Here is a 55,697-nt window from a genome sequence, read left to right on the forward strand (position 1 = left end):
AATCCAGTGTCAGCACCTACTAAGTGCTTCTATCTGAGGGCATCAGGGAAAAGACACACACTCTCTTGACAGTTTCCCTCCAAAGAAGGAAATCTCTATTCTTCTCATGTTCTTTCTGTGTTTTCTACTATATGCTTTTTCCTATGGTTTACATGCCCAACAAAGCTTTTCAGGGAATATAGGAATTACAATGTGGTTACATTCCCTTTTTCAAGTGAATGACTATAGTGAACACAGGTAAAAGCATATTTTTCATCTGCCTTACATGATTATGCACTCAGGTGAAAAACAAACTATCCCAAGAACCCACATACATTCAGACCCAAGCAACTTGTTTGAGATTAACTATGAGGGCAAGCGAGGTGTCCTTCTTGGTCAGGTATTTTATTGGGTTTTGTAGTTACAAAGAAAGGGCCAATTACTTTATTACTTATCTTGAAAGGTAATCTTCTAAGGAATCACAAACTTAAACGTTTATACATAAAAGCAATCAGTCATGGCTCTGGAGAGATGGCTCGGCACTGGGGTTCAATTCCCAGCACCCACACGGCAGTTCACAACTGTCTGTAGTTCCAGATGCAGGAGATCCAACGCACTTACACAGACATGCAGGCAGGCAAAACACCAATGCAAATAAAATAAAAATAAGCCATTCAAAACCAACCAATCAGCTGTACGTTAAATCTTTAGGGTATGACACTCTCATCAACAGGGAGACTGAGGGTAGGAGCTAACCATCACCTTTGGTCACCACCCACCCTAGCAAGGAAACCAGACAGCTAACAATTGAGCTGCTTTGTGTTCTTGTCCTCAGCTATGTGTCCTTGTGAGCTTTTCAATGTTTTCTGGGGTTTTCATCCTAAAGCTACTATCAAAGCATCTGATCCAGCCTGAAGTCACTTTAAAACTCTGTTTCAGCAAGGCGGTGGTGGCGCATGCCTTTAATCCCAGCACTCTGGAGGCAGAGGCAGGCGGATCTCTGTGAGTTCGAGGTCAGCCTGGTCTACAAGAGCTAGTTCCAGGATAGGCTCCAAAGCTACAGAGAAACCCTGTCTCGAAAAACCAAAAAAAAAAAAAAAAAAAAAAAAAAAAAGCTCTGTTTCAGCTAATGATGCACACGAAACCTGTGCCTGCATCTTTCAGCATTAAGAGAATTAGGGCCGGCCTGGCACCCGGGACTCAGTTGTTTTTCTATTTTTTTTTTTCTGTTTTGTCCACCCACCTAAAGGCTGGCCTATCAAATGGGCCAAGGCAGTTTCTTTATTAGCCAATGACCTTCCTCCATCACCTAAGCATATTTTAATCATCCTCTACCTGTTCAGAGGTCTTTGTCTGAACCTGTCTTTGTGAGTTATGGCTCTGGGAAAATGTAAAAATATTGCAAAGCCCTTCTGTGCATCTGTAGGTACTCACTTAGCACTTGGCTTTAGAGGTTGGCTCTGCCCCCTTTGGGACCACCCACACCAGCTCTGGAAAGTTGCTGGGCCTGTGAGGTGGCAGGCATTTCTACCTAGTTTCCCCACACTCAAGTGCTCAACTTCACAGCAGGGCTTCTTAAAAGAGGCTTGTCTCCCTACACCTGGAGCACCAGGACTGCCTGAGACATTGCAATTGCTAGAAAGCCACATTCAACTCCATGTCTGGAACTTTTCTCAGCTTTCTCAGGTCCTATGCTTGGATAAAAATGCCCCATATTAGGTATCAAATGTAGTAGGTATCTCTTTGAAAGGCCAGCTCCCAAATAACTACATGGAGCTTTTTAATGAAATGAAAACTTGGCTTTAGGGTAGGCTTAATCTCAACTAGCTCTTAAAACTTAAATTAGCCCATTTATGTTCATCTAAGATTTGCCACATGGCTCATTACCTCTCCTCAGTAGTGTAGGACTGACCTCCTCTGTGTCTGACTGGCGAGACTCCGACACCTCCGATTCTTTCCCAGAGTTCCTATTTCTCCCTGGAACTCACACCTAGCCTCTCCTGTCTAGCTATTAGCTGTCCAGCCCTTTATTAAAGCAATTAGAAGGTGCCTTGAGCAGGTGAGGAAGGACAGAGACACAGCTTCACACAGTATATAAAAATATTATCCCAATAGTGAAGCAAACAGTAATCCAGCACTCAGGAGGCTGAATAAAAAACAAAGCAAAACAACAACAACAGAACCCAAGTTTAAGACTAGCCAAAGCCACACAATGAAACCTTGTGCCAATTTCCTTACTGCCCTTTTCTTCCTTTTGGGCCAAAGTCTCACACAATAACTCAGGCTGGCCTGGATGTCCTAGAATGGCCTATACAGCTCAGGTTGGCCTCAAATTCATGCAATCCTGCTTCAGCCTCTCCACTGCTGAGATTATAGTCCTGAACCTCACAGGTTGCTGTGTATATCTCCTTGACTACATCACACCACCTAACAACCCATTGTGCTGTATTTCTTTCCCTCTTATTTTGCAAAGCTCCAATGCAATTACTAAAACATAAGTTTGAACATTGCTGCCCCATTTAAGTGTTATCCAAGAAAACTCTCCTTAAAAGACTTTGCATAATACAGTCTTATTCGTTCCCACTATTTACCCTGTTTGTTCTTCCTTTTCTGTCTCCATTTAGGTAATCTTTTAGGCTGTTTCATTAATTTATTATATTCTTAGCCATATACCTCTTTGTATCATATTGAATGACTTTTTGTCTTTTAAATCATATATACATATACATACATACATACATACATATATATGTGTGTGTATATATACATACATACATACATATATATGTGTGTGTGTGTATATATATATATATATATATGAGACAGGGTTTCCTCTGTGTAGCTTTGGAGCCTGTCCTGGAACTCACTCTATAGACTAGGCTGGCCTAGAACTCACACAGATCCTCAGCCTCCCGAGTGCTGGAATTAAAGGAGTGTGCCACCATCACTTGGATATATATTCAAGCCGGTCTTGAATTCAGAGATCTGCCTGCCTCTGCCTCCCAAGTGCTTGATAGGATTAAAGACACCCAACTAATTTTTGATTAGATTATTTGTGTGTGCCCGTGTCTGTGCATGTTCACCAGGCACACACATACAGACCATAGGACAACTTGCAGGAGTTGGTTCTCCTGACATCAAGTGGGCCCCAAGTATCAAACTCATGTGTCACCATCCCTTTTTGTTCACTGAGACAGGGTCTCACTGTGTAGCCCAGGCTGGCCTTAAACTCATGCTCCTCCTTCCTTAACCTCCCAACCACTGGGATCATAGGCCTATATCACCATCCCTAGACTGAGTTATACATTCAACCAGGTGGCAAGATGTATAAATACAGGCTGTTGCCATGGAGAACTAGTTGGCCTTAATTCCCAGAGATCCACGTGGAGTTAGAGATGTACACCAGCACATGGGGCGTCATATCTTTAATTCTTCTCTAGTTTCATTCCTGTCACTGTGATTTAAAAAATCCTGACAGACCTGGGTGTGGTGGTGCATACCTTTAATCCCAGCACTTGGTGAAAGACTCTAAATGCATTTGTAAGCCCCCTCAACCCTAAGACATTTTTTTTTTTGGTTTTTCAAGACAGGGTTTCTCTGTGGCTTTGGAGCCTATCCTGGAACTAGCTCTGTAGACCAGGCTGGTCTCGAACTTCCAGAGATCCGCCTGCCTCTGCCTCCCGAGTGCTGGGATTAAAGGCGTGCGCCACCACCGCCCAGCTCTAAGACATTTTTCTAAAACCTTACACTCACTCTGTCTTGGAAAAGGGACAGTCGCCCACACACACACACACACACACACATACTGGACTGCTCATCCTCCTGGGTCCTTGTGAATAATCTTCAAACATAACTCCATTCTGGGAATTGAGGCAAAGACAACCCATAGATGTTGACTCAGTTCCTGATGTATTGATTTAGTTACTAGAATAAGGTCAGGAAGACCACACAGATGCTCTCCCTTATCACCTGACCACGCAACTATTCTGCCCTGGAATAGACCAATCATTGCTAGTAAGCCTTTGAATAAGCCAATCCAATTAGTTGGAAAACAACCTACAGGCTCCCCCCTTGTGTCTGTGGCTTTTTGCTTTAAAAGATGGACTGTAACAGCTATCAGATGTCCTTCATATCCCGAACCTGAAGGGCCCTGTCATGACAGAATAAAAATCCTCTTGCTTTTGCATCAATTGCGCCTGTGTGAGTGGTGTCTGGAGCAACTCCTCCCTGATGTTTGAACTTCTAGTTCAACATTTGGAGGTGGAGGAAGGCAAATCTCTGTGAGTTTGAGGCCAGTTTGGTCTACAGAGTGAGTTCCAGGACACAGAATAAAAGTATTTACCTACGGTGAGGGGCCGTAGATTAAATTTCCAGTACCACCATCAACACACACATGTGCACACACAGGGAGGGAATATAGATGGAATTTTCTGTCCTACCCAGTCCTGCAGCCATTTCGTCCCAAAGAAACACACAAAGGCTTACATGAATTATAAACTGTTTGCCCTCTTAGCTCAGGCTTATTACTAATTAGCTCTTGTAGAAGGAAGGTCCACTTATTCCTGCTGCCCAGTTCCCAACTGCCCTTCTCGTTTAGCCCTGAAATAACCACACGGAAATTGTATTCATTAAATCACTGGCCCATTAGCTCTAGCATCTTATTGACTAACTCTTACATCTTAATTTAACCCATTTCTAGTAATCTGTATATCACCATGTGGCAGTGGTTTACTGGCAAAAATTCAGCATGTCTGACTCTGGCTCCACGGCATCTCTCTGGCTCTGCCCTTCTTTCTCCCAGCATTCAGTTCAGTCTTCCCTGCCTACCTAAGTTCTGCCCTATCAACAGGCCAATGCAGTTTCTTTACTCATTAATGATAATGACAGCACACAGAGGGGACTCCCACATCACCTTCCCTTTTTCTGTTTAAATAAAAAGGAAGACTTTGGGCTGGAGAGATGGCTCAGAGGTTAAGAGCACTGACTGTTCTTCCAGAGGTCCTGAGTTCAATTCCCAGCAACGACATGGTGGCTCACAACCATCTGTAATGAGATCTGGTACCCTCTTCTGGCCTGCAGGCATACATGCAGACAGAACACTGTGTACATAATAGATAAATAAAGATTTATTTTTTTTTAAAAAAAGGAAGGCTTTAACTTTAACACTCTAAAATTAGATATAACAAAACAGGTATCAAACAAGAACTACTACAGCTACAATATTTATATCTACTTTATCTTTAATCATAACTAAGGAAAACTGTAGCTATCAATTCTTCAACTCCACCAAAGATTTCAGAAGGATATAATATTACCTAAGTAAACAGGAAGTACATTGTAAGCAACTTCCAAAACTCTAGAATTAACAGAGACATCTCACTACCTGGACAGTCACCCAAAGTTCTTCTGTACCGTTGGGGCATCCATCTCCAGCCTATGGGCCCATAGTATCCAGCAGACTTTTCTATGAAGCAGGAAATTTCAAAGACAGTTCAGTCACTTTCTTCTGTGTCCTGCAGAATGTCTCACAGACTCTTTCATGAAGCAGGAACCCTGAAGAACCCTAAAGGAACTCACCTTTAGGCAAGTTCAACAGTCATCTCTCTGTGGGTACTGCATGTCCAGTGAATCAGTCTAGGAAAGAGCAGTTTCTCGCCCAAATGGCTAAGGAGCCTCTTCGATGCCCGTCTTCCTGTTGAAGTAACTTGTGCTGTCAGGAGCAGATGTGTCTAACTGTCATGAAAAATCCTAAATTTTTAAGACATATAAATGCCATATTCTGAAGGTCTCTGAAAGACTTGAAGAATACCTAACTAACTGAAATATATCTGTATATATCTAGAAAACCTAATTAACATGACTACAATCTTGACTATTACAGATGACTATCTATTCACCTATATTTCTTAATTATACATTACATCTTTATTTTTATTTTTTTAATATTTATGTATTTATTATGTATACAATATTCTGTCTGTGTGTATGCCTGAAGGCCAGAAGAGGGCACCAGACCTCATTACAGATGGTTGTGAGCCACCATGTGGTTGCTGGGAATTGAACTCAGGACCTTTGGAAGAGCAGGCAATGCTCTTAACCGCTGAGTCATCTCTCCAGCCCTACATTACATTTTTAAATGAGCTGCACAAACACAATACCTTAATCAAGATCAGAAATATACATATAACAAGACTGACCTTACATTTGTATCAATAAGCAAGATCTGATCTAGGACAGAGAGGGCCTGAGGAAATAAGCTCCCCCAGGAGCAGAAGCCAGGAGCAAATCCAGTCCTGGGAGCCAACCCAGTCCCAGAACACTGGTGGATCAGGACCGAGCCAGCAACCAGATCCAGAGTCAGTGATCTCCACCAGAACAGGTCCAACTCCAAGCCAGGGACTTCTGTAAGAAGGGATCCAGACCAGGATTTACATAAACAGATCAAAACCAGCAATGTAGGCCAAAGTAGGCCTGAGACAGCAAACTCCAAGGGAGCAGAGCAGGCACAGGAGCGCTGAGCTATCTCCAGGAACAGGAGTAACAAACAGGGTAACTAGAACTGTGACACTGACTGTACCACGAGGAACAACCATCTGAGCTTTGGACTCACTGGCACTTAATAGATTATAAAACAGAATCTCAGACAGCCCCAACCACACCTATTAGAGGGAAAGATGAGTAGATCACACACTACACCACAAAGAGAAACACAATACCAGTAAAACCTAAAGACCCTACAACAGCAAGACCTGAACAACGAAATATGGATGAACCAGAAGATAATGAACTAAAAAATAGCTTCAAGAAAATGTTTGAAATACTTAAAGATTAAATGAGAAATTCCCTTAAAGAAATGGAGCAAAAGACAAACAAAAAATTGGAAGATATCAGCAAATCACTTAAAGAAAACCAAGAAAAAGAAATCAAACATATAAAAGAAACTATCCAGAACTTGAAAACTGAAATAGAAACAATAAAGAAAACACAAGCCAAAGGAATTATAGAAACAGAAATCATGAGAAAAAGATCAGGAACCACAAACGCAAGTATAAACAGCAGAATACAAGAGATGGAAGAGAGAAGCTGAAGATACAATAGTTAACACACATCAGTTAAAGAAAACATTAAATCTAACAAAAGCTTAACCCAAAATATTCATGAAATATGGGACACCATGAAAAGGCCAAATCTTAGAATAATAGGTATAGAAAAAGTAGTAGAAGTTTAATAGACTGGATCCAAAAATATGTCCTCTCGCCACATAATAATCAAAACACTAAACATACAGAGTAAAGAATACTAAGAGCTGCAAAGGAAAAAGTTCATGTAACATATAAAGGTAGACCTATCAGAATTACATCTGATTTCTCAGTGGAGACAATGAAAGCCGGAAGGTCATGGTCAAACATGATTAGGAGACCACAGATGCCAACCCACACTACTATACCCAGCAAAACTATCAATCACCATAGAAGGACAAAACAAGATATCCCATGACAAATCTAGATTTCACCAATACCTAGCCACAAACCCAGCCCTACACAAAATACTAGAAGGAAAATTCCAACCCAAGGAAGATGGCTACACCAACAAAAACACAGACAATTGATGATCTCATAACAGCAAATCCCGAAGAAGAAAAAAAATACACAAATTAACATCACCAACAATGAAAATTAAATTAACAGGAAATAGCAATCACTGGTCATTAATATCCCTTAATGTAAATAGACTCAACTCACCTATAAAAAGGCACAGGCTAACAGATTGGATATGAAAACAGAATCCATCCTTCTTCTGCATATAAGAAACGCATCTCAACCTCAATACAGACATCTCAGAGTAAAGGGTTAAGAAAAAATATACCTGGAAGGAGGTGGGAGGTCCTTGGACTTCCCAAAGGGCAGGGAACCATCACTGCTCTTTGGGCTGATGAGGGAAGGGGACTTGATTGGGGGAGGGGGAAGGGAAATGGGAGGCGGTGGCAGGGAGGAGGCAGAAATCTTTAATAAACATATAAATTAATAAAAAAATGTAGGGATAAGTCCCGCCCCTTAGGGGGCGTGTTCGCCTCGGGCTAATGTCTGCCTATAAATTTGGCAAGCGTGCTCCCAGCTGTCGCTTCTGCTTTCCTGGTCTCCACGGAACGGTGGTTCTGTAAGTCTATTTCTACATTAAAGCTATAGATATATATTTTTTTACAATCTGTCTGCATTCGTTTACACCGTTACATTTTGGCGTCCAACGTCGGGCTATTTTGCCCCCGACTCGAGCGGGTAGCCCGCTAGCTAACACAGCACCCTCCCGGGTGCTGTTTTTCAGTTCGTGACTCCGGCCCCAGTGCCTAGTCCGAGATGTACTCGGCCACACAGGCCCATTCTGCCTGCCTTGGCTAAGTTTTGCAGCGGAACCCCACTGCCTGAATTAGCAGAAGCTCAAGTACCTGCGGTTTTGCAACAAAAGCTGCCACAGCGGCAGATTTGGTCTGATACAAAGTGACTTGGCCAGGCAGTGGTGGCACACGCTTTTGATACCAGCACTTGGGAGGCAAGGGCAAGCGGATCTCTGTGAGTTTGAGGCCAGCCAGGCAGTGGTAGCGCACGCCTTTAATCCCAGCACTTGGGAGGCAGAGGCAGGCGGATCTCTGTGAGTTCGAGGCCAGCCTGGTCTACAAGAGCTAGTTCTAGGACAGGCTCCAAAAACACAGAGACCACCACTGGCAGGAACCGATCATTGCAGGTAAAAAATTTTCTTTTATAAATAAAATGTCTGAACACATTACTGTTCAAAAATTTAAGTTTTTTTATTATATGGCGAGAGGATGTTTTCCTTTGATCCAGTCTGTTTGGTGTTCTGTATTTCTACTGATTTCTCAAGAATCTGTATTTCTACATTAAAACTATATATATTTTTACAATCTGTCTGCATTCGTTTACGCCGCTACACCTTTAATCCCAGCACTTGGGAGGCAAAGACAGACTGATCTTTGTGAGTTTAAGGCCAGCCTGGTGGTCTACAGAGCGAGTTCTAGGATAGCCAAGGCTTCACAAAGAAACCCTGTCTTAGAGAGAGAGGAGAGGAGGAGAGGAGGAGGAGAGGAGAGGAGAAGAGGAGAGGAGTGGAGAAGAGGAGGAGAGGAGAGAAAAGAAAGAAGAGAGAGAGAGAGAGAGAGAGAGAGAGAGAGAGAGAGAGAGAGAGAGAGATCTGGAGCATGGGGGGAGAGGGGGGACAGAATCTATGATGGCATTATCTGACCTCTGTGACATAGGCTTTTGATACCAGAGAAAGCAGCTTCCAGGGAATGAGCCCCTCAGCTCCCACTGGGGGCAGCAATGCCGCCCCTTAGGCAAAGCTTCAGTCTCTGGGAGCCATTTACCTGCTGCCACTGGGTCTGACAGTCACCTCTGTCAAGGCCAGGTAGAGTGAGAGGGACACCACTGTGAAGGGTGACAAGTGGCCAGGGGAGCCAGCATGCCAGGAAGTCAGGATGCTTACAAAATCTGTGTGTCAGGGATAGAGGGACAAAACCCTGCACCACAGAAGAGCTCTGCCTGACAGAGGCCTTGAGGCACCACTAGGAGTGGAATTCAGGGTAAGATTCTGTGTAGGGGTCAGAGGCTGGAGGCAGAGGAGACTGTTTTGTGACTCTGCTTTCTCTTCCCTTTTTGAGGAAGTGTCTTGGAAACAGCAGAAGGAATCCACATTGGTAAAACTGCCTATTATCTCCATTCCTTTCCCATCTCCATCCTTTCCTCCATCCTTCTGATCTGCTCCGCTGCTTTACCCTTCTCTAAAGCATCCGCCAGGTTTTCTGACCTCAAAGGTGACAAACAGCTAGTGTCTTTGCTGTTATGTTGAGACAGATGCCTGTAACCCAGGTTGGTCTTGATCTCCTTGTGTCCCTGCTGGGGATACAAGCTTTAGCCAGCATGCCATGTTTATGTGCTCTTGGAGATCAACCCCAGGACTTCATGCATGCTAGACAAGCGCTGGCTCTACCAGCTGAACTACACCCGAAGACCTCACATCTAGGGTTGTGATAAGTTCACACTGGAACTGAGTGCCTGGAGCAGAGTCCAGAAGTGGACCGATCGTTCCAACATCCTGATCTCTGTCTTTTTCTCTGCAGGTCTTCCAGACTGGGTCGTCTGCTCGGTTCCACCCACAGAGTTAGGGTTGCCCCTCGGCTCCCAAGGGACAACTCTCATTCCCCATTTCCGTACATCTCTAGCGAATGGCTAAGAAAAAATGAAGAGCCAAGCTTAGATGCAGGCTCCGGACTGAGCACGCGAGAGACAAGCAGAAGAGGCTTCGTGTTCCCTTGGCCTGCTGCTGACATCTGCAGTGAAACTAGGCAGCGGCCACACTGCTGTGGCAGAAGGCAGTCACCAACTAGGAAGGTCTCTAATTAGTCTTGTGGCCCCGCCCACCTTTTTCCTGGATTCAAGGCAATGTTGCCTCAAAACAAGGACCAGGCGAAGCTACAGAACACAGTACCCCCAGGGTGTCCCCCTCAGGTCCTCTCACAGTTTGCTGACTCCCCTCCATCCAACTTAGCATCTCTCTCCCCCCATCAGTCCCTCCCTCCTCCCCACCTACCTTTGCCATCTCACAGGCCAGCCTATTTTTCCTTCTCTTCTCCGCCACAGCCCCACTCTCCTGGGCCTCACTTCTACTCTTCTGACTCAAATTCTGACTGTGTTCCCCTCCCATTCTTTTCCTCCATCCCGAGTTCCCCCACTTTCTTTCACCAGAACTACCCTTGTCTTCCTTCACGACACTCATCCCCTCCCCTCAACTACCAGCTGGGCGCCTCCCCTCCTCTTTCCCATCACTCTTCTCTTTCCCAGGTACAAAATTCCTCTCCTCACTCTTGCCAGTCTCCTCCCCACCTCCAGGGCATCCATAGTTCCACAGCCACGTCCCCCAGCCCCAGCCCCCCTTCTGGAGGGATTTCCAGTAACAAACAAACATGGCAGTGTCCTCAATCCAAAAACACCAGGTCCCTTGGGGTGGCAGGGGGATGCAAGGCAAGCAAGGTGGACCCTGCAGAGTTCAAGGACCCAATGGCCCTCGCCCAAGCCCTAGCCGTCCGTGTGGGGCGCCGCAGAATTGCAACAGATCTCCAGCTACTGCTTCTGCGGCACATGTTGCTCGGCACATCCACACCCGGTCAGGCCCCAGTCGTGGAGTATCCCATTTGTCTACAGTGCCTCCAGCCCCGCACCCGGTCTTGCCCCACCCCCAAGTACAAGATGGGGACAAGGCTTCTTGCCTTCCCTCAACTACTGCCCTGTGCTCAGGGCCAGGAGTCTGGGCCTCTCCGCATAGGTATTGGCTTCGGCCTCCACTTGTCTCGGGGCCAGGCCAAAGCCTTGCATTTGCTACCACCAAAAAAACGGCAGGAAGCAAGTCCTCAAAGAGAGGTTGTCCTGAGGCAACCGCCTACAACCCAGACCCCAGAAGCTCAAGTTATGGACACACTCTCCCAGGCCGGGCCCCTCAAATCTGCAGGCCTCCAATCACTAAAATCCAGCCAATGTTCCGTGCCTCCAGCTCAGGCACCAAGATGGGTCACTGCCTCCCTAAGGCCCAGATTGTCTACAGCCCCAAAGAGGTTGGCGTCTCCAGAATCTAGTCTCCAAAAGTTACCACCTTAATTCCAGAGCAGCGGAGACCCTATGGAACACCCTCTCCTAACCCCACCCTCCCTACCAGGACTTCTCAGACCTTAGGAAACCACAGCAACACCTTGAAGGGCTGGCTGGCCGGAGGCCAAGTGTGTTCTCCTGTCCTGAACCCTGGAAACCCCTTCTGGAGTCTGCTCCCCCCTGGTTGAAGACCAGAAGCACCCAAGGCCCCATTCAGCCTTCACTGTATCCAATAAAGTCTAACCCTGAGACTCGTGTCTGTGTCCTACTGTGCCCACAGGGTGGATTCAAGGGCTATAGGATAGGGTCTCTCAACAAGGTTGGAGGGAAAGGAAGGTCAAGGACAGAAAGTGCCACACATCCCAGTATCTGAGCTGCTTAGAGACCTCTGCAAGGCCCTTTTCTGGTTTAATTCTAGTCTGTGGACACATAATTGGAATCAAAGAAGAGGTCACTGGGCCCATTTCTCAGGGCATGCCTGGGTGGACACACAGCAGCCCATTTTCCTCATTGGGAAAGACATGGCGAACAACTCATTCACAGGCAAACAAAGAAATCCCATGTACAGACCAGAAGGCTCCAGGACTGGAGAGATGGCTGAGTGGTTCGCTAGCTACTGCTCCTGCAAGTTCAGGTTCAATTCTCAGCACCCATATGGCAGCTCACAACTGCAACCCTAGTTCCAGGAGACCTACACCCTCCTCTGGCTTCTGTGGGCACACTATACATGCCAGAGAGAGAGGGGGGGAGGGGAGGGAAGGAGGGAGGGAAGGAGGGGGAGAAAGAGAGAAGAGAGAGAACAACTTTAAAAGGGGTAGCAGTAGCCCCGCAGTGGTGGTGCCTGCCTTTATGTAGGGATAAGTCCCGCCCCTTAGGGGGCGTGTTCGCCTCGGGCTAATGTCTGCCTATAAATTGGGCTAGCGTGCTCCCAGCTGTCGCTTCTGCTTTCCTGGTCTCCACGGAACAGTGGTTCTGTAAGTCTATTTCTACATTAAAGCTATAGATATATATTTTTTTACAATCTGTCTGCATTCGTTTACACCGTTACATTTTGGCGTCCAACGTCGGGCTATTTTGCCCCCGACTCGAGCGGGTAGCCCGCTAGCTAACACAGCACCCTCCCGGGTGCTGTTTTTCAGTTCGTGACTCCGGCCCCAGTGCCTAGTCCGAGATGTACTCGGCCACACAGGCCCATTCTGCCTGCCTTGGCTAAGTTTTGCAGCGGAACCCCACTGCCTGAATTAGCAGAAGCTCAAGTACCTGCGGTTTTGCCACAAAAGCTGCCACAGCGGCAGATTTGGTCTGATACAAAGTGACTTGGCCGAGCAGTGGTGGTGCACGCTTTTGATACCAGCACTTGGGAGGCAAGGGCAGGCGGATCTCTGTGAGTTTGAGGCCAGCCAGGCAGTGGTAGCGCACGCCTTTAATCCCAGCACTTGGGAGGCAGAGACAGGCGGATCTCTGTGAGTTCAAGGCCAGCCTGGTCTACAAGAGCTAGTTCTAGGACAGGCTCCAAAAACACAGAGACCACCACTGGCAGGAACCGATCATTGCAGGTAAAAAATTTGTCTTTTATAAATAAAATGTCTGAACACATTACTGTTCAAGAATTTAACAGTTTTTTTTAATTGTACCATGTGGGAGATTTTACAAGAGGTGTCTATCACCCCACATCTATGGATCCTTCTGGGATTCGTAGTTTTCATTGGCACCAAATGGTTTGATAATAGAAATATGATAAAGTCTACGAGACGAATCCAGGATTCTTAAGGCAGAGATTGAACGCTTAAAAACAATTGAGAATGACAACAATCTTCTCAAGAATCAGTTTGAAGTTCTCCAGGCTGATAACAATCTTCTCAAGAATCAGTTTGAAGTTCTCCAGGCTGATGTTAAGGAGAAATTCATTACTATGGAAGAGGGAACAGCTGATCTGGATTGTAAGCTTCAGTCCCTTTTTGTAGGAACTGAAACATTAGTGGCTGATATTAAGGAGAAATTCATTACTATGGAAGAGGGAACAGCTGATTTGGACCATAAGATTCAGTCCCTTTCTGTAGGAAATGAAACATTAACTGAGAGAATCAAAACTGCTGAATGTGACAATCAGATTTTGTCTAAAGCTTATGACAGATTGGCGGAAAGATTGTCAATACAAGAAGACACGGTTTATGCCATAAAAATTATGTCCAAAGATGAGATGTTATCTCTAATGGACAAACTTTATACTTTAGAATCCTCAATGAAGGCTTTGGAACATAATTCTGGACAGGAGATTCAGACATTGCAGAAGGCAATGGTGAATAGAATTGAAAAGATTGAGGAATTGGCACCGCGGTACTTGAGAAAGCGGTACTTGAGGAAGATACAAGGGAGCCTGTCCGTATGAATGATCTCAAAGAAATTAAACAGGCTGTCATGACTTTTGGGATGCACGCCTCTTTTGTTAAAGAGATGCTAAAATCTTGGGCCACGACAAGCAGAGCAACCCCCTCGGACTGGCTCCAGCTGAGCTCTGCGGTACTTGAGAGTGGACCGCAATTGAAATGGAAATGCTTATTCAGGCAAGAGGCTAGACTTTTAGAACAGCAGGAAAAAGCGAAGGGAATTGACATTTCCTTAGATAAAATTCTAGGTGAAGGGCTCTTTTCCGACCCTCAGGAACAAGCTAATTTTGATGAAAACACACTCTCCATGTGTACTACAGCAACCTTAAGGGCTTGGGACAGGGTACAAGACCCAGGACAGAGAATGGAATCATTTGTCAGAGTTAAACAGGGTCAGAGAGAACCCTTTAGTGACTTTTTACAAAGACTAACTAAGGCTGTACAAATAGGGATATCTGACCCAGAAGCAAGACGTATAATGATTGAGTCTTTGGCGTATGAAAATGCAAATGTGGAATGCAAAAGGATTTTGGGGCCTTTAAAGCTCAGATCAGCGCCCTTGGAAGAATGGGTCTTGCATACACTGAATGTTGATACATTTGATTATGGCACTGAAGCATGGGTAGAAGAAGCAGAAAGCTAAGGAATGGACTGGATCTAGCTGGCAAAGCCATGGCTTTAAACCTACCCATATTGTTCAGTAATTTAAAGGCTCATGTGGTCAGAAAAAGAGAGAGAGATACAGTAAAAAGAGATTCAAAGACAAAGAAAATTTCTAAATGATTTACAGTGGTTAAAAATATATGCAAACTAAAAGTTAAGGTTCTTAAAAGTAAAAAAAGGAAGAAAGAGAGTAGTTGGGTGTGGTAGTACGGTTCGTGTGGTTTGCAAGCACAGGCTGCTGAAGCTTGCTTGCTGGCAGGGACCTTGAAATGCCATACAGTTGTGGCAGTAAACATGGCTACAGCCAGTACCTCAGCCATGAGGCTGAAAAGCTAAGGAATAGACTACATCTAGCCGGCAAAGCCACACCTTTAGTCCTACTGAGATTGCTTGGTAAATTAAAGACTCATGTGGTCAGAAAAAGAGAGATATACAGTAAAGAGAGATTCAAAGACAGAGAAAATTTCTGAATGGTTTAAAGTGTGTTAAAAATATATGCAAGCTGAAAGTTGAAGTTCTTAAAGCAAAAAACAAAAAAAGGAAGAGAGTTGTGTGTGGTAGTACACACCTTTAATCCCAACACTTGGGAGGCAGGGGGAGATAGACCTCTGTGACTTCAAGGCATGGTAGCACACGCCTTTAATCCCAGTGCCTAAAAGGCAGAGACAAACAGATCTCTGTGAGTTCAAGGTGTAGTAGCAAACACCTTTAATCCCAATGCCTGGGAGGCAAAGACAGGCGGATCTCTGAGAGTTCAAAGACAGCCTGGTCTACAGAGTTATTCCAGGTCAAAGATATATGCTCAAAAAGCAAAAAGTTAACTTAGAAATATCACAGCTTAGATTCTTAAGCACATAGTGATTTAAAGGCGCAAATCAAAAGTGCTCCTGGATAGTAAAAAATTGCAGATTCACAATAGGACACATTCAGACCACTAAATGAGTCACACTGTTGGATGAATGTATGTAGGCTTGGGAGAGAGAAGAAAAAGAATATAGAGAATAAAGTTAATGGTTTAAAAAAAAGGTAAAGTCTTTAAAGAGACAGAGTACAGATAGTTAAGAGATTAAAAGAAATAAAGAAAAATAAGCCACGTAAAAATGGAAAATTCACAGAGAGTCTGGATTATGTACATTGTGTTTTCTTTAAAATTTTTGACTGTGAAGGAGCTAAGGAGAGACATTTCATTATATGGGCTGCCAAGTGGAACCAGAACGGATATCATGAGGGTATGATTTCAGAATTTGGGTCTAAGGATATAATGCTTTGGAGAGGGTCTTCTTTTGTTTTCACAGAGGACCAGACCCTGTGGATTGCATCTATCCCGATATGGTATGATAGACCACGCCCTCCTGAAGGGTTGGTGTGAACACCTTCAGAAAATTGCTTCGCTCAACTGCCAACTGAGATGAAACTAGCACACAGGTTATACCATGAAAGACCTAATTAACGACGCCCCCATTCAGCAGGAAGCAGTTTAGAGAGAAAAAACTGTGCCCATGTTCCCAAATATAGTTTATAAATGTTCTTTTACATTTAAAGGGGGATATGATATAGATATGAATAATTTGCATTAGTATAGATTTTGCTTTATTGATAGAGATTTAAGGTCAGTTTTGTTATATGTATAAGTGTTTCTGATTTTGATTAAGGTATTGTGATTGTGTAGTTCATTTAAATATGTACTGTATAATTAAGAAATATAGGTTGTTAAAGGATAATCATCGATAACAGTAAAGCTTGTAGCCATGTTAGTTAGATTTTCTAGATATATAGAGATATATTTTAGATAGACATTCTTCATGTCTTTCAAAGATTACAGAATAGGACATTTAATGTTTTAATAACTGAGGACTTTTTATGACAATGAGACACTCTGCTCCTGGCAGCACCAATCTACTTCAAGAGGAAGATAGATGGGCATCAAAGAGGATCCTTATGGAGTTTGATAGCCATTTGGGCAAGAAACTGCTCTTGCCTGGACTATTGCATAAACTGGACACAGAGAACCCACAGAGAGAGGACTACTGAACTTGCCTAAAGGTGAGATAATCTTTCGGGGTTCCTGATTCATGAAAGAGTCTGCGAGACATTCTGCAGGACACAACAGATAGTGACTGAACTGACTTTGAATTTTCCTGCTTTATGGAAATGTCTGCTGGATACCATGGGCCTGAAGGCTGAAGATGGATGCCCCAACGGTACAGAGGAACTTTGGGTAACTGTCCAGGCAGCGAGATGTCTCTGTCATTTCTAGAGTTTTAAAAGTTGCTTTTTCTTGTTTGCTTAGGTAGTATTGTATCTTTCTGGAGTCTTTGATGGAGTTAAGAATAGTTAGTTATAGTTATAGTTTTCCTTAGTTATGATAAAGATTATTGTAACTTTTACTTGATAACTGTTTCGTTATGTGTAATTTTGCTATGTTAAAGTTAAAGCCTTTTTTTTTTTTGTTTAAACCGAAAAAGAGGAAATTATGGAGGAAGGTCATTGGTTAAATAAAAAGAAACTGCTTGGTCCTCATTGGTTAGAAGATAGGTGGGAGGAGTAAACAGAACAGAACGCTGGGAGGAAGAGGAAGTGAGCTCAGACTCCACAGCTCTCCTCTCCGGAGCAGACGCCTCAGAGAGACGCCATGCTCCTCTCTCCTGGGCAGACGCACACGATGAAGCAAGCCGCCAGGCTAGACATGCTGAATCTTTCCTGGTAAGACCGGTGCTCACAGATTATTAGAGATGGGTTGATTGGGATATCAGAATTAGCCAGTAAGGGCTAGAGCTAAAGGGCCAAGCAGTGTTTAAATGAATACAATTTGTGTGTTGTTATTTCGGGCATAAGCTAGCCGTGCAGGTGGCTGGGGTGTTGGGGACGCAGCCCCGCCGCTCCTATTACTACAAAAAAAGAAAGAAAAAAGAAAAAAAATATACCAATCAAATGGACCTAAGAAACAAGCGGGTGTAGCTATCCTAATATCTAACAAAATAGACTTGAAGCTAAAATCAGTCAAAAGAAGCAAAGAAGGTCATTTCATATTAGTCACAGGAAAAATTCATCAAGAGTAATTTTCAATACTGAACATCTATGCCGCAAATACAAGGGCACCCTCATATGTAAAAGAAACACTTCTAAAGCTTAAATCATATATTAAATCCTACACACTAGTAGTGGGAGATTTCAACACTCCCCTCTCACCACTGGAAAGGTCAATCAGACAAAAAATGAACAGAGAAATAAGAGAACTAACAATGTTATGACTCAAATGGACTTAATAGACATCTATAGAATATTCATCCAAACAGAAAAGAATATACCTTCTTCTCAGAACCTCATGAAACCTTCTCAAAAATTGACCACATACTTGGTAACAAAACAAAGCTCAGCAAATACAAAAAAAATTGGAATAACCCAACGTACCTTATCAGATCACCATTGTATAAAACTAGAAGTCACCAGCAATACTAATTCCAGAAAACCCACAAACACATGGAAATTAAACAATGCTCACCTCAATCATCAATGGGTCAAGGAAGAAATAAAGAGAAAAATTAAAGACTTCCTAAAATTCAGTTACCACACAGCATACCCAAATATATGGGACACAATGAAAGCAGTGTTAAGAGGCAAGTTCATAGCATTAAACGCCTACATAAAGAAGATGGAACAATCCCACACTAGTGAATTAACAGAACATTTGAAAACTTTAGAACAGAAAGAAGCAAACTCACCTAAGAGAACTAGAAGGCAGGAAATAATCAAATTGAGATCTCAAATCAACAAAATAGAAACAAAGAAAACAATACAAAAATCAATGAGACAAAGAGTTGGTTCTTCGAGAAAATCAACAAAATAGACAAACCTTTATCCAAACTAACCAAAAGGCAGAGAGAGAATATAGAAATTAACAAAAAGGCAATACTAAGAAAGAGAATTACAGACCAATCTCTCTCATGAACATTGATGCAAAAATACTCAATAAAATACTGGTAAATCAAATCCAAGAACACATCAGAACCATCATCCACCATGACCAAGTCAGCTTCATTCCACAGATGCAGGGATTGTTCAACATATGAAAATCTGTCAACATAATTCAACATACAAACAAGCTGAAAAATAAAAACCACATCATTAGATGCCGAAAAAGCATTTGACAGAATACAACATCTCTTCATAATAAAGGTTTTGGAGAGGAAAGGGATATAAGGAACATACCTAAACATAATTAAGGCAATATACAGCAAGCCAACAGCCAACATCAAACTAAATAGAGAGAAACTCCCAGCAATTCCACTGAAATCAGGAACAATACAAGGTTGTCTACTATCTCCATATATATTCAATATAGTTCTTGAGGTCCTAGCTAGAGCAATAAGACACCAAAAGGAGATCAAGGGGATACCAATTAGAAAAGAAGAAGTCAAACACTCACTGTTTGCTGATGATATGATAGTTAACATAAGTGTCCCCAAAAATTCTACCAAGGAACTTCTACAACTCATAAACACTTTCAGTAATATATCAGGATACAAGATTAACTCAAAAAAATCAGTAGCCCTCCTGTACACAGATGATAAATGGGCTGAGAAAGAAATCAGAGAATCAACACCCTTCAGAATAGCCACAAATAGCATAAAATATCTTTGAGTAAGTCTCACTAAACAAGTGGAAGACTTGTATTGCAAGAACTTTAAATCTTTGAAGAAAGAAATTGAAGAAGACACCAGAAAGTAGAAAGACATCCCATGCTCTTGGGTAGGCAGAATTAACATAGTAAAAATGGCAATCTTACCTAAAGATTCAATGCCCATCAAAATCTTCACAGACCTCAAAAGAATGGTACTCAACTTCATTTGGAAAAGAAAAAAAACCAAGATAGCCAAAACAATCCTGTACAATAAAAGAGCTTCTGGAGGCATCACAATTCCTGACTTCAAACTCTACTACAGGGCTACAGTACTGAAAAAAGCCTGGTATTGACATAAAAACAGACAGGAGAACCAATGGAACTGCACAGAAGACCTGGATATCGATCCACACATCTTTTAACACCTGATCTTTGATAAAGTAACAAAAAATATCAAAAGGAAAAAAGAAAGCATATTTAACAAGTGGTGCTGGCATAACTGGATATCAACATGTAGAAAAATGAAAATAGAGCTGGGCATTGGTGGCACACGCCTTTAACCCCAGCACTCGGGAGGCAGAGGCAGGCGGATCTCTGTGAGTTCGAGGCCAGCCTGGTCTACAAGAGCTAGTTCCAGGACAGGAACCAAAAGCTACGGAGAAACCCTGTCTCGAAAAATCAAAAAAAGATAAAAGAAAATAGACCCATATCTATCACCAAGAACAAAACTCAAGTCCAAATGGATCAAAGACCTCAACCTAAAGCCAGACACACTGAACCTTATAGCAGAGAAAGTGGGAAGTACACTTGAACGCATTGGCACAGGGAACCACTTCCTAAATATAACCCCAGCAGCACAGACACTGAAAGAAACAATAAATGGGACCTCCTGAAACTGAAAAGCTTCTGTATAGCAAAGGACATGGTCAACAAGACAAAACGTCAGTCTACAGAATGGGAAAAGATCTTCACTAACCCCACATCAGACAGAGGTCTGATCTCCAAAATATATAAAGAACTCAAGAAATTGGGCACCAAAAGATCACATAATCCAATAAAAAAAATGGATTACAGACGTAAACAGAGAACTCTCAACAGAGGAATCTAAAATGGCTGAAAGATACTTAAGGAAATGTTCACCATCCTTGGTCATCAGAGAAATGCAAATCAAAACAACTCTGAGATTCCATCTTACACTGTAAGAATGGCCAAGATCAAAAACACTGATGACGACTTATGCTGGAGAGGTTGTGGGGGAAAGGGAACATTTCTGCATTGCTGGTGGGAATACAAGCTGGTTCCACCCCTTTGGATGTCAGTGTGGCAATTTCTCAGAAAATTAGGAAACAACCTTCCTCAAGACCCAGTAATGCCACTTTTGGGTATATATCAAAGGATGCTCAATCATGCCATAGGACGTGTGCTCAGATATGTTCATAGCAGCATTGTTTGTCATAGCCAGAACCTGGAAACAACCTAAATGCCACTCGACCAAAGAATGGATAAGAAAAATGTGGTACATTTACACAATGGAGTACTACACAGCTGAAAAAAATAACGACAGCTTGAATTTTGCAGGAAAATGGATGGAGCTAGAAAATATTATTTTGGGTGAGGTAACTCAGACATAGAAAGGCAATTATCATGTGTACTCACTCATGGGTGGTTTTTAAACATAAAGCAAAGAAAGCCAGCCTACAAACCACAATCCTAGAGAATTTAGACAACAATGCGGACACTAAGAGAGACTCACATAGATCTAATCTACATGGGAAGTAGAAAGTAGAAAAAGACAAGATCTCCTGAGTAAATTGGGAGCATGGGGACCTTGGGAGAGGGTTGAAGTGGGGAGGGGAGGGGAGAGGCAGGAAGGGGAGCAGAGAAAAATGTAGAGCTCAATAAATATCAATAAAAAAATCAATTAAAAAAAACAGGGAGGAGAGGAAGGGAAAGAGAGCGGGGAGTAAAGAGAAGGAAAAGGCCCATGGGGAGAAGGAAGAGAAAATGTGAACAATTGCGTCAAATTTATTATAAGAACCTCAAATGCTAACTTAAGCAAATTACCTTACATTCATTTGCTTGTTTACATGTGACACTTCAAATTTTTAATTTACACATATGTGTGTGAGCCTGAGTGAGCTTTTGTGTACTAGCAAACAGAAGCCATCAGAGGCCAGAAGAGGGTGTGGGACCCCCCAGAACTGGGATTATAGATGGATGTGCACTACCAGGCAGGTGCTGGCAATTGAACCTGGGTCATCGACAAGAAAAGTGAGACTTGTTAACCACTGACTCATCTCCAGCCTCCTGTTTAAATTTTTAAAAATCTTTCCAAGGTGGTAGACATTGCATAACATTTTTTAAAGAAAAAATTCTTTTTTTTTAAAGAAAAACAAAGTCAAGAGAGGAGTTTATGTGTACTTACTGCTCTTGCAGAAGACTTAGGTTCAGTTTCCAAATTCCAGGTGACAGTTTAAGACATTCTCTAAGTCCAGTAGGGGATCTGGTGCCCTCTTCTGACATCCATGGGCACCAGGCATGCACTTAGTACACTTACATATACACAAGTAAAACACACACACACACACACACACACACACACACACACACATATATATATATATATATATATATATAAAATCTTTTTTAAATAAAGAGCTAGATTAGCATTTCATACACCTTAATCCCAATACTTAGAAGGCAGAGGCAGAAGAATCTTTATGAGTTCCAGGTCAGCCTGGTGTACAAAGCAAGTACTATGCTAGATAGGGCAACACAGTGAGATCTCTTCTCAAATATGACAAAATAGGAAAAAAGAAAGAGCTGAGGGAGGGGAAGGAAGGAAGGAAGGAAGGAAGGAAGGAAGGAAGGAAGGAAGGAAGGAAGGAGTCAAGGGAGGAATGAAGGAGGTCAATTTAGACCAAGATTGGAGACTGAGGTGTACTTGGCCTTCAGAGTCTATTTTAGCTTTTTTTTTTTCCGTTTTTTTGAGACAGGGTTTTTCTGTGGCTTTGGAGCCTGTCCTGGAACTCGCTTTGTATACCAGGCTGGCCTTGAACTCACAGAAATCCTCCTGCCTCTGCCTCTCAATGCTGGAATTAAAGGGTGCACCACCACTGCCCAGTTTAGCTTCGATTCCAGCATTTGAAGGCAAAGTGGGTCAACCTCTGGGAGGTCAAGGTCACCTTGGTCCACACAGAGAATTCCTGGGCAGTCAGAGATAAAGAGAGACTCTGTCTCTCAAAAACTAAAATTGCAACTGAAATCTCAAGGTCCAAATCAGGAGCAGAAGGAGAGAGAGCACTAGCAAGGAACTCAGGACCGCGAGGGGTGCACCCACACACTGAGACAATGGGGATGTTCTATCGGGAACCCACTAAGGCCTGCTGACCTGGGTCTGAAAAAGCATGGGATAAAACCGGACTTGCTGAACATAGCAGACAATGAGGACTGCTGAGAACTCAAGAACAATGGCACTGGGTTTTGATCCTACTGCACGTACTGGCTTTGGGGGAGCCTAGGCAGTTTGGATGCTCACCTTACTAGACCTGGATGGAGGTGGGTGGTCCTTGGACTTCCCACAGGTCAGGGAACCCTGATTGCTCTTCTAGCTGATGAGGGAGGGGGACTTGATTGGGGGAAGGGGAGGGAAATGGGAGGCAGTGGCGAGGAGGAGGCAGAAATCTTTAATAAATAAATAAATTTAAAAAAAACTAAAATTGCTTTAGGCCATGTCAAATTTTGACATATTTCTCAGCATCTATTCAGGTCTCTCCTTTAGGAAGACATGTATGGTGTCATGTACTACACATATTGAAGTAGATAAAGCCTGCACGCAAGAAATCTGGTTAGGAAGCTAATACAGTGGTCAGTATGAGAAACACTAAGGAAAAGCAATAGAAAATTAAAGGAGAGGGATTGGGCACTGTGAATATGAAATCTTGACAAATGGTTTTGTTCTCTTGTAGCCTAAGCTGACTTTGACTTGTTTTGTAGACAAATCTACCCTTCAACTGATCTTTCTACCACAAACCACCAAGCACTGGGCTTACAGGTATGGATGTGGTAGCTCACACTCAATTTACCAAATGATTTTCTTGGTTTTGTGTGTGTGTTTGTTTTGGGTTTTTTTTTTTTTTTGAGATAAAGTCTAAATATGTAGCCTTAGTGGACTTGGAACTCGATATATATGCCGGATTGGCTTCAAACTCTCTCTACACAGAAATCCATCTGCCTCTGCATTCCAAGTACAGGAATTAAAGGTATGTGCCTGTCGAGAATGGTGGCACACACCTTTAATCCCAGCATTCAGAAGGCAGAGGCAGGGTGATCTTTGTGAATTCCAGGCCAGCCTGGTCTACAGAGTGAGTTCCAGGACAGTGAGGGCTATGTAGAGACCATGTCTCAAAACATCAAAATAAATAAATATAAATAAAGGTATATGCCACGATGCCTGGCTCTGCAAATGATTTCTTGTTATGTTTTGTTTAAGACAAGGTTTCACTATCTAGACCAGGCTGGCTGCAACTAAGAGATCCTCCTGTCTCTGCCTCCTCAGTGCTGGGATTAAAGGCGTACTCCACTACTTCCTGGCTGCAAATGACTTTTAATAATACATTTCTAATCTATAGAGACTATCATACAATGCATACTTGTTTTATGGCAATGTTTCAGGGTGATTACAAAACTTTAGGAGATGGCTGAAAGCACTGGCTGCTCCTTCAGAGGTCCTGAGTTCAAGTTCCAGCACCTACGGATCAGATACCCTCTTCTGGCATGCAAGTATACATGCAGAACACTCAAACATAAATAAGATTAAAAATCTAGGAGCTGGATTTGTGGCTTATTGGAAGTGGTTCCTGCTACTTTAGAGGACCTGGGTTTAGTTCTCAGAACCCATGTGGTGGCCGGGCGGTGGTGGCGCACGCCTTTAATCCCAGCATTTGGGAGGCAGAGGCAGGCGGATCTCTGTGAGTTCGAGACCAGCCTGGTCTACAAGAGCTAGTTCCAGGACAGGCTCCAAAACCACAGAGAAACCCTGTCTCGAAAAACCAAAAAAAAAAAAAAAAAAAAAAATAACCCATGTGGTGGCCACCTGCAGTTCTAGGAGACCCAATTCCTCTTCTAACCTCTGCAGGCTCCTGCACTAGTGTGGAGCAAATACACAATGCACTCAGGCACACACACACACACACACACACACACACACACACACGCTTAAATTTTTTTTTTGAAAGATTTATTTATTATGTATACAGTGTTCTGTCTGTCTGTATGCTTGCTGGCCAGAAAAGGGCACCAGATCTCACTACAGATGGTTGTGAGCCACCATGTGGTTGCTGGGAATTGAACTCAGAACCTCTGGAAGAGCAGTCAGTGCTCTTAACCTCTGAGCCATCTCTCCAGCCCTAAGCGCTTAAATGTTTACACGTATAATGTGTATGATGTGTATGTATGTGTGCCATGTGCACGTCTGGTGCCCTCACAAGTCTGAAGATGGCATAGAATCTTCTGGATCTGGAGTTTCTGATTGTTGGAAACTCCCATGTGAGTGCTGGGAATCAAATCTGACTCTTCATCAAGAGCACCAGGGCTCTTCACCTCCACGCCATCGCTCCAGCCCTAGTTTTCTTTAGGAAGAAGAGACGCAACAAAGAGGCAACTCTGCTGCTTGCTGCTTGTGTGCTTGAGTAAGTGATTTTCTCTGTGTAACCCTGGCTGTTGTGGAACTAGCTCTTGTAGACCAGGCTGGCCTCGAACTCACTCACAGAGATCCGCCTGCCTCTGCCTCCCGAGTGCTGGGATTAAAGGTGTGCGCCAACACCGCCCAGCCACCTTAAAAAAAAAAAAAAGATGTGTGTAAAAAGACCCTTATTTATGCTTGAGCAGCAAGCTCTCTTACTCGCTAAGCCAGCCCCCCATCCATGTTTATTAGTAGCATGGAAGGACTCACTCCGTAGACCAAACTGGCCTGGAACCCGTTATGTAGTTCAGAAAGGCCTGAAGCTTTCAGCAACCTTCCTGCCTTAGCCTCAAGAGGCACGCACCACCGGGCTCACTCCAAACGTCACTTCCCTTAGCAGAAACTCTAGAGTTGCACCCAACCGCCTTTTACTCTTATCTTACTTACCTGTAGTGTTTATATCATCTAATATTTTACTTACCTGTAGGGTTTATCATTTGTAATATTTTATTCGGAGTAGTTTTTTCTGTTATATCCAAAAATCTGCTAAACAGTGTGACACATGGTTGGTGTTGAACAGTTTTACTTAGTGAAATATAATAAAAATGGAGCATTGGCTGAAAGAAATGTGGCTAGTACTCGGCACTGGACCTTGTCAGTAAATTCAAAGATTAAACGAGGCTAAAGTCCATGTTCAAATGTTTCCTTCTTTTCCCGTCTAAGCATGTTTAATTGACATTAATTTACAGAACGTTGGATTTTCTTTGCCTTTACAAAAAGTGACTTCAAAAGAAACTCAGAATCTTCCCTTTGAAAAAAAAATCAATTGTGGCACACCTATTCTAGATTCTAATCCCACTCGGTTCCATGGAATCTGCAGTGCGGCCCCGCCCTTCGCGCCGACACATCACCCAGAAGTCTGTGCGTCGGGAGACCCCGCCCCGGGGCGCAGACCCGACCCCACGGCCGCGCCGGGCCCAACGTAAAGCGTGGGATTTCGCGACAGTTCAGACTCCACCCCTCCGGCCACATGTCGCGCAGGTCTTCCGGTCGGACGCCGCGCCACCTCCTCGCGCTGCTTTACGAATCTAGCGCGGCGGCGCCCCGCCTTCTGCCTCCGTCCTCAGTTCCCCGCCCCCTCCTGGTTTCGCGTCTCCAAGCCCGTCGCGCCCGCTATAATCACGTGATTGCCTCATCCGGGTCCTTTGCGTTCTCTCTCCCTCTCCCAACATGGCGGCCTCAGGTGAGTGAGCGGCCGAGCGTGGCCAAGGACCAGGCTCCAAAACCGCCTCCGGGCTTGATCCACTCCTTGCTGGAGTTGGGGGGCAGGAGGCACCGACTCCTTTCGGGCCCGAGCGCTGTAGCAGGCTGGCGGCATAGCCGCCGTAGGTTACTGCCTCGGGATGTTTAGGGGGAGGGGAAGGCTTTCCCTCCCCCCTCACACCCTTTTCGCCCCATTGCGCGAGGTTGGAGCAGGCAGTAATGGTGGGCTTTGGCTTCCATTGGAGGAGGAAGCGCAGAGAGATGTGTGGCCGGCGCGAGGCCCTCAGACGTGGAGCGCTGCGCCCGCGCTTGGCGCGGAGGAAAGAAGGAGGCGGTTGGCGCGCGGACCGGAGCACATGAGACCGGGTCTCCAAGGCGCGAGGCCGTTGCGGACCCTAGTGGGGGCAGGGGGGGAGCAGTTAGAACGCCAGCGCGAGTCAGTGGAGGGGCGGAGGGAGGCCGCGCTGCGCGTGCGCGGCATGGGAGCCCAGACGAGGTGAAGAAGGCGCGCCTCGGAAGCGTGCGCTCGAGTCCAGATGGGAAGCTTTGCATCTAGGTTTGCTCGTTTATGACCTTGTACTTTGTACTTTAGTCGGGTTTGGAGTGTGACCCGGCCTCTGTACTGCAAGAGAACGCACATTAGGCTTGCAGATGGTGCTGCTGTGCTGGAGGGTAGGGAACCTAGTGTGCGCCCACGTGTTAGGGAGGAGCTGTAGGATGGACACCCAGCTCCTATGCGATTTTCTTCCCAGCTGTAACTCAACAGTTTTTACTGAATGCTGACTATATGCCAGACGGATGGGGAACAAGGTCAGGTCGTTGTGTTACACAACTTGCATTTTGGTTGACTTTTTTGGTAGTTTCAGTGTCAAGATTCAACTTTTATCATTTACCTAGATAATTGGGAAACTTCCAGAAGGTGCTATTAAAATAATAGCTAGAGGTTCTGTGGTTTTCCTTTTTAGAATGGGGTGTGTGTATATCACTGCATTGCAAGTGTTTTGGTTTTTGGTAGGGTGTTTTGTGTTTGCGATGGCCCTGTAAGAGTGCCAGTGTGACTTCAAACACCTAGCTTTGGTTCTGAGTTTGGGGAATAGCTTATTTTCTCTAACATGATCCTCTAGTCTCTAAAAAACACTTTGGATTGCTGCTTCTATTTATTTTGAGACGGGGTCACAGAGATCCAATGCCCCCGGGGTGTTGGGATTAAAGGCAACACTCAAAACTCCATACCTTTTTTTTTCTGGACTGAGGTTTCTCTTTGTATCCACTCTCATAGACTAGGCTAGCCTCCAACTCAGATCCTCCTGCCTCTGCCTTCCAAATGCTGGAATTAAACCTGTTCGACCCCATACCCAGAAACACTCAGTTTCTTTATTAGAAAACACATCTTTTCTATTTTTACAAGGGAACTAGGGTTATGATTGTCTTTGGGAAGAGGTCGCCAAATTTAGATGCATTTGGGCATAAGAATTTTATTTCCCCCACTTGTAGAACGTTGAACTTTTGGACGTGGTAAGCAAGCGCTTCCCCTGCCCCCCCCCTTTGTTAAATTTTGTTTTTTGGGATAAGGTTTCACTGTATAGTCCTGGTTGTCCTGGCTTCGTACAGCAGGGTGAGCTTAAACTCACAGCCGCCTGCCTCTGCCTGAATGCAGGGGTTAAAGGCGTGCACCACCACCCATTTAGGCTACAGCCCCAACCCTGAACATAACAGCTTTTGTTAGTATAGCACTTAACAGAAGAAGCCTGTGGTTCTCACAGAGAATTGGTGGTTTCTCACAGCTGAAGAAAAAGCTCTCTGGGTAACAGCAGGGCCAAATCCTGGAGACTCCAGGTTCTTGGGCTCATTAAGATGGGAAGTAGTAAATAGTCATGGGAAGTAGTAAATAGTCACGCCAAGTGCGAGTTGATGTTGAGAAACATCTAAAACTTGGAAAACTGTTTTAGTTGGTAAAAAATCTCAGTGGCCTAGATTTGCTCCCTCATCACTTTAGTGTCTTAACCGAGAGACTGGGTGGTTTTCCCTTTTGTGAAGTCCTTAGTGGTGGACGGCATCACAGCTGAACTGAGTTTAGTTTAGTTCCCAGAATCCACACGGTGGTTGTGAGAACAGATCCTCCAAGTTGTCCTCTGACTTGTGTGCTATCAAACAACAGTCAAAAATTAGAGAGAGCCGTTTACAGTGAGCTCTGTCTTTGGTTTTACTATTGTGCAACTCACACTCTTTAAAAGTTCGCTTAGTAATGTCTCCGCCCTCTTTTCGCCCACATTTGTTGCCCTCCCCGAAGGCTCCCTCTTTAGATTCAGCTCAGGCGACACAGCTTGATTTGTTGTCTCAGCACTGGTTTACCTCTTGCTTGGCCTTTGGAGTTGACCACATTTCTCCGGTTACACCGGCTTTGAGTAGCTAGCGTACCCAAAGTTGGAAATGGGTCTGGGTTCTCTGTGAAAATACCAGATACAACTTAATCACTATTTAGTAAGACCAAAATTTTCTGAGGAAATACCAGTTCCCATGTGACCCCTTCAGCATCTTAATGTCTGAACTGACAAATGAGGATCCAAGGTAGACATGTCTTTAAAGAATACAACAAGGTTTTAGCCCAATGTGGTGGCTTACCTCTGTCATCTAGCACTCAGGAAGTTGAAACTGCCATGAGTTCCAGGCTAGAATGAATGCAATAAGATCCTGCCTCAAGTTTCTGTTGTGGCTATTTGAGTTAATAAAGTGATCTACTCTTTACCTAGGCTGAGTTTTTCCATTTATAAATGCAGTTTATTTGCAGACCATTTGGCAATAGGAATCAGAATGTTTTGATTTATGATTTGATAATTGGTTACACTAAAGTTGTAGGTAGTGTGTGTACGGTATTTCTTTGGGTTTGTAGTGAGAGGATCCTGTTAATGGTTGTTTTCACAAAGTGCTGATCAAAGGCTGTAGTTTCATGTATACAATTACCTTTTTTATATCCCATTCTGTACAAGGATACTTAGATTTAGATGACCAAGACTAAAAACGGTATGGAGTCAAAGTATTGTCAATTGAAGGAAAAGTGTTTCAGTTGAAAAAATGTGTGTGTTTGTGTGTGTATAATCTTGAGATGTAGATCACAGGGGAACTGTTTCTGTGTTTTAAGGCTTGCCTTTAAATCTAGCACTTGGCAGGCAGATTTTCATGAGTTTCAGGCCAGCCAAGGACTATGTAGTGAGCCTCTGTCTCTCCTACCCCACCCCAGGGACAAAAGGTGCAGAAGTACGGTTGCCATATACAAATAAGCTAGTTGCTTACACTTGGGGGGTAGGGGGGCTCAGCTATGAGACTCCTGTTGATCATACTGCCTGAGCCTCCTAAATTTGATTTACTTTTTACACACACACAGCCAGGTGGAGTCTCTGGCCCAGGCTGACCTTCACCAGCATTCCCTGCCTGCTCCTCTCCTGGGCCTTGTATTTATTGAGGTGAAAATGTCACTTGAGCAGTGTTTCTCAGTCTACAGATGGAGCTCAGTGGTGCATGCAGATGCATGAAGCCATGTGCTTGACTTCCTAGCACAGTCCGGAAAACCAATAGAAAGTTGGAACTACTCAGTAGCAAATGCTATTATCTCAGTGCTCAGGAGTCAGAGGCAGCCAGAGCTACAGTGAGATACTGCTTCAAAAGGGCAGGGAGGGTGCTCAGGGGAGAGGAGAAGTTGAGAAAGATCCTGATTTAAGAATTAAGCTGATTTCTACCCCCCACCCCCATTTCAAGATTGAGTGGTTTTTGTTTATTTTGGGTTGGTTTGGTGTTTGTTTGATTAAGACAGGAATTCTCTGTGTAAAACTTTGGCAGTCCTGGAACTCTCCAAGCTGACCTTGAGATCTGATCGCCTCTGCCTCCCCAGTGCTGGGATTAAGTCAAGATTTATTTTGTGTGTATGGGTGTTTTTCTGTGTTGATATGCCATGCACCTGCAGTTCCTAGAGAGGCCAGGAAGCATCAGTTGCCTTGGAACTGAGTTAGAGGGTGTTAGCTTCTTTCTGGGTGCTGGGAGTAAAACCAGGGTTCTCCAGAAGGGCAGCCAAGGACTCTTAGCCTCTGAGCTATTTATTTAGCTCCTTAAGTTTATTCTTCTGTTGTATCTTTTTGTAACAATCTTACTGGACCACAGCAGGCACTATAACTCAGCTGTAGAGTGCTTACTTACCTAGTACAGGCGAAGCCCTAGATTCAATTCACAGTATTGCGTAATAAAGCAAGATGCAGCAGGGTGTGGTGCACACCTATCTTACACCTTGAAAACGAGGAGAATCTTAAATTCCTGGTTAGCGTGAGCCACTAGCTCCCTCCCCCAATAATATATGGTCTCTAATATAGTCTTATATGCTTTAAAACTAATTTGGGAGGTGATTTAACTTAACAGGTAGGTAAAAAGAGCTTCAGTTGTATAATCTGATTGGATTGGGCTTAGTTTTAGTAATTGAAACAAGTTTGCTTTGTGAGTTGATTGATTTGTTAACTAATTCATGCAAGATTTGGGGATTGGGAAAAAAGGAATAGAAGGGAGATGAAAGAATTGGACCAGTTAAATCATCGTGTCAAAGGCTTTAGTTTTTCAAGACAGGGCTTCTCTGTAACCTTGACTGATCTGGAGCTCACTCTATAGACTAGACTGACCTCAAACTCACAGAAATACATCTGCCTTTGTTTTTTGAAACAGAGTCTATCTCTGTAGTTCTGTCTGTCCTGGAGCTACATAGACCAAGCTGGCCTCAAACTGCCTCTACCTCCTGAGTGCTGGAAGTAAAGATGTGTGACCATACCCAGCCTTAAAAACTTTTTATGTTTAATTGTGTGTATGTGTCTAAATATGGGTATATGCATGTGAGTAAAGGTAGCCAGGCATCAGACTTTCCGCTGTAGCTGGAGTTACATGCTGTTGTGAGCTGCCTGATCTGGGTGCTAGGGACTAAACTTGGGTCCCCTGCGAGAGCAGTCCACAATTTTAACCACTGACCCATCTCTCCAGCCCCTCACAAGTTGAAATATTTTAAACATGCAGGGCCCTCGATTTTGGAGGAGCAAAGGGCACGGGAGGATTTTGATAACTTGTCAGTGGAATAAAATGGAGTGGGACATACATTGTTATCCCAATTTATTTGCCTTTCAGGGGCCACTTTTTAAAAAACTGCTGCTTTATGTATGACTTATTGACGCAGCTTCACTTAAGTAAGAGATCTTTTAAGAAAATTTTAGCCTGTCGTTTGAAGACTTACCACATCTAAAAGTGATTTTTCTCAACCAGATGGGGGGCAGTAAGGATCATAAAGAAGTTAAATGATTCAAAAAATATTTTAGAAACAACTAGTTTAATATGTTTTATTAATACTCTTTAACTTATTTTGAAATATCAAGTAACATTAAGGAAGAATGAGACTTCTATTTATCTAAACTTGAAATCAAGAAGAGTTGAGAAACCCTATCTATAAAAAGTTGATTTAAGCCAGATCATTTCAGAGAGTAGATTAATTCCAAATTATGCTGTATTTTGGTATAAGATAATGTATACAAAACAGTGGGAAAGGAGGGAGATACCTTAATTACTATTCTGTTGAACTTGATAGTGTTGGCTTGACCACCACTGTTTCCTCTGAGTTACTGAAATAGGATAATGAACAGATAGCTAATAATACTAGTAGCCAAATTAGGCTCTCTGTCAAGAATCATTCTAACTCCAGGTATTTTCTTTTTTTAATTAAAAAGTATAAAACCAGGACTAAAATAATGCAGCTAGAGAGATGGTGGGGTTGAGAGGACTTAATACCTTGCAGGGGACCCAAGGCGCTCTACTAGCTTCAGCAGGCACCAGGCATGCTTATGGTTGACAAAATAAATATCTGTAATACATTGAGTAAATTAAAGTTCTTGTATCACATTCAGGTAATCTTATTGTTTATTAGCTCTGGCCTAGCATGCACAAAGCCCCTGTGTTCGGTCCCCATCACTATATCAGCCTGGTGTTGTGTTGCATGCCTTTGATCACAACACTAAGGGATGAGGAGGTTGGGGCAAGAAAACTAGAGGTTTAGGTTCATCCTTGGCTACCTGGTGCAGTTAGTGACCAACCAGGACTGCATGTATCTTCTTGTCTCATTGAATGGGGTGGCAAACTTAAAGGTGTCTTCATGTGAATTGGAGGGAGCAGTGTGAGTGCTTTAGAACCTTCTGCTTAACTCTTTTCAAACAGAAAAGTTCCCAACTGTAGCTTAATTCAGTGGCCAGAGCTTGACACTCTGGTCTTAGAATTTGAGTTTTGGTACAGTCAATACTAATTCAGAGGAACAGAAGGAACTGAAAGAATCATGTGGTCTGGCTGATAAACTGTCAGTTTTAGGGTCACATTAGTGCTTTAAACTGCTGATGTATAGCCATCTTCTCTGTGTTTTTGTGGCATGTTCACTTGGTTTGAGCATTCAACCCATAATACTTGAGGTTGTTGTTAACTATGTCCATAATGCTGTCTGGCTTTCATAGCAAGCAGGGCACCTTTATTTTTTGACTGTTGAATTTGAGAAAGCAGCTTTCTATTAAGTATTGGTGTATCAAGTTAGATTATTCCTCTTCAGTTGAAAATTGGAAGGTGGAGGAAGAATTCATGGTTGCTAAAAACCATGAAGCTTCTAGGCATGGTGGCGCCTCCCTTTGTTCCCGCACTTGGGAGATGTAGGTAGAGCTCTATATAGGGGGCTCTAGAGGCTGCATAGTGAGAGCCTGTCTCAACAACGTTGATACAGCAAAGTTGCTTAATTTTGGAGAGGGGGAACAGTCAGTCACTTTTTACCAAGGCTGGCCTCAAACTTGTAATCATCCTGCGTCGGCCTCCATGCTAAGATTACAGGCCAGTGCCAACCCAGCCATGCGGTGTTTTGTTGTTGGTTTGGTTTGGCTTGGTGATTCCCCACCTTAATGGCATGGTGGTGACTTAGCTAGTTTCCTGGTCCTTTTCTGAGTTAACTGTTGTATCACTGAGTTAACTGTTGTTTTGTTTTTGGATTTCCAGGACAGGGTCTCTGTGTGGCTTTGGAGCCTGTTCTGGAACTTGCTCTTGTAGACCAGGCTGGCTTTGAACTCATGGAGATTCGCCTGCCTCTGCCTCCCAAGTGCCCAGCTGCTTCTTAGGTTCTTAAGGGTACAGAGAGTTGGGGTATTGTAAGTCTCTTAACTAATCAAATGCTTTCAAATACCACTGAGGAAGCAGGAAATTTACCATGGCAATACTAACCTGCCATAGAAGATGTGACCCCGTATTTGGTGGTGTGGGAAGAGCCCTGCGTGTGCTAGGAAAATACCTGAGATTTACTGCCCTTCTCTCTAGATAGATTTTATGTGTCTTCCTTCATAGTTTATTTAGCAGGTAAACAATACACACAAAGTGCCATATGTGGTATGTTATATATGGGGTGGGAGCTTTGTCTTTTATCTATGTATTTAAGGAGCCGAGAATGTACTAGCATGTTTGTTCAATGTTTAGATTTGTTTTGTCTATATAACTATTTTGCTGCATGTTTGTGTGTGTGTTTCTGAGGAATGTAGAAGGTGCTAGACTCCCTGGAGTTAGGGGTGGTTATGGTAACTATGGGTACTAGGAACTAAATTGAGGTCTTCTGGAAGGGCAGCAAATACTTTCAGTGACTGAGCCATCTCTCCAGTCCGTTTTGTTTTTTTAGAAAGTACTTTATTGCAGGCATGGTGAGGCAGGAGCAGGTGGTGGATCTCTGAACTCATGGTTATCATGGTTTGCATAGCAAGTTTGTTTAAGTAGTTTCTGAATTAAAATTACTAAAAAGTTCCCCAGTTTTTTGCGGAGCGGGTGGGTTTTGTTTTTTTTTTTTAAACAAAGTTTCTCTGTCAACCAGGTTGGCCTCAAACTCAGATCCTTTTGTTGGTTCTGCCACCACTGCCCAGCTAAAAATGTCAAATGGGGCTCCGTTGTAAGTAAGCCTTTGCCTTTTTTGTATGTTAGGCCCTGGGCAAGTGGATAATACCGTAGAAAACAATCTTATTTCCTGTGGGGTATTATTTTCTAAACTTACTCTTTCTCTTTCTGTACCTAAATATATGTATATACATAAGCATTTTCTCTCTCTTTGTTATATTAGTTTTGTGGGACAGAGTCTCATGTATTCCAGGCTAGCTTCAGACTTACCATGTATCTGAAGATAGCTTTTAACTTCTGCCCTTCCTGCCTCTACCAGCTGAGTCTAGCATTTCAAGTGTATCCTGCCACATCAGTTTATATAGTGCTAAGGACTTCGTGCTACATTTACCTTTCCCTTCACCTTTGCTGTCTTGTGCACTGTCCTCCTCTTCAGCCTCCCACATAGCTATTACACTTAACTTCCTTGACTATTACTGTTTTAGTTATGGTTTATTATAGCTGTGGAGAGACAGCATGACCTTGGCAAGCTCTTGTAAAGAAAGCATTTGATTGAGGGTGGCTTGCTTACTGAAAAGTTTCAGAGGCTCAGCCTGTTGGGATCATGGCAGGCAGCATGGCAGTATGCAGGCAGATGTGCTAGAAACTGAGACTGCTGCATCTTGGTGGCATGACTACCAATCACACATGAGTGAAGCTTGAGAAAAGCTTGCCCTCCACAGTGAGACACTTCAACGAGGCCAAACTTCCTAATAGTGCTACTCCCTTTGGGGTTCATTTCTTTCGAACCATCACTATTATGTTGTACTTGGTCTACATTAATATCTGCATAATATTCTTTGATGTGAATATCATAATTCAGTCATCTGACCGTCTTTGTTCATTTCTTTAGAATGTCTTTAATGGTTCAGGATAAAAGTTTAAATACTTGTGGTGGTACACTTGGGAGGCAGAGGCTAAGTTGGAGCAAGTTCCAGGACAGCCAAAGCTACACAGAAAAATTCTGTCTTGGGGGCAGGGGGATCTAAATACTTGAGTGTCACTGAATATAATCTGTCTTTCTTTTCAGCAAAAAAGAAGAATAAGAAGGGGAAGACCATCTCCCTAACAGACTTTCTAGCTGAGGATGGGGGTACTGGTGGAGGAAGCACCTATGTCCCCAAACCAGTCAGCTGGGCTGATGAAACAGACGACCTGGAAGGAGATGGTAATGTGCCTTTGTCAATTGTCCTCAGAACCATCATGCTTAAATTTTCACTGTTTCACAATCATATTTCATAATTTGCCTCACTTATGATTGGAAAGGTTCTTTCTTTGTAGAGCCTGAAATTGTTTGTTTTGGGGTGTCACGTTTACTCTCTGGTTGGCTCTCAAACTGAAGTGAACTTCCAGAACAGCTACTGGCTGCTGCATTAAAACTCTGTAGCTGCCAGGGTGGTTGTAGTGGATATCTTTAATCCCAGCACTTAGGAGACCGAAAGGACAGCCAGTAACCAAAAAAAAAAAAGTAGCTAGGTGTGGTGGTGCACAGCTTTAATCCCAGGTCTTGTCTGTTAGTGCCTGCTCTGACTAATGTACAAGGCTGTTCTGTATTTCTTCCCCTCAGTCTGTTTCCACCTCAACTTGGTGCCAGAAGCTCCTGAGTACACAGTTTAACAGATTATATCGCAACATAACTTAAGAGGAGAAAATCTTAAATCTAAAAGAAACCTGAAGCTAGTTTGGTGTTTGTGGTGTTTTAATTGATTGATTGGTGTGGGGAGTTCTTGTCATCTCACTATTCAGCCTTGACTGACCTGAAATCTATAGAGATCCATCTGCCTCTGGAGTGTTGGGATTGAAGGTTTGCACTGCCGTGCCTGGCTTTGTTTTGTTGGGGTATGTGTATTTCTGTTGTTATATATGTTTAGACAAGGTCTCTATGTAGCCCTGTCTGGCCTGGAACTTGCTATATAGACAAGACTAACCTCAAGCTTTCAGAGATTTGCTCACATCTTTACAACTGTCTTCCCCCAGGTACTGAAAGGGGTTTTTTTGTTTGTTTGTTTGTTTGTTTGTTTTTTATTTTATTTTAATGGTGTTTTGTCTGTGTGAGGGTGTTGGATCCTGGAGTTAATAGTTAATTAATAGTTAATGAGCTGCCATGTGGGTGCTGGGAATTGAACCCGGGTCCCCTGGAAGAGCAGTCAGTGCTCTTAACCAGTAAGCCATCTCTCCAGCCCCCCCCCTCCCTGTACTAGAATTATAGGTATGCACCACCACCTCAGGACTTTTTATAATAGGACATCATCGGTTTAACTTCCTTTCTTTGTTTCTTCCTTTTCTCTTAAAACTATTACAAACTGATTACTTTGTGTGACCCATGTTTAAAATAAATATAGGAAATTTCATACAATTTATACCTTCTCTAAATGTTGAAACTAAATACAACAAATTCAGGGACCAGGACTAGGATAGTTGGTTTTGTTTGTTTGGGTTTGAGGAGATGATAAACCCTAAAGAAAGCCTGGTGAGGTGGTGCATACCTGTAATCCCTACAGTGGGAGGGTGGAGACAGGGGGACCTCAAGTCTAGGCTACACAACACTGTGTCTCCAAAAAACAAAGGTGGAGGGGGGCAAAAAATACAAGGTCCAGCCCAATAGTAGGAATGGAAGAACTGTCAGCCAGTCATCTTGGTGTACATGAAAACAGACATAAGGGCCGGGCGGTGGTGGCTGCGCACGCCAGGCAGATCTCTGTGAATTTGAGACTAGCCTGGTCTACAAGAGGTAGCTCTAGGATAGGCTCCAAAGCTACCTAGAAACCCAGTCTCACAAACAAACAAACAAAAAGACATACGTGGTCGTTACTTTGTGTACCTGTTGGATCCCCCAGAACTGGGCTTACAGATGGTTGTAGACCACCATATATGGGTGTTGGGAATTAAACCTGAGTCGTGTGCAAGAACAAGTGCTCTTCACTGCTGAGCCATCTCCAGCCCCACTCCGTTCACTCTTTTTTTTTTTTTTTTTTTTTTTTCGAGACAGGGTTTCTCTGTGACTTTGGAGCCTGTCCTGGAACTAGCTCTGTAGACCAGGCTGGTCTTGAACTCACAGAGATCCACCTGCCTCTGCCTCCCGAGTGCTGGGATTAAAGGCGTGCGCCACCATCGCCCGGCTCGTTCACTCTTGATGTACACCTTAGAAGCATTTTCTTTGACTTTTTATGTTGCTGAAGCATACCCATTTTTGTCTTTTGCATTAATGGCTTGGGCTGGTGTTAGCATGAATTTTAGGTTCTGTGACACTAGTTGTAAGGGAGTATTCCTCTTAATTTTTGTTTTAATCTTGTATGGGTGGTGTTTGTTGAGACAAGATCTCTTATAGCTGACTGGAATGCCAGGCTGGTCGGAGCTAGTCTCTGCCCCTCTGCCTGCCTGGGTCAGGGTTGTTGGAGACAGTCTCCTTCAGGGACCCAGGCTGGCCTTGAACTCTCGTCAGTCCTACTGTTCAGCCTCCCAGGTGCTCTACCATGCCAGCTTCTTAATTCCTTTTGTCTGTTCTTCTATCCTAGTGTCAACAACTTGGCATAGTAACGATGACGATGTGTATAGGGCACCTCCAATTGACCGTTCCATCCTTCCCACTGCTCCACGGGCTGCTCGGGAACCCAATATCGACCGGAGCCGTCTTCCCAAATCACCACCCTACACTGCTTTTCTAGGAAACCTGCCCTATGATGTGACAGAAGACTCCATTAAGGAGTTCTTTAGAGGACTAAATGTGAGTGTCTTAACAATGTTAGACTCTGAGATGGCGAGGATAGTAAGCTAATGTAAACTGACAGTGGAGGGCAGCAGAGTCCAAGATGTAAAGAATGCATTAATTGTTTTAAGGATTACGTTAACATGATTTGAAAGATATAATAGGCTATAGAGTAGTTTGTCTTCTATCCTTTTATACCAGTTTTCCCTGCGACTTTCAGGTTCTTCTTGTATGTCCTTCAAAGAAATTAGTTACAGATGTACTGATCACTATGGTTGGTTGTTGTTTTCCCCTCTTACTTATTCCTTTATCCTCTCAGATCAGCGCTGTACGCTTACCACGTGAACCCAGCAATCCAGACAGGTTAAAAGGCTTTGGCTATGCAGAATTTGAGGACCTGGATTCTCTGCTCAGTGCTCTGAGTCTCAATGAAGAGGTAAAGAAACAGTAAGGGCGGGGGTGCAGGGTGTGTGCTTTGCTTATCAATCAAACCGAGTAACTTGATGTTAATTGAAGAACAGTAATTTCCGTTAATTAGGGGGAGACTTTGATGGAATTTTAGGGAAGAAAGCGTCATGTACCAGGTTCTTTTGTTTTGAGACAGGGCTTCTCTGTAGCTTTGGTACCTGTCGTGCAGGGAACTAGCTCTTGTAGACCAGTCTGGCCTCGAACTCAGAGATCCACCTGCTGCCGCCGCCCAGCTGTGTACCAGGTTTCTAATAAACCTATGCATTACTTTGTCTCAGCTCTAGAGTTTATTTTGTCAAGCCAGAATGCCTTAATAAACACAGATAGAAAAGTCAGTTTAATAGGAGTTTTTGTTTTTCAAGGCAGAGCCTCTCTGTGTAACTGTTGTAGCTGTCCTGGAACTAGCTCTGCAGACCTGGTTGGCCTCCCAACTCACAAGATCCACCTGCCTCTGCCTCTCAAGTGCTAGGATTAAAGGCGTGCGTCACCAACACTCAGTGGGGTTTTTGTTTTTTCAGGTTTTGGGGTGTTTAACCCCAGAAAGCCCTAATTGCTTGAGAACCCGTTTCCTTTGCCACATTCCATAGTCTGACCTACCATTTGGTAGGGTTGTAAATACACAGCTCTTAAATACTTCCCTGGATAGTGATTGGACCCCGCGATCTGTATCAGATGGTGGTAAAAGTTAACTCGGGACAGCCAGACACACTGCTTCATACCTGTTAATCTCGCCTTTGACCAGTATTTAAAGGGTGATTTAGAAAGGGAAGTCAGGGTATGGGAAAATAATATTGAGTGAAAGAAAATGAGGTTGTAGACAGTGGTCTTAGCTGTTTGGCTGCTGTGTGGTTGTCCTGTGTGGGTGAAATTCCTTCGGTACTAATCATGCTAGATTAGTTGTATCTTTTTGTTTGGTGGGTGTTTTTTGTTTGTTTGTTTGTTTTCCTGAGACATCGTCTCTCTGTAACCACTCTGGCCACTCTTGTCTGTCCTCGAACTGACTCTGTAGAGCAGGCTGGCCTCTGCCTCCCGAGTGCGGGATTAAAGGTGTCACCGCCTTCCGATTGGCTGCATCTCAGTTGTCTTTTTCACAACTCCCCTCCCCCCCAAAAAAAACAAAAACTGGGTGTCTCTTTCTATACACTATAGGCTGGGACCTAGAGTGGCTCCTGCTCTGCCTCCTGCGGGCTGTAATTGTAAATAGTTAGCTGATTGAGAGCTGCTTTCAGTGCCCAACAAACTGCTAGAGTGAACTCCACTGTATGGGTCAGGCTTGAGGAGCAGAGAGATGGGCTTTGTAGTTATTTAAAGCCAACTCTGTTCTTTGATTTATTTCAATTTTCAGGTTTTTTTAAGTCAACAAGGTCATTTAACAGGGTCCTATGCTCTCAGTCTCTAGGTAACCGGAGAATTCGAGTGGATGTTGCTGATCAAGCACAGGATAAAGGTGAGGAAACTGGTAGAATATTCCGGGTTTACCAAGTAGCCCAGGGAAGTAGTGAGTCCTGTAGTAATGGTTCTCACCCAGTTTTGCTCCATGGGGACTTTAGGCAGTGTTAAAGGAGATTTGCCATGATGAAGGAACTATAATCTAATTTATGTATCTCTACTTAAAAGAATTCCTAACTCAAACTGTTACTAGGTTTAGATTTCAAAGCTCTGAGAGTGGAGAGATGGCTCAGGGGTTAAGAGCTCTGGTTGTTCTTCCACATGACCCGGGTTTGATTTCCAGCACCCCATGGCAGCTCACACCTGCCTGTAAGTCCAGTTCTAGGGCTTCTGACCCCCTTATACAGACATACACACAGGCAAAATACCAATGAACGTAAAAAAATATAAATTATATATTTTAAAAAGATCTCAAAGCACTGACTAGCCTAATTGGACCTTAAATTAAATAATTAGGTTTGCTATATAACAGCTTAAGCTATACTGTGAAATAGATAAATATTACATTAATGAAAACATTTGAAGAATCAGTCAGTTACTTAGGGCAACTGCAAGACTTGGGCCAGCATAGTAGAGAGTAGAGGTCAGTGACGTGTGGTATGAGGCTACGTGAGAAGTTAGCTAACGTGTTTTTCTCTGCAGACCGGGATGATCGCTCTTTTGGTCGAGACAGAAATCGGGATTCTGACAAAACAGACACGGACTGGAGAGCCCGTCCTGCCGCAGACAGCTTTGATGACTACCCGCCTAGAAGGGGCGACGATAGCTTCGGGGACAGTAAGTTCAGTTTGCAGAGTCATTCCTTCCGTGTTCTTGGTTCTGTTGCTAATAGAACATGATAGAAGTTGGGGTATGACTTAGACAGAGTTTCTTTTGTTTCTGGTTATTTATAAGGGTTTTTTGTTTTGTTTGTTTTTTGATAATATGGTGTTGACAAATTCGGGAAATGAATTTGTTAAGCTCCTATTAAATAAACCGTAGCAGAGATTTAAGATTTGGACATGGCTGTTTGTAAAGAAGCGTAACTGGGGCAAGAGTGGTGCCGTGATGTGTTCAGTGCCAAAGAAATCACCACACACAGAGGAGAGCAGAGCCCAAGCTGGATGCTGAGTGTCCCTGTTAAAGTCAGAGGTGACAATAGGCAGAAGCTGCTTTCTAGCCTCTTAATGGCTGTTACAGGTTAGTGAGGGACCCTGTCTCCAAAACCAAGACGAGCGGTGTCTGAGGCACAAGCCCAAGGTTGACCACTGACTTACATACTCACAAACATGAAGTCTACAAAACAAGCTAGATGCTTATTTAAATTTCATCAGCAAGTTTCTCTGAAAAGCAGCAAAGATTGCTTAGTAACTGTAATCATTAGTTTTTGTATAGTGTTCTGTCTGCATGTATTCCTGCGGCCAGAAGAGGGCATCAGGTCTCATGCTGGTGCTGGGAATTGGACCTTTGGAAGAGCAGGCAGTGCTCTTAACCACTGAGCCCTCTCCAGCCCTCATGGTTAATTTCTAAGGATGACTTTCAGAGAACTTTATGGTGACTGTAGTTAGTGCTGAAGTCACTGTACAAAGTCTCTTGTCTTCACCAGACCTTGACAGTGGAAAGGAGATTTGGGAGTGTGGTGTGAGAGGGCAGATGAAATGGGACCCCATATTTGCTACCTAAGTCCAGCAGGGGAACTGCTTTATGGGTAAAGTGATTCACCTTTCTTAAAATATATGAAAAAGGGTCAATACTTCACAAAGATTTGAAAATGATAGACTTTGTCATAACATGACTATAATAACAGGAATAAAATTTAGAACTCAGGGGAAAAAAACATTTGAAAGTAGCCCTGTATTTTGTTCAGTTTTGTTTTTTAAACTGACCTGGGACTACATGCCTCCTATGTGCTGAGACTGTGACAGTTTAAGATTTTATTGGGGGTTAGAGAGATGGCTCAACTGTTAAGAGCGCTGGCTGCTCTTCCAGAGGTCCTGAGTTCAATTCCTAGCAACAACATGGTGGCTCACAACCATCTATAGTGGGATCTGATGCCCTCGTCTGGCATAAAGGTATACAGGCAAATAGAGCGCTCAATACATAAATAAATAAATAAATCTTTTTTTAAAGATTTTTGTCAGATATGGTGGCAGGTGGATATCTGAGTTCAAGGATAATCTGGTCTACACTCTACACAGAAAAAAAAACCTGTTTTAAATTTTTTTTTTTTATTGAGGGAGCTATGCACGCTTTTCAATAGGGTTTGCACTGAGTCCAGTGTTTGCAGCGTCAGTGGAGTACTGGACGCTCTCAAGCTGGAGCTAGAAAGCAGTTGTCGCCTGCCTGGTGTAAGTCGTAGCAACCAAACTTGGGTTCTCTGGAAGAGCAGTGAGCACTTGGACAGCAAGCAGAGTCACCTCTCCAGCCACCAGAGCACGTTTGGTTTGTTTGCTGGCTTTGTTTGGTTTTCCCTCAGGTCATCTAAATCACCCCACCCATCCAAGAAAAAAACATTTTAACTGAGCAAAATTTCATCAGGGAAACAACATTACCTAGAGCTGTCATTTTGTGGATGTGGTTTTTGTTTTGTTTGTGGGGGTTACTTTTGACAGGAAGATAACTTGGAAGTCAGTCCTCCTGCTTATACCTCTCAAGCGGTTTTCCTGGGGCAAACATTCTTCCATGAGCTCCCTTCTTAGCACCCAAAGGGTGTCTTTTGGTTTTGTTTTAGTAATAGTTAACTACTAGGGAATTTTTAATTCAGTACAAGTGGTTCTGATTTGGAAGTGTGATTGAACTCTATAACAAGTGAGTCATAGTGAATAGAACTAGTTAAACCAAGTTGATCAAATGAGTTCCACATTCCATAAACCGGGGGAGTGGTGTTACCTATATTCTTTTCTTTCTAGAGTATCGAGATCGTTACGATTCGGACCGGTATCGGGATGGATACCGGGATGGGTATCGGGACGGCCCACGTCGAGATATGGATCGCTATGGGGGCCGGGATCGCTATGACGACCGAGGCAGCAGAGACTATGACCGAAGCTATGACTCCAGGATAGGCAGTGGCAGAAGAGCCTTTGGCAGTGGGTACCGGAGGGATGACGACTACAGAGGAGGTGGGGATCGCTATGAGGACCGATACGACAGACGGGATGACCGGTCGTGGAGCTCCAGGGACGATTACTCTCGGGACGATTATAGGCGTGATGACAGAGGTACTCACTTTCTTAGCCTTTCAGCGTGAAGCAGAGAGCTGGGAAATTGCAGCTGTAAAATATGTTTGTCTTCCTCAGAGCTTTGAAACACAGTTTGTCCGTAGTAAAGGGGGTAGCGGAGCACAGTAGACAGGCAGTGAAAGCGAAGATGAACAGAGTCTTCAATGCCCTCACATAGATTCTTCAGTTAAAAATTTAAAAAAAACAGCTGGATATTGGGGAGGCAGAGGCAGGTGGATCTCCATGAGTTGAAGGCCAGCCAGAGCTACACAGAGAAATCCATCTTCTTTAAAAAAGCAAAAATCTTTATAGAAAATGTAGAAAAGGAAACATTCTATCTTTCAAGTGAAGAAAATGAAAGTCCCAGTCAGTAATTGGTATGATAATGTTGGAAACAAATATCACTGATTTTTATCAATGGTGAGATTTTTGTGTGCTTAATCTAAAAATTATGCCCTTGATTGCTGAAACAAAGCACTGTCACACTCAGCTCTAACAAATGTTATTAATGAATAACAACCACTTATGTTCTTAAGTGTGGTGATGCCATCTGATGGCTATTTTATCTGGCCTGAAAGTAAATTGTTTGTTCTATAACCTTTTAACATCTTATAATGATTCTGAATGTTTTGGTCTTTAAGCCACATTTGAGAAAGAGAAGTAAATCTAATTTGTGAGTGAATAAAGTGTAGACTCAGGTCTTTGACTCCTGATTTTCTTTAACTTGGTCTCTTCGTTGCCTTGTTACCTCCACATCTGTCCTCTTGGATACACGCATGCTCAGTCTTCATGATCCCTTGACTATTACTGAACAAAGTCAGTATGGTATCTTTTAAAAATTGATACTTCTGGTATCACATACATTCAATCCCAACACTGTGCATTTCAGGCCAGCAATGGCTGGCTCTTAGCTTTCTATATTTATATCATACACACACTCACTCACTTGTGCGTGCTTGCATGCATGGAGGTTGAAGACAGTTTGTGGGAGTCCAGTCTCTACCATGAGTTTCCAGGAAATCAAACTCAGGTTGTCAAGCTTAGCAGTAAGCATCTTTAACTACTAAGCTTCTTCAGCAACCTGCCATATCTTTACTAAGAACTTATTTTTGTGAAACTTATCATGCAGCTTTTTAAATACAATTGTAGTACCAATTTGGCTTCTTTTATGCAGAGACAGTGGATTATCCTTGTCGCTCTTTGCATGATATCTAAACATGTATGTTCAATGAGCTGATTGAGTTTGTCACTATATGGAAATTTTAAAAGGAAGATGAGAGGAACAGTGGAGACATGTGTCCCATGTCTATTCTACCAAATATTTGCTGTATATTTTCTGGGCCTGTTTTATCTTGAATGTAAAACTCCTTGACAAGTTTGGGACAGTGTTGCTATAAAAGCAAGAAGAGGGGCTGGAGAGATGGCTCAGAGGTTAAGAGCACTGGCTGCTCTTCCAGAGGTCCTGAGTTCAATTCCCAGCAACCACATGGTGGCTCACAACCATCTGTACTGAGATCTGGCACCCTCCTCTGGCGTGTGGGCATACATGGAGGCAGAGTGTTGTATACATAATAAATAAATCTTTAAAAAAAAATTTTTTTAAAAAAAGCAAGAGGAATTCTTTCCCAACACCACATAGAAAGCAGGCCAAAGGCTAGAAGAGCTGGCTGAGCAGTGTTTTTGTAGAGGGCCTAGGTACAGTTCTCCGCACCCACAACTACCAAAACTCTAGTTCTCGGGAATCTGTTGAACTTTTGTGACCTCCGAAGGTACCGGGCACAAATGTGTACACATACATGCAGGCAAAACACATAGATTGCATTTTAAAAAGAAAAGCCAGGCAAATTCCTAGAGCTCATTGGATGGTCATTCTACCTTAATCAGCGAGCTTTGGGTCAATCAGAGACCATGCTCAGAAAAGAAAGTGAACAATACTTAAGAAATGAGTGTCCTAAGATCGACCTGGCTTCTATGCACACAAAAAAGGAACATGAACAAACACACGCACAAAAGCTAAGTATACGCTATTTCTACATATGTGATAAGGTACAATGTAATGATAAAGACCAAATGTAAGCTTTGTTGTGAGAAGGTGGGTATAAAGTGTTTGTTTGCACTCACAGGCTCCCTCTAGCCACTATACCTTTCTTAGTTTTCTGGACTGAGGCTGTTACCAGTTTTAGGTTTATCCTGAAAGGTGTTTGATAACATGGAAAGATTAAGAATTTGGACTATTTAGAATTTCATACAAAATTGTAAGAACTAAATAGTCTCCTTGGCTTAGAAATAGCTTATCTGTAAAATGCCTGAGTTAGATCTCCAGCACATACCATTTCGAAATGGTGAACAGTGTATGTTCACCTGCATCTATAATGGGGTGGTACAGGTAGATCCTGGAGCTCTCTGGCCTTCACATTGATGTTCTCACCACGCATGTGCATGAACATAACCACTCCCTCTGAAATCTTCCCTGTCATACTTGTTTCTAACCTGTTGAAGATGCTCATCTTCCAGACAAGATCCTTGAAAAGATCGTTAGGGCAGTGTTGTCTGGTGTCTGACTTTGAGCATTCACCTTCTGATTATCTGGAAACTGTTACTTAGAGTTTCATTTAACTTAGGTCCCCCCCAAAGACCCAAACTGAATCTAAAGCCTCGGAGTACTCCTAAGGAAGATGATTCCTCTGCTAGCACCTCCCAGTCCAGCCGAGCAGCTTCTATATTTGGAGGGGCAAAACCTGTTGACACTGCTGCTAGAGAAAGAGAAGTAGAAGAGCGGCTGCAGAAGGAGCAGGAGAAGCTGCAGCGGCAGCTGGATGAGCCAAAACTAGACCGCCGGCCGCGGGAGAGGTAAGGCTGTCTCCGATTTGGAGTTAACTCCCTGGTGGTGAGTGGGAGCATTTGAGGAATGGGAGGAATTGCTGGTGTCACTGAGAAGAGTTTATTGGGCAGTAAAGCAGTCTGCAGACTATGAGACTACGGTATCACACTAGACTTCCTATACCTTGAAGTTTTCAGAAAGACCTGTGCTACACTTGCCATAAACAGAAATTGGTGGCACTTTGGTGCAGAAGTAAATCATGCCTGTTTTTTGTAAAAACAGATTTATCCAATAGTTATTCATTTCTTTATTATTATTATATTTGTGGGGGTGCAAATAGAGAGATCAGGGGGCACTTATTGGGATCCTGGGATATAAAATCAGACCCTCAGACTTGGCAGACTTGCCCTGACCCACCAAGTCCTCTCATCAGCCCTTCATAATTCTTTACAAAGATTACTAGCTAAGTGGTGGTGTGCTCCTTTGAAAGACAGGCAAGCTGATTCTCTCAAGACCAACCTGGTCTATGTGTTTTTTTTTTTTTCTTTCAAAAAACAAACAGACAAATTTCTTTTAGGAAGGGTGTCAGTGTCAACCCCACTAGAGTGTAATAAGTAGAAACCAGAAAATGGAAGATCATGGTAACTCATGCCTATAATTTTACCACTCAAGACTCAAGCTAGGGCAAGTGAATTGCCATGAGCTTCCTTGTCTACAAAAAACAGCAACACAAAGCCGTTGGGTTTGTTTTGTTTCAGGTTTGGTTGGGTTGGTTAGATTGTTTATTTTGATGTTTTTGTTTTTTTTTGTTTCTTTTTGGGTGGTTGGTTGGTTTCTCGCGACAGGGTTTCTCCCTGTAACAGCCCTGACTGTTCTGGAACTCACCTGAGATCCACCTGCCTCTCCCTCCCAAGTGCTGGGATTAAAGATGTGCACCACCACTACCCGGCTGCACTTGGTTTTTGGAACAGTCTCACAGGCAACTCCAGAGATCACTCTTGAGTCCAGACAGGTCATATGCTCCTGCCCCTGCTGCTCAGGTGTTGGCAGTTGCCAGCATGATCCTCCTCAGCCAACTACATTTATTTGTTATTTGCCTTTCTTTTTGTGTGCTTATTGTGTTACCTGTTTGTTTCATAATAAGAATTGTTCAAAAATGTTTCGTGTGTGGTTGTGTGATTTGTTTCTTTGTTTGAGACAAGGTCTCTAGTAGCTCTGTGTGCCTCTACTATCCTAGAACTTTCTTTGTAGACCAGGCTGGCCTCAAACTCAGAGATCTGCCTGCCTCTGTATCCCCAGTGCTGAGATTAAAGGTGTGCGCCAATACCACCCAGCTTATAGCTGTTAATTTCTATTAACAGTTTGTGTTAGGTTCATGTGGCCTTAAGTGAACTGAACACCATTTTTCTCTGTTTTTTAATCTCTTGTGTGCAGACACCCAAGTTGGCGAAGTGAAGAAACTCAGGAAAGGGAACGGTCAAGGACAGGAAGTGAGTCATCGCAGACTGGGGCCTCAGCCACATCTGGTAGAAGTAAGTCAGGCCAGGGTGGGTATCAGTATTGCTGTTTCCATAACCAGAGTATGGAGGGACTTTGTAGTGTTTGTAGGTTAGGTCTTCAGATAAGGTCTCTTTGTAGCCTTGGGTATCCTGAAACTTGTTGGGTAGACCAGACTGACCTTGAACCAGTTATAGTGGTCAGCAAGGGCTGATAGACTTTCACATCTCACGTCAAAAAGCCTGAGGGAACAGGCACCAAATAGACTTAAATGATCTGTTCTCTGTCACTAAGTAGAATACTTGACTTTATATTTGTCTTATTTTTAAAGTTTATTATGTTGGGGGGTAGAGATTCATGTCATGCCTTGAAGCCAGAGGAAAACCTACAGAAGTCTGATTCTCTACCATTCTCTACCATGAGTGTTATTCAGAGCCACGGTAGCACTGGCCTTCATAAGCTCTTCTTAGGGGTGACATTATTGAATGTTGTAGGCGACCTCACAGCAGTGTCCTGGAGGGTGAAACATTGATTCTTCCTCAGACTGTTCACTCACATGCAGCTAGTGTTCATGACAGCACCCTTAATATACTGTGACCTGCTCTTGCCTGAGCTCTCCTGTGCCCAAGTACTTGAGTATTTTAAAAGAGCTCAAGGCCAAAGTGATTTGTACATTGAGCCAAGTGTTGTAACCGTTTTCTGGAAATGTTTCGTGTTTGGAGTAGCCCAGTAACATAATGAGTGATCCTTGTGGCTAAGTTAAGTGTGGTGTTGGTTTGTGTAGCCACTTTGGTAGCATTTGTACTTCAAATGTAGGAGGCACCTGGCAAATTTGCCTCCACGGTTCCAGAAAATGCAAATACAAGTGTATCTAGTTTTTACCCTGTGTAAAGGCAATTATCTCTTTTACACAGATAGATTTTTTTTGTATCCTTAAAGCATTTTCCTCCAAATGACTTGGAAACCTGGTTTTTATGTAATTAAAACTATTAGCCAAATCAGTCTCTGCTGATGGAGAGGAATCACTGGGTGACCGTTTCCATGCTGTAGCAGTCTGTGAGTGCTGTACAGTGTATAGACAGTGAGTCCCCCCCCAGATACACGAAGGAGAGAGAGGAGTGCCGTACAGTGTATAGACAGTGAGTCCCCCCCCAGATACACGAAGGAGAGAGAGGAGTGCTGTACAGTGTATAGACAGTGAGTCCCCCCCCAGATACACGAAGGAGAGAGAGGAGTGCTGTACAGTGTATAGACAGTGAGTCCCCCCCCCCAGATACACGAAGGAGAGAGAGGAGTGCTGTACAGTGTATAGACAGTGAGTCCCCCCCCAGATACACGAAGGAGAGAGAGGAGTGCTATACAGTGTATAGACAGTGAGTCCCCCCCCAGATACACGAAGGAGAGAGAGGAGTGCTGTACAGTGTATAGACAGTGAGTCCCCCCCCCCAGATACACGAAGGAGAGAGAGGAGTGCTGTACAGTGTATAGACAGTGAGTCCCCCCCAGATACACGAAGGAGAGAGAGGAGTGCTGTACAGTGTATAGACAGTGAGTCCCCCCCAGATACACGAAGGAGAGAGAGGAGTGCTGTACAGTGTATAGACAGTGAGTCCCCCCCCTCCCAGATACACGAAGGAGAGAGAGGAGTGCTGTACAGTGTATAGACAGTGAGTCCCCCCCAGATACACGAAGGAGAGAGAGGAGTGCTGTACAGTGTATAGACAGTGAGTCCCCCCCCCAGATACACGAAGGAGAGAGAGGAGTGCTGTACAGTGTATAGACAGTGAGTCCCCCCCCCAGATACACGAAGGAGAGAGAGGAGTGCTGTACAGTGTATAGACAGTGAGTCCCCCCCCAGATACACGAAGGAGAGAGAGGAGTGCTGTACAGTGTATAGACAGTGAGTCCCCCCCCCCAGATACACGAAGGAGAGAGAGGAGTGCTGTACAGTGTATAGACAGTGAGTCCCCCCCCCCAGATACACGAAGGAGAGAGAGGAGTGCTGTACAGTGTATAGACAGTGAGTCTTCCCCCCCCCTCCCCAGATACACGAAGGAGAGAGAGTGAGAAGTCTCTAGAAAATGAAACCCTCAATAAAGAAGAAGACTGTCACTCTCCAAGCTCCAAACCTCCTAAACCTGATCAGCCTCTAAAGGTAATGCCAGCCCCTCCACCAAAGGAGAATGCGTGGGTGAAGCGAAGCTCTAACCCTCCTGCTCGATCTCAGAGCTCAGACACAGAGCAGCAGTCCCCTACAAGGTGAGTAGGCCTGCAACAGCAGCTGCTTAGCTGGAGGTGCCCTGAGGGGGGCTGGCCTTTGTAGTATTGCAGATGAGGTTACCTCCTGTATAATTCATACTCGGTGTCTCATGACAGTGTCTGTTTTCTTGAATTTTTGTTAGCCAGTTGGCATCATTTCGATGGGTTGAAATCAGCTCTAATGGGAGTATTTATTCCTCAGAAATAGATCAATATGTTGGGCTTTGCCCTGAGATGTGCTGTTATGCAACCTTGGAGGGTCTTGTCTCTTAAGTGACTTAAAATTCTCTTAAATTTTCTCAGTTTTTAAAAGACTACTGCTAACGTTGCTGGGATGTAAATTCCAAAGCATATGGCACTTGAGTGTGGAAATGACTGTTTTCATTGTCTTTCCTATACTAATATTACAGTGTTAAACATGTAGGCTCTTGTGTATTTCTGGAAAGGGAACCCACTACGTTCAGGAAACGTTATAGGCTTGTGTTGTCTTCCCTTAAAAACTGATGGTTGCTTTCTTGTTTCCTTCTAGTGGTGGAGGGAAAGTAGCTCCAGCTCATTCCTCTGAGGATGGACCATCAAGGAAAGGTAAGCTCACACCAAGGAAGTAGGTTTTGATCTGGTTAAAGCCTGAATACAAACACATCCAGGAGTTAGAAGTTCAGTTTCCAGCACCCGTAAAGTGACTCAACCATTCGCATCTCCCATTTCTTCTGGGGCATTTGATGTCCACAAGCACCAGATATGCACCTTGTTTTTCAAGACAGGGTTTCCTCTATGTAGCCTTGGTTGTCCCTTTGTAGACCAGGCTGGCCTCGAACTCATAGAGCTCCACTTGCCTCTGCCTCCCAAGTGCTGGTATTAAAGGCATGAGCCACCACCGCCAAGTGTGGGGTTTTTTTTGTTGTTTTTGTTTTTTTAAGTAAATGCTGCAGTAGTTTTTCAGTTTCTCTGTAGCTTTGGAGCCTGTCCTTGAGCTCACACCTAGGATTAAAGGCCATCACCACATGGCTTCTGGTTCTTGCTTTTCTAGTTGGCATTCACTACACTGGGACTTTTTAATGGGTCTTGTTTGGTTTGTGTGCAGGGACTTAGGAAGAAAGGTTTTGGCAGCCTGGTTTGGAGTGGGGTTAATTTCCTTTAGTACATGTTTTCTTTGCCTTAGAGGAAAGCTAGGACAGGAAGATAGGTCACTTTTATATCATTTGAACTTGGGTTTGTATTTCTGCTTAAATAGATGAAAACAAAGTAGATGGGGTGAGTGTCTTAAGAGGCCAAACTGGGAGCTCCAGTCGCGGTCCTGGAGACGGAGGGAGCAGAGACCACTGGAAAGAGTTGGATAGGTGTGTATATTTTCTCTTCTCATTTGGAGTCTTTTGATGTTAGATGGAGGGGGCTTTGAAGAAATTCTTGGCTTTCCCAAGTGTTACCATGTCTACCACTGAACAAACTGAAATTACGGTTACAGTTGGGGTATCTAAAATTTCTGCACTTGTCCCAGTGACGCTGTTGGTCTGTGCTCATGTCTCTGCAGGAAAGAAGGCAAAAACGATAAAGACTCGAGATCTGCACCTGAGCCAAAGAAACCTGAGGAGAGCCCGGCCTCTGTAAGTGTCGTGTGCTTGCATCCACTTCTCAGCTCAGGTCTGCACCAGACTCCTTTTTTCTTGAGACTGGAGGAGCTGGAAATGAGGCAGTGGTGTTTTTTCAAATTAGTGAAAAAAAAGCTTTTTGTTGATGAGTCAACATTTCTGAGTTCTCATCCTCTTGGTATGTGTGGCTGGGGAGTTCCCTTGGGACCCTGGCCCTCCCTCACTGCTGCAGTGGGACATGCTCCCCCTAGAGGGACTCAGCCGTGCCAAAGCATTGACATTCTGCTTCTAACATTTGGTAGGAGAATCTCAGGCTCCCGTTACCTTGTCCCTCTTGTCTGTTACAGAAGTTCAGCTCTGCAAGCAAGTATGCTGCTCTCTCTGTGGATGGTGACGATGAGACTGAGGGAGATGACCACACTGAGTAGACCTCCACATGCTGTGCTTTCTTCTAGTCTCCACCCCGGAACACTCAAGGGCAAATCAAACCTCTATCCAGACAAGAAAAAAATAAAACTCACCATCTCCTGGAGACCTTTCTTAACTTTTTTTAATGAAATGAAATTGTTTTGCATGCTGCTGCAGCCTTTTAAAAGTATTGAAGTAACTGGAGAATCAATCACCATCGTAGCCCGAGAGATGTGGCTCCTGCTTTTGAATGGGGGAGTTGTAATGTGTTCTGAGGATACCAAGCAGCTACCTGTGTGGCTAGTGCCTGGGGCTCCATTCAGCAGGACTGTAGTGACAGACTCAGTCGCATAAGTTAGGCAGTAGAGAAAGGCACAAGGAAGAGTGAGATTTCTACCTTTTAATTTGTACCCTGTGATGGCACCTATGAATTCCCCAAGCATCATCTGAATAAATTTCTCATCCTTGGAAAGGTAGATTTAGTCTCTCAAGTTATTTTAGTCTCCAGGAGGCTGCCAGCCCTTCTACTTTAATTCTGACTTAACTGGGGCCAGCCTAGAGGGAATTGTTTTTTGTTTGTTTGTTTGTTTGTTTACCCCCCAAGGGGGTAGTTGGGAATGAGTCTACAGGCCACTAACAAGTAGTATTGCTTGGGGACCAAAATAAATGGGAAGCTCAATCGTGGTTTGAAAAGCTTGGTTGGGGGAGTGATTAGTTATTTTATACCAGGTAGTGCGGGAAATGGTGTGACTTCCAATAGATGCATGAATAGAACGGATCATTTCCCGGGTGAGGAAGCACTTAGCGGTTATGAGAAATTCCAGTCTTCTAAGATCTGTCCTTTCTAGAGGTTCAAATATTATTAAAACCTTATCACTGGTCATCTCGTGTTCTTGATGACACTTAGCCTTCCAAAAGCAGTCTGTAAGTCGCACCTGTTCCTACAGGCATTTATTTTATTGGCCACCGGGAGCTGTGGCCTGAGGAATCCCTGCTTTTCTGAAGCAAACCAGCTCTATGCTGTCTGATTCCGGTCCCTGCCCGCCTGCCTGCTCCTGCTGCTGTCAGAGTGTTTCAGTTGATGGACTTGGTGACATGGGGAGAGCTGAGTTAAAGGTCTTCAGCCTTGCTGGGCTGTGAGGTTTCTATACATTTCCTTCACTGGAACCCCAAACTGGTGCTTGGGTTTCTAATGTGACCTAGACTGTGGCTTTCTGTTTATGAGGGTAGGTTTCCTGACTTCCCTCAAGAATAAAGGATAATGCAAAGAAGTATTGAATAGGTTCTTGCTTCTCTTGCAACACAGAGCTTGATGTCTGCTTTGATCTGCGCCTTGATGTAAGGATCAGCTTCAAAGAGGCCAAGCTTCCCTGTTGTAGGATGTCGGCATGCCTGCAGACAAATGAGAACTTGGTCCTGATGTGCAAGCCCTAGGCCTGCTGTGCGGGAGCTTTGGTTCAGTGTGCTGCAGCAGTGGGCATAGCAACTCACTTGGTTGGCTAGTAGCTGGGAAGTGGGCTTTAGTGAGAGACCCACCGCTGAATGGGTTCTTTAAACAGTTGGTTGTGGACAATGAAAAGGTAGTTTGCCCTCTTCATGTCTATTTCCCTTCCAGGTAGTTGCATCCAGAAGAAAGCTGTTCTGTCCCACTCTCCACTCCTGTTAAAATATAACAGGGGTTGACTTATGTCCCGCTCCTGAATACATGTAAAATTTGTACAAAAATATCTTCTATGAAAATGATTTGTAATCTGTAGACATTATTACTTGGGAGATGTCTTGAGATGTAAAATCCCATCCTTTGGGTTGAGGGTTTTTTGTTTTTCTCCAATAAATCCAGTCTTTAAAGTTGAAGTTAATGCTGCAGTTTTTGGGTACCCCTGTGTTTTTAATTGCTCTTGACTCTTTTTCCGCATCTCCGGTCTTCGAGTCTTACATAGCAGTGGAGGTGTAGGCCTCCGTAGATTTGGTGACTTGGTTACTTAAACCCCAGCATTTTTGACTAGCGTTAACACCGGAGTGGGAATGGCATGTTGAGACCTGTGCCTCCTTAAATTTTGAGCCATCCATGAGGCCAAGTGGTGCCATCCACACTGACTGGAGTGGGACACCAGTATAGAACCACTGTTCTTGGTGAGATGAGACAGACCTGATCATCACTGAAAAGCAGGGATGAGGCTAGGACAGAGACGGCCTCCGGAGTCACGAGAAGCACATTTGAGAGACTTCAAGATGATGCAGCACTGGCTGGTGGCCATTAAAGGCAGCTGCTTTTCTAGTTCCAGTTGCCTTTGGTGGTTTTGTTGTTTTTGTTTCTGAGGCCATGTTGTGGCAGCCTTGGCTGTCCTGGAGCTTGCTTTGCAGATCAGGCTGGCCTCAAACTCCTGTAGCTCCTGCCTCTGCCTTTCAAGTGCTAGGACTAAAGGTGTGTGCCGCCACCACCTGTTTGGTTTTTTTGTTTTTGTTTTTTTCCTTTCTGGTTTTTTAAAAACGGTTTCTCTGTAGCTTTGGAGCCTGTCCTGGAACACACTGTAGATCAGAACTCAGAGATGTGCCTGTCTCGGCCTCCCAAGTGCTGGGGTTAAAGGCATGGTGCCACCATTGCCTAACCCGTTTCTAAACTGAGTTCGGTAGGGATCCATGAGTAGCTGTGCTGTGAGAGTTTCAATGTCGCTAGATAGTTTGCCAGGCTTCACCCCAAAAGCTAGTCACAGCAGACCTTATAGCATCCAACTGGGAGCAGCCAAGGCTAACCAGTTCTTACTGCCTGTCATCCCATGCCAACTGACAGAGCACAAACCGGATGTTTACTTGACAGACTCAGTTTTAGGCAGGGTACACTCTAGACCCCATAGGCTTGTTTTCTATCAGAACCGGGCACTGTGCTCTGGAATCCAAGGCGGTCAAGTGCTCCAGCAATTCCTGAGAATACTTGCTTCACATCTGTGAAGCAACATCTGATAAGCTTTTTCTCAGCAACCCCAGGGTTACAAGTGAAGGAGGACTTGCTGTCCCACCCACCTGCAGCGACCCCTGGTTGGACAGTGCTGTCTGCCCAGTAGACAGCCTCTGGAGCTGGCTCTGCCCCTTGTGCCACACTGTTCTTCCTGTTCCTAGAGCCCAGGACAGCCCCACACTCCTCAAGACTGAAATTGATGGGCATGAGATCTCAGGCTGCAGAATGGGGTTCTTCCTCTTTCTGTATAGTCAGGGTAAGAACAGCTGCAGGGAGGGAGGTGAGTGAACACTTCTATCCACAGTGGCCTGGCTCTCCTCCCCTGCTGCTCTCAGATGGCAATCACAATGTTTGGCTGCCTCCCCAAGCCACTCACCTATCCCCACCAAGTATCCTGCTTTAGATTCCTTTCCCTCAGTTGCTACCTGGAGAGTAGTGGTCAAGCTTGAGCTGAGGGTCCAGCTACCCATCTAAGTTCCTCTTAGTGGCTGCTTAGGCAGGGTAGGTAGTATACCAGCCTGGTGTGAAATTCTAGTCCACCCACCTTTAGGAGCCAATCAGGCGTGCTCACTCATTGCTGAGTTTAGAGATTAAAACCTTTGTCCAGCCCTCAGTCCATGCCCTTGATCCCAGCACTGGAGATCCCAGTCAGGTGAATCTCTGAGAGTTCGAGGTCAGCTTGGTGTACAGAGCAAGTTCCAGTCAGAGCCTTGGACATTCTGGAAAGGTCTGGATGTTAAAAAGAACTGGCTGCAGGCATGATGTAAATATGTTTTCATATTCCACGTAATTACATCTAATCTTGCCACAGATGACCTTCAGCCTTGCCCTTTCCCATGAGCCTCCAATCCCTGTTCTGTCTTCCAGCGGCTGCTCTCACCTCACAGCCAGTGCAACCTCTCCCTCCCCAGCACCTCTCCATCTCTTCCTCTAGTCTCCTGCTGTCAAGTGCCCACTGGACAGTCAGGTCCAGCTTCTTCCCAGCTGCCAGGTTAGAATCAGGTGTTCATTCCCCAGTCAGATCCAGACCGCCAACCCAGCCTTTGCCAGAGACAGGATGAGCACAAAACTGCTGAGATGGGGCAGACCCAGAGGGCTTGGGCGGCCAGTGCTGGGTTGCTTCGGGCACCTACGCTGGCCT

At 44.0% G+C, this 55,697-nt stretch overlaps 2 protein-coding genes across 4 annotated transcripts; both read left to right on the plus strand.

The window, feature by feature from the left end:
• The first annotated feature begins 10,430 nt into the window (after positions 1-10,430).
• Positions 10,431-11,639, plus strand: LOC142844178 (proline-rich protein 30-like). The gene has a single exon (XM_075962475.1). The coding sequence runs from the start codon at positions 10,431-10,433 to the stop codon at positions 11,637-11,639; it is 1,209 nt and encodes a 402-aa protein (XP_075818590.1).
• Positions 11,640-25,998: 14,359 nt separating this feature from the next.
• Eif4b (eukaryotic translation initiation factor 4B) lies at positions 25,999-53,454 on the plus strand. Of its 3 annotated transcripts, none has more exons than XM_075960739.1 (14): positions 25,999-26,227; positions 35,234-35,371; positions 37,719-37,927; positions 38,229-38,345; positions 39,770-39,824; positions 40,469-40,603; positions 42,715-43,026; positions 45,648-45,876; positions 47,282-47,394; positions 49,390-49,603; positions 50,133-50,188; positions 50,838-50,943; positions 51,135-51,207; positions 51,540-53,454. In XM_075960739.1, exons 1-14 carry the CDS (start codon positions 26,215-26,217, stop codon positions 51,618-51,620), a joined length of 1,851 nt encoding a protein of 616 aa, XP_075816854.1. In that variant the 5' UTR covers positions 25,999-26,214; the 3' UTR covers positions 51,621-53,454. The 3 variants fall into 3 exon arrangements, with proteins under 3 accessions (XP_075816854.1, XP_075816856.1, XP_075816855.1); XM_075960741.1 differs by having other exon boundaries at positions 47,282-47,379; XM_075960740.1 differs by lacking the exon at positions 25,999-26,227 and adding an exon at positions 34,145-34,219.
• Positions 53,455-55,697: the final 2,243 nt, after the last annotated feature.

The sequence above is a fragment of the Microtus pennsylvanicus genome, chromosome 2 (genome assembly GCF_037038515.1).
Source record: "Microtus pennsylvanicus isolate mMicPen1 chromosome 2, mMicPen1.hap1, whole genome shotgun sequence".
In the NCBI taxonomy this organism is placed as follows: Eukaryota; Metazoa; Chordata; class Mammalia; order Rodentia; family Cricetidae; genus Microtus; species Microtus pennsylvanicus.

Bases quoted from the DNA above. Each gene is read 5' to 3' on its own strand.
- LOC142844178 (XM_075962475.1), top strand. From the start codon at position 10,431: ATGTTGCCTCAAAACAAGGACCAGGCGAAGCTACAGAACACAGTACCC.
- Eif4b (XM_075960739.1), top strand. The intron at 43,027-45,647 runs GTACTCACTTTC...CATTTAACTTAG, and splicing joins TTATAGGCGTGATGACAGAG to GTCCCCCCCAAAGACCCAAA. The intron at 51,208-51,539 runs GTAAGTGTCGTG...TGTCTGTTACAG, and splicing joins CTGAGGAGAGCCCGGCCTCT to AAGTTCAGCTCTGCAAGCAA.